The following is a 57,935-nucleotide window of genomic DNA, read 5'->3' as shown; positions in this document are numbered from 1 at the left end:
AGGTTGTGCATATTGCTGCTTTCTGATATTTTTTAATTTTCTGTTTTCCAACGTTTGTTTAAGGGTTTGAATTTCCAGTAACCTTGATCGTAACTGAATAGACTTTATTTATTGAAATACGCATCTGGTCAGTTAAAGTGTTCTTAAGTTCTCCAGTTAGGTAAAGAAATAATTTACTCTTAGACAGGCGAAGTGACTGTTCTCGGTCGTCCTAGTTCTGCTTGTCTGTTTGTGTGTTAACAATTGAACATTTAAGGCTCGATTGCTAAACTGTTCAACAACAAATAGTGAAACGGACTTCACAGACCTTTCTGGACCTATCCGCACCCTATAATAACTAGTACGTACACTTTTCTAGCTAGCTATTCATGCAGGGTTATTGGGCCATTTTTTACCTAGGAAAATGCCTGTTCTAAGTCAGGAATATTATAGCTGTTGTCCATTCGGAGTTTGGTATTTTTGTGATTTTACTTTTTTCTGTAACTAAGCTTAAAAACAGCCAATCGCCGAATCTATCATGCTTTTATCCGTTAATTAATTATATATAAATGCAGAACCGCAATGGTACTTGTTGTCATTTCTTAAGACCGCTGATGAATACATCTTTGAATACTAGTAATAATTATACATATCATATCATGTCGCCGGTGACTTTGTTAACAAATATGTATCCAACCCTTATTTATTTACTTCTATTTTCCATATTATTATTGACTTTTTTTTATTGGTTTCAGGATAATATTTCTTTGATAATATCATGCTTAACATGCTCAGAATAATTTTTTTTCCAACTCCATCTTTTGTAACTTAGCTTTAAAAACATGCTGAAAAGACAAACAACTGTCAGCAAAGCACAACATAAACGAAACACGAACCCTACTAAAAAAATAATATTTTCATTAAAATAGAAAACTGAAGTCAGCTTTCAGGGGTCTCGCGGGTCTAAATCATTTTTTTTCCTTATATAGGATTTCTCTATATTTTTTCTTAAATGAACTTTATCATATACCATATAGAAAAATGAAATAAAAAAATGGGGTCAACGTTCATTTAAGCTCACAATCTGCCTCCGAAAGAAGCATACATTTTTGTTAATGTCCGTTTTTCTGTTGAACTAACAGGAGAAATATAGGTAATATCGAAATAAAAAAAGAACTAAATCGTAAAATTTTTACAATTATTTAGTTTATTTAAAGCTTATTTGAAAACAATAATAAAGAATATAGGTCATTGGTGAGTTAAAGAAGATTTTTCGATTTTAATGCCAAAAAATGGCATTTTTGCACCAAAGGGAGATAATTTTGAGGTTTATTCAATGATAAAAACATTTTAAAAGTCATCTGGGGCCATATCAAATCGATTATTTTGGGATTGATAAATGTGCCATATCATAAGGTAGTAACTTATAGTGAAATATCTAAAATTTGTAATGTAAAAATAAACGTTTAATTTTTTGTACCCGCGATCCTCCTTAAACAGTGATATTTTGTTTTTTTCTTCGGCAGTAATGCCTCTTTTTTGTTTTCTTTCTCTTTTTTTTTATTTTGACGAATACATATGTAATTCATATATAATTTTTTGGTCACCTTCGTTTATTTTGGTCCACAATGCTCTTCAACTTCGTACTTTATTTGGCCTTTTAAACTTTTTTGGAGTCTTTTGTAGACCAAACGCGCGTCTGGCGTATATACTAAATTTAGTCTGATATCTATGATGAGTTTATTTATAGACTAATGCTATCTCGTTAAAATCAAGATAGAAAAAAAATCTTTATATAACAAGCATTCCCACAAAAACTTATCAAGTAAATTATTTAATATAATTTAGAATTATGTTCGCCGAGTCCTTCAGAAGTCCCACCGTTGTGTCTTATGTTTCGGGCTTTATCCGTGTGTAGTTTGTTATCCACTGGAAGTAGTTGTTACATTGTTATCAAGATGGATGTCAATGGTTTCAAGGCCTGCTTCCAATTTCAGTTGTCCCCACTGTGTCAGAAATTCATTTACACTTACATGGCCATCACCTTAACAACAAAATTAATAATTATATATTATTAATTCTAATAAAGAATGCTTATTTCATTTTATATATATTCAATGAGATAAAAAGAAAGGAATAGATTACAAAAAAATTTGATTTATTTTTCTTATTAATATAAATGTCCGAACACAGTGTATAATTGTGGTTTTTAACACTGATAGAAACTTAATAAAATATAAGAAATTGTACAATTGTTACCACGGATTTATAAGAAAAAGATTAAATATGCAATTATTGTCATTTAAATATCTTAAAAAAAACTTACTGTCCATATCAAAGTATGTAAAAACAAAAGGCAAATCGTGCTTGTTGATGACACCATCTTCATTTACATCGGCCTTAGAAAATAATTTGGCTGCTTCTTTACTATTTCCGATTGCATATGTAACAACCCAGTCTTTTGTAAACTCTGCACTTGTAATACTATGGTCATCTGTTGGAAAATATGCCATTTTTTTTTAAAAGAAGAACGCAATATTGTTATGCATGAAAGACGAAGAATTTGTGCTCATTGTCATAATGATATAGGAACGTTAAAATTTACTACTGTACCCCTATTTTCGTTTGTTGTTTTGTTCACACATTGTAGTCAATATGATGGAATGTTAGCTAGTTATAAAGCCGGGTTTGATCCACCATCTTCTAATAAGATAATGTCTTTACAAAGTCAGGAATATGATATTTGTTATCCATTCGTTTGAGCTTTTTATTTTCCGTTTAGAATTTTTCTCGGATATCTGTATTTTTAATGTCTTTTTGATATGTATGTTTGATGTATTTGAACTTTTGCCATTTGATAAGAGACTTTCCGATCGGAATTTTCAATGGATTTCGGTATTTTTGTCATTTCCCTTTTAGAAAAATCATTGTTATCATTGATATTTTGAGGTGTGGCCTGTTGTTGTTCTAAATTTCTACTATTGTCATATCTAGAACTATCTGACAGTCTGAATTGCTAATCCTTTCATACCACTCTACACTCGATGTTGAACTTACTAATCTGATTTGTTCAAGTCTACATGAATATGCATGATTTATTTGTTTACCTGATTCATTAACCAATTATCATTATAATAAGCGAATACGTACGATCTACATCAAAAAGCAGGTACACATTGTCCAGTTCTGCCCGTGTTAATTGACCGTCTCTATTTTTGTCTGCTCTGTCAAACAAAACTACTTCTCTTTGTGGTTCCGAGTCTGATAAGCTACAATGGAGCGGTTTTGATTTTTTTTTTTAAATATATATGATACGCGATTTTGATTATTTTTTAATATATATGATACGCGATTTTGATTTTTTTTTAATATATATAATACGCGATTTTGATTTTTTTTTTAAATATATGATACGCGATTTTGATTTTTTTTAAAATATATATGATACGCGATTTTGATTTTTTTTAATATATATGACACGCGATTTTGATTATTTTTTTAATATATATGATACGCGATTTTGATTTTTTTTTTAATATATAAGATACGCGATTTTGATTTTTTTTTTAATATATATGATACGCGATTTTGATTTTTTTTTTATATATATATGATACGCGATTTTGATTTTTTTTAAATATATATGATACGCTATTTTGATTTTTTTTAATGTATATATGATACGCTATTACGCTATTTTAATATACATATAATAAGATTCACAAAGAATTGACAAGTATTAATTCAATCTAAGATAATTGACGGTTTTGTGAAAATCAATACTGCTGTTATCTTGAAACAGTCATATCCAACCAATGTTTTCTTTCTGTTTCTTTATGTTGTCAGAACTTCTGATTAATAACCAAATAATGTCTTAAAAATGTAATATGAAAAACTATGTTGACTTACATGTAAACTATCAGAGAGAGGAAAAAGATGACTGATTTCATCTGTAATTTAAAAAATATGGATATCATGGTTGACAACTAAAGTAAAAACGAATAACATTTGTTTGCAATAGTGCAATTTAAAGTCTATATTCAACATAATCTAAATGACATATTTCATAAGTTATTTCGTTGAAGAAATGTTTAAAGATTTCAAACCTTTTCAACTATTTTATTTCATTTTGCTGTTTCCTTTGTGAAAATTTTAATATGTGTATGATCACCGGTGGTATGATATGCCCAAATTACTTGGGATGAAGTTACTACAACTGAACCATCTCTTCGAAACTGACAAGGAAGCCATCATGACTTAACATGACTGTTGTGACACTGATGACTGCAGATTTTCTCCTATCGTGTCATATTTTCTGCGTCGTATGCCACGTAGCACCTGATGAATACTTCTGATGAGCAACACGGCTAGTACCACATGTAAAGTGTTATATGGACTGTTGTTAATTTGTGTAAACTGTCTGTCTGTCTGTCTTTCTTTTTAAATATTTTATAACCATACGAAATTCTTTCTAGTCATAAAAACTTACGAACAATAAAAAAAATACTAAATGTTATTACTTCCTCGATTCCATTGTCATTCAAGTGGGAAGTTTAGCTAGCCATAAAACCATGTGCTACTCTGTCTTCGAAAAATGCCAGTACCAAGTCGAGAATATGATCACTTTTTTCCATTCGTTCTGTTGGTTGATGAAGTCTAACGTTTGATTTTTGTCTTCTGTATTTGTGGATTTCTCCGTTTTGAAGTGACTTTTGAGTTGGGTATATTTGTAATAATTTACAATATTTGTCCATACTCAGTAAACTTGGGGTTGTTTATTTTTTCAGTTTCCTGTATTTAAATAACATAGAGGGAAAGTACTCACCATAATTTCAAGTTGTATTCCTTCTGATTTTCTAACGGTACTTATCGTTTGGTCGACATAAAAAGAAGGTCACAGACATGTATGTATGCACTGATCTATGCATAAAGATATCAGCAAAGACTAGATATACTAGAATGTACTATTCGGTTTTTATCTACCGAATATTCTTTAGAAATGAATGTAACGTTTACAAGGTTATATATTAGTAAACTTGCACTTTGTTTGTAAGGTTCATGAATTCCCTAAGTTCATTGGAATGAAATGCACAGAGTAGAGACATCTTAGGGCTAGTAGACTTAAAGCTATGTTAGTTGATAAGGGATCGGAACAAATGTATATTCTAATACTAGTATATTATAAAAATGTGTATTTAAGTATAAGGTAAAAAAAAATTGAACTCTAAACAAAATTCAAAACGAAAGTCCCTTAACAAATTGTAAAATCGAAACCTCAAACACATTAGATGAATGAAAAACAAATGTTATATACCTGACTTGGTAATACATTTCCTTATGTACAAAATGGTGGATAAAATCTGGTTTTATAGCTAGTTAAAGATCTCACTTGTAAGACAGTCGTAGAAAATTCGATTATATTGAAAACAATGTACGTGTGAGCAAAACAAATAAACATTTTAGGTAAATATGTCAAGATACAGTAGTCAACGGTTTGTTTTTATCTTAATCACGATAAAAAAAAACAATTTCATCAAAGAAAAAATAAAATGGCATATATATATATATATACAACTCGTCTAAACATCAACCCAACAATGTTAGATCTGTAAATTTGCTTTCGCAAATTTTTGGTTCTTCCCTCGCCGGGATTCGAACCCATGCTACTGTGATATCGTGACACCAAATCGCCTGCACTGCAGCCGTCCCGCTAGACCACACGACCACCTGGGCTCTCATATATTTTTACATTTTTAAACTTTACTGTATAGTCAATTTCTGTGTAATTATGTTGGCCGGGTACTTAAATATCTCGCCATATTGTGTTATTCTGCTTTGTTCGTTTTTTTGTATTCTTGTCTTTAATTTCTGCTTATGTGTTTTGTCTATATAAATATACGTTCAGTATTGGGTAATCATTCCTAATATAAAATAAAGAATTTTAATCATTTGCAGTTGTTTGTAAATTATTATTATTTAAAAAAACGAAATCAAAGATGTGATGAAAATAAACATTTATTCATCAAGTAAAAGAAGGGAAAAAAAAATAACCACTATGAATAAAAATGTCTTATCACAGTGCTTCTTCTGGTTTGGTTTTTCTGAAGCATGAACACAACGTATCGATGATACTTTGGACGGTATGCTTCTTCTTCGTGATTGGTTCACCTGAAAAATAAACAAAACCAGTTATAAATATAAATTGGACAAAACAACTGTGGTGTTATCTACAAACTTAATGCTAAGCTCATCTACGATATATTTTCTGTTAACCTTTTTTTTATTTAGGACATCCTATTCTAATACAAATATATATGCAAAAAAAAAATCATTTGATAATGACAAAAACATGTTAGAAATGCATGTATCCCAAAAACAAATAGTCAGATAAAAATAAAATATACTATATGAGATAAAAGCACATCGGAGTTGAGTGTGTTCTATATATACTTTTGTTATACCTTTTGTTTGTTTCCTTTTAGTTTTGTTTTCCTCCTCCGTCTGTCTCTTTTTAGTACCGTAATTTAACATGTTGTATATTTCTGTTCTTCTTTTATTTTTAGTTTCTTCATCCTTCTGTTTTCTGTTTTTTCCATTGTTAAAAAGGTTACTAGTTATTGTTTCTTTTCCAGGGCCGTAGCGTAATGCCATCTTCTTTTCTTCTAGCTCCATTGCTTGTCTTTCCTCTTCGTCTGGCTCTCCTAGTACAATCTCTTTCTATCGGAAACAATAAATTCGCAATAACAATAATAAAGTTAAGGTGACGAATGATTAATAGTGTAATCTAGACTAAAATGTCTATGCGTTATAGGAACACTGAAGGAGTTGAAATCTAGTTTCTTGATAATTTCGATGTTCGAAATTTATAAGCGGGATTTTGTAATATATATCATGTCTGTACTGACTACTGAGCTGATGATGCCATTGTGGACTGATAGTCCACAAACAGAGGTATCGATCCAACTATATATATTTAATAAATTTCACGTGTACGCTTGCTTAAAATAAATAAAGCATTAACATTTGCATATTTACTTGGTCGGAGTTATTGCAATATGTTTTCACTAACAATAACTCTTTTTGAAACCCTTGGTATCAATGTTAGTTCTAACTTCGTTTTTAGAGTAGTATTCCAACAATTTGTGGAGGTAATTTGATATAATTTTTTATATTGATGTAGGAAGATGTGGTGCTGGTGCCAATGAGACAATTCTCCATCCAAACAACGATTTATAAAAGTAAACCATTACAGGTAAATGTACGGCCTTCAACACGGAGCCTTGGTTAACATCAAATAATTGTATGTATCTAAGAAGAATATTATTATTTTGTTCAGATAAAGAGTACTCATTGTTGAAGGCCGTGCAGTGACCAGTAATAGTTTTCCTAATTATTATTTTGTCCATGGGGACTTTTGTCTCATATGCAATCATACCATATGCTTAAACCATTAATTGTTTGACGGATCTTTTTTTTTAAAAATGACAGAAATATGACAGTTTTTCTACAATTGCTTTTCTTTTTGTTGATATAGTTGAGAACTATTCCGGTTTTTATGGACTTTCAACATAGTGTTAGTTTTTTAACACTGTATTGCAATGTATATACCTACCTTTAAATCTACATCAAGCCATATTGGTTTGTCCCTTTGGTGAATGTGCGCAATCTCTGAATAAGGACCTGCAAGCAATTATAACGATGTCAATGATACATATTTCTCAAACTGCACGATAACATTTAGGAAATTGAAATAGAGGCTCTTCTGAACCTTTCTTGGTCAGCTTTCCTCGATAACGAATGAGAAATAGCGATATTTACGGTAATTAGTCTTTCGGAAATAGTGTGATATCACAGTTTTTATAAATTTAACGGGATTATTTTACCCAACCTTTTTATGGTGTTTTTTTTCATTTTCAAATAATATTGGCATGTATAAGTGTTCGTGTTTATGTCTCAATTAAAACTTACGTGTAGTGAAAATGTATTTAACTCCAGATTTTTTCTTCTCTTTTGTTTCAGGTAAAACTTCAGGTAAAACATTTTCACTTGCGATCCACCAAGAATTGTCGCTAGACTCTATTGGAACTGAAATGTCGAAAACTATATATAATGATGAAAAAAACATATAAAAAAGCTATTGGTTGTACATATAGTTATAAATATTTGGGAATCACTTTTATACCCAGTGGTAAATTTTTTCAATGTAAAGATGAAATGTACAAAAAGTCTATGAAAGCATGTTTTAAATTACAACAATGTATGTCATCGTCAAACCCTACTGTTTCAACTTTACTTCATTTATATGACCACACTGTAAAACCAATTTTAACCTATGGATGTGAAGTCTGGGGTATGTTTTCTTTAAACTCAGCTGCATGTAAGAAAAATGATCAATATATATTAGAAAAGGTGTTTTCAAATGATACATCTGAAAAATCACATATCAAATTTATGAAATATGTTCTAGGTGTAAATAAGAAATCCAGTAATCTTGCTGTGACTTCTGAACTAGGTAGATATCCAATGTATTTTTATATTATATTAGCAATGTTGAAATATTATCATCGACTTAATAATTCTAAGAACATTTTATTATATGATGCATATGTATGTAGTAAAGAACTTCACAATAATAAAGTGAATACATGTTTTCAAGTATAGACTGTATTTTAAAAAAGCTAGGCATACAAACATGTAATTTAAAAACCAGTATCTACTCTTTCACAAAATTTATCAAAGATAAGCTATATAAAAACTATCTCCATTTCTGGAAGGAAAATAGAAACAAAGTTTTACAATCAGATCAAGGTAAACTTACTACCTATTTTTCCTTTAAAACTCTATTTTGTTTTGAAAAATATTTGGATCTAAAAGATTTTAGATTAAGACAATCAATCTGTAAAATTAGAATAAGCGCTCATCCATTAAGAATTGAGACTGATAGATATACCAAACTGTATGTGAATAGGACACTCAGAAAATGTTTATACTGTACTTTAAATAAAGTTGAAGATGAGATTCACTTTGTAAGTGAATGTCCACTATATATTGATAACAGAAATGATTTTTTTACTGAAATATCTCTAAATTGTAATAATTTTCAATCGTTAGACAATTTTTCAAAGTTTTTATGGCTATTTACACAAGAAAATTTAAATGTGTATAAATGTTTAGGAAAGTAGAATCATATTCAAAACAGTGTGGTCCTGGCCATTGATTGACGATCTAAATTATCCCATTGACTGAGACAGATTAGGTGAACGTTTTTCTGTAACGACCATTGCTCACTTCTTACTTATGATAGAATTTAAACTGTGGGGTCACCAAAGGTTCTTAACGCCTCTAATAATAAAAGAATTCGAAAAATTATTCAGGAATAAACTTTATGTTTTGATTCTATTATTGAGATAAATCAACACATTGTATTATTCCGGATTCGTTTTTCGAATTGCATTATTTAGGTGTTGAGAACCTCTTGTGACCCCACAGATTCAGCGTCTGTAACAAGTACATAGTGAGCAGTGGTTGTTACCGACAAACGTTCACCTTATCTGTCCCAGTCAATGGGATCATTTAGGTCGTCAATCAATGGCCAGGACCACACTGTTTTGATTATGATTCTATTTATCTAAAAATCTAGAGATAAGGAGAAGTTCAAAAATAATGAATACAATTTAGCCACAAATATACATATTTTGAGTGGTATATGATTTTAAATGGTATATTTAAAAGATCTAAATTGTATTGTCTGGTTCTGTCCTGGCTTTTTATACCATTTTTAATAGTACTAAACAATGTTGTTTTCTTATATTATATGTCTCTAATTTATGTCTAATCATATGTACTTGTATGTAACGTCATGAAAGCTCTTTATAGGGCCCTTTAATTGGAAATAAAATATTCTTATTCTTATTCTTATTCTTATAAACACTATCAATCCTCTGAAACTTAACTATAATTGAAAAGAAGTTTACTTGATTTCATGTTTTGAAAATTTGATCATCAAGTGAAATTGTATTATTGGCGGGAGAAACAAAAATTAATGTGATAACCTAAAGGCACAAGAATATATTGACTTTGAATACCATTGATAGCAAAGTTATTCATATAGTTTTATTCATGCTTGGACTTTAGTGTAAATTAATCATTGAGGTCTTTGATTGAGACAGTGATGTGTGTGACTCGTAATGAGGCGAACATTTTAGATCGTAGTTTTTTTCTTGAAATTAAAAACATGTCTCGGCTTGTTTTTTTCTCTCAGATGTAAGCTTGCAGTTTAATTTTTTTTCATTTGCGTATAACTGGTGTCTCCTGTTTTAAATCGGAAGTAAAAACCTAAGATAAAAGCACTTTGTTTATACTAAAATGACGAATTAAAAATATATGTATATACAGCATTCAAATCCATTAAAACGGAATACATTCAAATCATAAATCTGCATTTGCCGAGTATGTATAGTAGGCAACACATCTATTATATTCCTTTCTTATGATTTCGTCTCTTCTATATTTGGCGTAATTGTCGATAAAGAAGGCCATCTTTTCTTTGTCTGGCATACGAACTGGTGGGGGCATTTCTTGAGTTCGCATTTTCTCACAAGGGAGCTATTAAACCAAGAGTTCCACATGGTGAAGTTGAAATCATCCCTTCGTTAATTTTATGGAAGCCATCACGAATTGGTTGGCCGTTATGGAATGTGTACTTGTACGTTGTCTTTGTCATCAGAACGCGGAGCGTCAGACAAAGTCAAACGTGAAGCAGTCATCGATTTCATTTAGGGAAAGGAATGGTAACCCGAAACATTGGGATAGCTATTTACCAATTGCAATGTCATTTGATTTGTCTTTATACTCTGTGTTCGGCCAATGTCAAAGTATGAACTTACCTGTAACTAACCTGTAAATCCAATTAGGAAAAAATATAAAATCGGCGCAAATGAAAAAATTAAATCGGCGCAAATGAAAAAATGAAATTTTTCAAAATCGGCGCAAATGTCATACGCCCATCAATACAAACCTATATTTTCACAGAGAAAGTTTTCTTCTTCTTCATACTGATAGGCTTCTCTCATATTTTCAATATCTTTCCAAATATTTAACTCCGAGATAGACTGAGCGTCTTTTTTGAGTTCGTCTAACAACTTCTTTGTTGCAGCCGTTGCAGCCTCTGTAATAAAAGTTAAACAGACATTGCATATCAGCAATAACTAAAAAAAAACGAGAAGAAAAAAATAATGTATTTTATTATGCAATACACCTCTTTTAATTAATTCCTAAATTAATTGTATGAAAATAATGTTCAGCATTTCATCCATAGATACATCATAACAATACTAACATAAGCTCTTTGAGAGTTTTTACCGAATATAATCAACATATACATAACATGCATTAAAACACACAACATGCCCATTGTATATATTAGCATCAAAGTATTTCAAATGCATAGAAACAGCACAGGCAAAATAAAATACACGCAAAGCATTTCTTAACTACACATCTTAACATGCCATGGAGAACTGAATCATAACTAAAATTTAAGCACAACTAAAATTAAGCACACATGTAAAATGTAAGGCATAATGCAAACATTAAGCGCAATTTTCATACAGCTTCCTGAAATTCATTATAGTCTGTGAGCCAGTATTATAATCCATCACAAACCAAGTCAGAACTCCATTTAGTTTTTTTTTTTTTTAATTCTCTCAAATTGTTCTTTTAAGAGTAAACGCCTATTATGAGTAGCTTGAAATACTACTTTTTTCTTTCTTTTTTCTTTTTTTTTTCAAACTTGTTAATGTTCAATTACAAACCTGATTTTCTGTACAAATCTTCGTAAATTTGTCTGTCATAGTCATCTTGGAGTTTTCTCTTTACAGATTCCAATACCTCATTTACATTACGGATGTCAGCCATCTAAAATGGACCCGGAAAAATAAATCAGACATTTTTCTTCAAACATATGAATCCTGGCACAGGCATCATTTTCTCATATATTATTTTAAAATGTCTGAGGTTATTTTAAATTGTTTTAAGTTGATAAACATCTGCGTGGTCAGTTTTGCGTAAATAAAACCTATTTTGATTTGAATTACAAATATAAAATTTTCTGTCTCTGTAATGGAAAGGAACAGTACTAAGTTGAAATGCTCATAAACTTGAATAAAGTATTACTACTGATTATACAAGAATTTTCCTTGAATTTGTAATGTATATTATGCTTCTGTTTGTTTCGATTCTATACAAATTGAAAGTTTGTAAATTTTAAGCAATCATTATGGTTCAATTTTAAGTAATTATACATTGATTTTATGTTAACTCGGGAAACACATGTATAATTTGATGTTCCTTCTAGCTGCATTGTTCTACATAAGCACGGCAAAAAATACCTGCTAAAATCATATTAGGTTAGTTTACCTACCTTCTTTACAATTATCTGTCCTTACACAATAAATACGTCAGTAATAATTTGTAAAACTGTTTCAAAAATCTTTAAGAAATATACAACGATATGTGTGTGTTAATCTTTGTCGATCCTTTGCAACGACGTTGGAGACGTTACCAGTGGTAAGTAAGTAAGTAAGTAATTTTTATTGGTTTAAAATCCAAAATTACAGGATTGATACCAAGACAATACAAATTTGTTATACAAAAACATACAAACATATATATATCTCATACCAAATTTATAAACATTATATGAGGAGGTGGTACCACAAAGTTATTTAGTGCTTAATAGAGCATTTCTAGAAATGTACATGTCGCTTATAAATTTAACAATAATTCTAATTATATCAGTCTCAACACACGTATACAAAAATTTAAATCTTGCTTCATAAGTCATATTGATAAAAGAGGGAACTATTTCACTAATTCTGGAAAACAGTTGGTCTCTAATTATATTTAATTTTGTACATTTTAAAGTGAAATGAAATTCATCTTCTACTTCTAAGAGACACAAAGGACAAATTCTTTCTTCTACAGGGGTTTTAGTGTGACGCCCTTGTTCAATTCTAAGAACACTATTACTAATACGAATTTTAGCAAAATGCCCTATTACTTTTCTGTCTATATTTAACAATAAATAGGTTTCCAATTTATAATTTTCTTTAAGCTGTCTATATGTTCTCAGCTTATTACCATGGACTGATTTATTATCACAAAATATATTTTCTTTCCAATAATTAAGATATCTGTCATTAAGTTTGGTATGAATTGCATATAATAAACGCTTTTTTGAAATAGTATCATGATTTTTCCAAACATGTGAAAAATTTAATGTAGCAAGTAACTGTTCAATCTTTTTAGCAAATCCATTGGTTAATTGCAGGTTGGAACAATATACATCTTTTAGTAAACAATTGTTATCAGATTTTATGACATGCAACCAGAAGCCAATTGACAGTTTTAAAGCTTCTATAAAAACTGGATACATACCAAGTTCAGCTAGTACTGCTAAATTGACAGCTGATTTATTTACTCCAATTAAAGTTTTTGCAAATTTAATTTGGACTTTGATGGTAGCCAATGACCAATATTTTGACTCTAGATTTGTAATATCTTTTATCATATACAGAGACCAAACTTCGCTACAATAAAGAAGTATAGGTTTAACACAAGCATCAAAAAGCTTTAAGTGAGGTAATACATTGATATTTTCAGAAAATGTGTGCAACTGTGACGTTCTTTATATTGTTCTCTTGTTACTTCCGGAGAGGGTCTGAAACTGCGCAGAACACGTTACAAATAAAGCAAATCATACGGAACATTTCAAATACCATTAAAGAGTTTCCTTTTCATTGCCAAGTACTTCAAGAAAAGTACAAACTCAAGCGCTGATCTGTCATAAGATAATGAACATTCAACTGTATCTTTAGTATAGATATAAAAAAAATTGTGGTATGAGTGCCAGTGAGACCCCCGCATTTTTATTAAAACTTGTTACCGTATTATATTTAAAAAATGCATTGCTTTGCGTCGGTCAGCTAGCTGTTCGTTTAGCAATCTAGACTAAGTTAGCATAGAGATTTAAAAACAGTAATTACCAAAGTGGATACCAGATATCAATGTTGGTTTTAGCAACACAAAAAAATTTATTGGTGTAACTCACAAACATCTTGTCATTTCAGTTTGGCTCTGTTATCAACAATCGTGATTTGACATATGTTTCTTAAAAATTGAGGTAGTTTTGATTTTGCATTTCTGATAGAATTGGCTTATTCTACATCATCTTCTTCTATCTTCTTCTTCTTTCTTCTTCTGACTTCTTCCTCTTTTCTTCTTCAATATACTGCCTATGGTAAGTAAAGCATAATTTATAAAAGATCAGAGTTCCAATTTTCCCGTAGATTCACATATCATATTTATCCAAGAGCAATAAACAACCACTCTTTTTACAGATGTCTAACATAAGAATCACGAAAGCTTGAGAGCAATTTAAATGGGTGATTAAACGACGAAAACGGAAAACGCAGCGGAAACGGAAAATGGAACATAAACGGAAAGAAATATTGAAATGGACGGAATTTCGGGGGTGGGGGTGGGGGGATGTTGAGAACTACGATGATCAATAAAAAAACTGAAATCATAGTTGAGTACAGGTCAGATATATCACACGTTAATCGTCTACGTGTATTAAAAAAACGTATGACCTTTCTATCCAACATTGTGCCTTTTCTCTAAACTATATTTCTGACTTGTATTCAAGTCCCTTTATAGATATAGGAAGATGTGATATGAGTTCCAATGAGACAACTCTCCATCCAAGTCACAATTTATAAAAGTTAAATAATTTAGGTCAAGGTACTGTGTTCAACACGGAGCCGGCCTTGTTTCACACCGAGCAGCAAGCTTTGAAGGACCCCAACAAATCACTGGTGTTAAAAACTATTCAAAAGGGAAAATCAACGGTCTAATCTATATAAAAAAAAAGAGAAACGAGAATCACTTATGAACCACATAATGAAACGACAACTTCTGAACATTAGATTAGGAAAGGTGCAAACAATTGCAGCGGGATTAAACGTTTTGTGTCACCAATCATTCCCCTTATCTGAAACAATAGTGTAACATCCCAACATAGAAAGACACACTATAAAATATCAATTGGAATGGCTTAACGTAATGAAAACAAACGTTGATTATTTTACCCAAAAAAATCTGAAACACAGCAACAAACTGCAACCACCGAAATACTGGCTCCTGACTTGGGACAGGCACATACATAGAGAATGTGGCGGTGTAATTTACAGTGGCGGATCCATAAATTTTCATAAGTGGGGGCCCACTAACTGACCTAAGAGGGGGCCCGCTCCGGTCACGCTTCAGTGATTCCCTATATAAGCAACCAAATTTTTTCCCAAAAAGTCACACATCTTAGACAATCATTACACATCCACTGAACATCCAATGGATTTAGTGTAAAGACAACATAAACAGTCAGAGAAAAAAAACATGATATTGCATGCGCCATCATGTCAGGATACAGGATTCGACATGAAAGTGCATATCTAGATAATAATAGTATTAAGTTCGCTTTTGATGATTTACATGGAACAAGTATATATACTGTTCCCATGATTGACTGTGACCAATAACAAAATCAAAAATGATATAACACATACAATATTTAAAAATCTAATATACTGAGAGCTTTATTGTTTTTAAAATTGTCACACGATGATGACTGCTGTACGGTTACCCATATTTTGACTATTTTATTAATTATGTCTGTTTAGTTCACGCATCATTGTAGATCTAACGGAATTTGATGAGACTGTCATCAAAGTGAGAGGGTTAGCGCTATAAAACTAGCCATGGTTTAATCCACCACTTTTCTACATTTGAAAATTCCTTTTAAGTCAGGAATATGACAGTTCTTGTCCATTCGTTTTAGATGTGTATAGTGGTTTTTTTTTTATTTTGCCATGTGGTTATGAACTTTTCGATTAGACTTTCCTCTAAGTTCAGTATTTTTGTGATTTTACTTTTTGTTTTTTTAAATTAAACTATAATTTTACCATTGTAACTTTGTTCTCAGCTTTCATATCAGATAGAGTTGTCAACGAATTACTTGTCAACGTGTGCACAGAAATGATGATCGAAGTTTTTAACGTTCTTAATTGGCTATACAGCCCTTGGCCATACTGTCGGTATTTAAAGTCGGACTGGTTCAGCTTTTATGAAAGCTTATGCTTTTTCAACTTGAAGCAGTTATCTCCCATCTACATCCGGTCATGCGTAATGAACTGTAAATAAGGTAAGGGTGACTTTTCGGGGGAGGACTAAAACCTAACTTTTACCGTTTTATCGATAGTGCAGGTAAATGACACAGAGTTTCTTCAGTACCCTTAATACTTATGTAGGATTAGCTCATCCTTAAATATTGGTATCATCACTTAGTTATCCTGGTTTGGTCAAAATACCTCATCCGATTCTCAGTGGGAGGTGATTTGCAGACTACACTTGTGTATTAAACGAGTTGTATCTAAACACAACCATGCACACGCTATTCTACCTACCTTAGTTTTTCCAAACGCAGGAGGTCTCTCCTCTATATTTGCTCTGAACTGAGACCACTATTAAACAACACTTGTGCTATTGTAATGACATGAATGAACTCTAGACAGTTTTGGAAAATTAACAACAAAGATTTCGCTGTTTTTAGTCAGAAAAGTTTTCTAGTTTCTTTCTTCTTCGTCCTTTATAGACTAGTACAGGCCTCCCATGGAAGTATTATCATACTGTTTTATGTACATGTTCGCTGTGAGAACAACAAATGTGCGGGTAAGTGTGAATTATCTACAGTAAATAAGGTGATTCTTTTAAATAATGATAAAAACAAGGTTGAAAATCTATATGGACCCCTTTTGAAAGATTCAAGGGTTGTACAGCTTACTAAGTGTTGTGGTAGTCTATATTCTGATAGTGTCTGGGAAAAAACGAGTATTGTTATGCTTGAGTCCTGACAAAAGGAATGAGGAATCCTTCTTTTTGTCCTCTTATTGATGATGTTACTGGCTGTGAATTTGTGTAGTAGGTATGGTAATCAGTTAGTGCACTACTCTGTCAAACATGATGACCTTACATCATGTACATTGAGCTCTCCTTTCCTGCAGTGTCTTCAAGTTTAGTGCCAGTTTAGTTTATTGGACAAGCTATTGACATGATTGAAAGAGCTTGTTTAAGATGGCCTGATGACAGGGATTTTAGGGTAAAGAAAAAGTAGATTTGTTTCTGATAACACAAAAGATTAGGAATATTATTTAATCATGATTATTTTTTTTTGGGGGGAGGGGGGTAGCAGTCATTACATTGCCAAAGTTGAAGAACAATGGGCAATGACCAGTATACAGCATTCTCCCAGGATTCTTGGATAGCGCTGTGGTAAGCGTGTAATTTTCAACAAATTCTTTGTTGCGGCCTGTGGTTTGTTTGTAATTGATTTGTTGTGTTTTTCTTATATTATGCAATTGTTGATTTTTCTTGTAATGATGTCCTAATCATGCTTATGGAAGTTAATACCCCTTTGTTTGTTAATGTTATTGTCTGGATATAGAAGTAGTCTTTTTTTTCTCCATTGTAAATTCATGTAATCCTCATAATATCTGTAAAAACCCAAGGAGAAGTCTTTTTCCATGATGGGTCTACACCAGACTGCCTATGTGAAGAAACCTTAGCACTAACAGGTGATTTTGCAGAACATGTTGGACAAACAATAGTCATTGTCAGCTTCTGTGTTTGGTTTTGTAATCCACTGTAGCAGTGTACTATTAACCTTACGTAACAGTAACGTTGTTTGACAGGAATTGTCATTTTTTAGCATAATGATTTCTCATTTTTCTGACCTTTATGTTTTATAATATTCAAATGCCTTCATCCAAGTTGGACCTCAAGAAAGTAAATTTCTCAAGTTGTATCAGCTTGGGGTTTGTTTTTCTTATCATATCCTCTCAATTGTTTTCAATGGTAAAATTACTGTAGAATTGCTGACTAAACAATTGTTAGTTCGAATAGGTGATACATTTTTTTTTTTTTTTATAATTAAATACTTCAAAGAATTGCTCATTTACGCCGTAACGGGGTTCGTACATGTATGGATAGTAAACCTCGCAAATTGTAACAAACAGCTGTGTTTGATCGTTTTTAAAAATCATCGATATATATCGTTTGTTTAAAATTCATAAAACAAGTTTGTGAGTGTTGTCAGGGTTTTGCAGTGAATTTTTTTCATCTCATTTCATTCATACATGCCTCCACATATTCTTTTAATTAAAAAAATAGATGTTAATCTTCGTAAGACTGGTCCAGCGGAGTTACTTATTACAACGGAAATAATTCATTCAGAAATAGTAAACCAGTTTATCATGTGATCTGAAGTGAAAAATAAGCTGGAAATTTGAAAAAAATTATGAAAAAAATATAGCACCACTCGCGCTGGATAGCTCTGCGGTCAGTTCAAAAGAACACCCGGTAAATGTGATAGCGCTGAAAATCGCAGCCCTAAAATTGTCTGGGGAGAACACTGACTGTATAAATTGGTTTGGTCAAGTTAAGTGATACATGCATGCCTTGGGACAAAAGGCCTGTTTAATTTTAAACTTTGTTCAAATCATGTCCTGTAAAAAGAATCTGGTCCCGTGAAGAGGTTTACTGGACCAAAGTTTCCAGTTAATTTATCTTAGCTTTGGGAACCATTGGGGTTAGGGTTTGAAGCATGTAAGTTACATCGTATGGTCTGTCTAATAACTGCACATGCATTGATGCTTTGGCCTCACCATGCTATATCATGTACAGATTCTCTAATACTTGGTGTACATGTATGTAACAGTAACACAGAAGATTTGGTTGCCTAATTTTAAAAGTAAGATATTTTAATATTTTTAGGTGTTTTTTTTCTCTCCTAATTACAAATAACATTTTTAATGTTTGTCTGTATTTACATCTGCACAAGTATTTGTCATGTCAAAATGAAATATATATTGTACAAGTAGCACAAAGGTTAATCAGAGATGCATTAAATACTATAGTCTCCATATAATGACAGAAAATTTAGTGTCAAGGTCACTGCTCCCACTGGAAATATAATTGTGATCTAATTACCGAATTACAATAATTATGTAAACATCACATGCACATTTTTGTATGTTATATGTGCTGGTTTCAGTATCATTGCTTAAAGTTATGATTGCACATAAGGTACATGTAAACAAAACAATTTTTTTTTTTATTATCAAAAAATTATATATTTACAATGCTCTCTTGCAACAAATTGCATATATACATCTAGTATAACATGTATACATTGTAAATGTTAGTTTAAAAAATTTTACTCTCAGTTTGAGCAAAGAGCATATTTATATGTTTTATCTAAATATGATTTGTTTATCATTGTTTATAACTTTACAATAAAACTGGACAAAGTCAAAAAGGTTAATGAGTTTGTAAGGTAAATGTATGCTTATATATTATTGATATTAAAACACAAACATGATTAAACAGCAATTCATTTCTTGGTCATAGTATTACAATGTACTAAACTGACGAAAACTGTGAGTGAAATGTTGGATTTGCACATCATTGAACACCATGAAAATAAGCTTCAGTTTATTTATTACTTTGAAATATCTCTAGTTGTAAAAAAAATTGTCAAGGCTACATAAAAGATTAATTTACATGTAGTTAAAAGACTACACAGTTTAATTGATATGTTGAAAAAGTGTTATATTTCTGAAGAGCCAGAAGATGTACATATATAAAGATTACATCAGGAAGTTTGTATATGACCACGAATATATATAAATGTACAACAACTTTGTAGTCTGAATTTGTGCCTGTTTGCCACATCTTGGAATGACTTTAACATTTCTACCCAATCAGCAACATGACATAAACAATTTTAAATTCTTGTCAAATAAGTGAAAAACGTTTTTTGACATTCAATGGTTTTAAGAAATTGGGATTCCTATGGCGTATAAACACGATAGATGAGAAGTCTTATCATGCTTATGCTTTTATAAGACTGATGTTCCTTGCCATAATTTTTTTCTTGTTACACATGTATGTTCTTTTTCTTTTTATGTAAACAGTAAAGGAAATAAAACAAAATGTCTTGTCATATCTTACATAACATTAGCTGCGGAACCATAGCTCTTCAGTCTTTATGTTATTTTTTTACTATTTGCGGACCATAGATGGTCCGCAAATAGTCAAAAATAACATAAGGACCTAAGAGCTACAGTTCCACAGCTAACATAACATGTTCATTGTATTATACTCCCTTTCTATGAGAAGGGGCCCTGGGTTACAATGTTCTTTGCTTTCACAATGTCTGAACTTCTATACAATGTATTTTGTTCATTGTTGCTAGAACATCAAGGTTATCAAAGTTTTATGTATTGGCCTAAGTATTCAATTTCAAAACTTCAATTGGAATTGTGTTTATATCAAACATTAAACTAAGTATGATCTGTTAAAAATAGAAACAGTCGATCAATAAATTCACATAATTTTAAGTGGAAAGAAGTTTAAGTGTGGAATATAAATTTAATGCATCAAGTAAAAAACGCTTCAGGGTCGTATTATTGATTATCATATGACAGTAAGATCAAGACAAGATTTTTTAAAATGAAGGTTTTGGGGTCAAGAGTGTTTAAGAGTTCAAAATGAATTCAGATAGTTCAGTCAATTGTCAGTGGCTTTTTTTTTTCATTTCCTAATCAAAATGTTCCGCTTAATTTCAGAGTGACTGTGAACCTGATCTGTACGTAGAAATGAAATATTTTGGTTAAAAACTCTTAGCTCAAAAAAAACTTCCAATACAGAAATTACCCGTTTTTTATGAACATGATGCATTTAAATAATTTTTTTAATAATCATGTGTTTTAAAAGTTTTTCTGTTTGACATCATATGCAGGTGATTTGTAAAAAAATATTAACTTATAATTAAGAATAAAATATTACAAAATGTATTTTAAAACTGAAGTCAAAATACTCATATATATAAAAACATTAAACATGTTGAATTAAAACAAAAGAATGATTTCCTTAAGTAGTTTACTTCCTAAATATTGGTTCCTTAAATTATATGATCATGATGATAGTTTTTGTTGTGAATATATCAATGAATATTGATCAGAACGTTACAAGATACAGGAAATAAGTTTTACATTTTCCAATAAAAACTTCTAAAGTCAAATGTTTCCCAAACAAATTAAAGGTAAATGTAAACATGGTGAAAAAAATCTCTACCTAGTACCCTGACTTCCCCAATTTTTTTCCTCATGTAACAATCAGCACATGTGCAATGTATATATTTCATGTAACAATCAGCACATGTGCAATGTACATGTATTTGTTTGGCCTTAGAAAGAGGTATGACATTTGAAAAAAGAGTAATTCATTTAATAATTCTCTGATGTTCTTTTTCAGAACTCCATGATGTGATAAGTAATAGATAAAAACACAAGAAAAATGACCCTACCGTCAGATCTGGTTGAACTAGCCCATCATCTCAAACAGGAGAATTTGTTTGTTCATGCTCAACGAACAAATATACATAAAACATTTGAAGATGTCAGAAAATACTCGGATGATTTATTTCACCAGTCGTGGATTGCAAGACAACAGCGATCGTGTATGTACAAGCTGTTGTTTGCATCTAACATATCAGCAAAGGAAGTCTGTAGCAATAACAACCAACTAGAATGGACCAATTTTGTAGATGGGTATAAATATTTAGGATACCAAGACTCCAAATATGGAGAATTTTTGAAAATTTTAAGAGATAGTCCAGTTTATGCAGCACATTGTATAGATAACGGGGAAAAATCTACTGTTGAAAATACTCAAGATGTTCTAAAAACTATTGTGTCAGCTGTTTATGGCAATGTTATTCTTCATGAGGATGAACACTTAGCAATGCAGATGATGAAAACATTAGCTGAATTACAGTTGGCTAATGCTGAGGACCCTCGACGTTTGATACGAAAGGGTTCATGTGGATTCCGGTTAATGTTTTTACAACTGTTTGACTGTCTCTTCTCAGCAAGGTTGTTTTTGACAGCAGCCCTGCATGAAGCAGTGATGAAGCTTATGATGGAGGATGAATGGTTTTACGATATTGACCCGGGGAAAGCATTAGTCAGATTCCCTGCTGCAGAAAGGCAGAAACGATTTGGCGCTGAAGGGACTCCTCAATATGCTGAAAAAATGCAAGAATATAGAAAATTTATTGTAGATAAACTAGTTATTTTAACAAATAGATTTGTGTCGGCATTAAAAAATAATATGCACTGTTTTCCGCCAGCTTTAGGATGGCTGATATCGCAGGTCTATCATATTCTGCTAAAAACTGGCAAACATGAGATTGATAAAATCCGTGTAATTTGTGTAGACTTAGTATTTACATTATTTGTGTGTCCAGCTATCTGTGATCCCGAGCCTTATGGTATAACATCGGATATACATATCAGTCACATTGCCCGCCATAATCTGATGCAGATTGCCCAAATTATACAAGTGCTTGCCGTATCTCAGTGGGAAGAAGATTCTAAGGAAAAAGACTTGTACGACAGATTTGAAAAGGTAAAATATTACAGCGGCAAATTGACTATTTGCAATGATTGGTACATGTACAAATGATGTATAATTGTAGCTCTTGTATGATTTACTACAATGTACATACATTGTACAATGTAGTATATCTAAATTCATCTCTTCAGTTGAGCACTTTATAAAACCTGTGCCTGCAGTGCTCTTTTTTCAAACACATGTTATTATTAGTTTGTATACGGAGGCGGTGTTAGCTAACTTCTTAAAAGCTTTATATTTTAGAAGGTAGAAGACCTTGATGCTGCATACTTTGTATATAGATGCCTCATGTTACAAACTTTTCATCAGTCACATGTCCAATGTCCTTGACATCATTTTCATGGTTCAGTGACTACTTGAAAAAAAAAGTTAAGATTTTTTGTAATGTTAAATTCTCTCTTTATTATAAGTAATAGGATAACTATATTTGGTATATGCTTACCTTGCAAGGTCCTCATGCCAATCAGACAGTTTTCACTTGACCTGGACCCAATTTCATGGATCAGTGAACAAGGTTAAGTTTTGGTGGTCAAGTCCATATCTCAGATACTATAAGCAATAGGTCTAGTATATTCAGTGTATGGAAGGACTGTAAGGTGTACATGTCCAACTGGCAGGTGTCATCTGACCTTGACCTCATTTTCATGGTTCAGTGGTTTTAGATAAGTTTTTGTGTTTGGTCTGTTTTTCTTATACTATATGCAATAGGTCTACTATATTTGGTGTATGGAATGATTGTAAGGTGTACATGTCTAGCTGACAGGTCACAGGTGTCATCTGACCTTGACCTCATTTTCATGGTTCAGTGGTCAAAGTTAAGTTTTTGAGTTTTGATCTATTTTTCTATTACTTTATGTATTAGGTCAACTACAATGTATATTTGGTGTATGGAAATATTTTATGATCTATATGACTGTTATGCAGGTTTTATTTGACCTTGACCTCATTTTCACGGTCCATTTCTAAGTGTTAACTGTTTGTGTTTTGGTCTGTTTTTCTTAATTTATAAGCAATAAGTCAACTATATTTGCTGTATTGAAGAATTGTTAGCTGTACATGTCTGCCTGGCATGGTTCGTCTGACCTTGACCTTGTTTTCATGGTTCATTGATCAATTTTTCGTTTTCTTGGTTAATGTTGAGTTTATGTGACAGTGGTAATAAAGCTTTATATTTAGGTCTATCAACATGATATCAATGATTAGTAAAGAAGGCGAGAAATTTCAGTGTGTGCACTCTTGTTATAGTTTTTTCACTATTATAATAAAATAAATTTATCATTTCACAATCATTATAGACACCTTTTCAATTAATGACAATATTTAAGAAATAATTCTTTCATGCAACATTGTGTGCAATGCTCATTTTATTATCTGTAGGCATTATTTGTCAATAGATATTGATACCTGCATCATGTACATGTACTTGTAGAAAAAGCAATTGCAAGGTGTAAAATGTTGACAAATATAATGCTTTCGAATTTCCATTTCAAAACAAGCATTGAACTATTGTACTTTCAGATGGCCCAGCTCCCAGCAAGCAGCCATTTTGATCTGTACAATGTTAATACATGAAATATAGAATTAATATTCGAAGCAGGAATGTTCTAGAAAACAAATTAAAATAATTCATGATTATTTTTTTTTTTATATAATTTAACTTGTAGAATGATTTTATTTAACTCTGTAGCATAAGCAACCAACACCAACAAAAATGTTTTGTTTGATCTTATATTACATGTAGGTGTTATTCGAAATACATGTGAGGTTTCATTTCAATTGTGATGTCACACAGATGCACATCATGTTCTACTGCCAACATTGGAGTTAAAACATGGCTGTTTTACCAAGCAAAAGGAGAGCATCATATTAGAATGAACATTTATCATGTTTATACAAATTAGTTTTATTTAGAAATGTTGAGATTTTTTGCTTACCATTTGGCTATTTGTGTTCTTGTGTTTAATATTGAAATTTCATAAGCAATCATGCATTCTAGTTATACCTTACAAAAGAACAATGAATTTAAACAAAATGCATCAAAATGTTATTCCCATTTGTAGTTTACACCATGAAAAGTCAACACCATGACAAGTCAACCCCATGACTAGTCGACACCATGACAAGTCGACACCATGACAAGTCATTGCAAGTCATGAAGTTATAGATCAAGTTAAAATTCCGTTCCATTAAAATGAATTTTTAACCAGTAGGGGACTAGTTACACATGTATAAGTGTATTGCCATGCAATACTCCCAGAACACTTGTTATTATTCAAAATGCACATGTACAAAGAAAAGACATCATGAACAATGGAAATTGAAATGCAAATACACATAAACAGAATTTTGATATGGTTTGGTCTTTTCATTGCAGGGTTGTGTATCCTCGTTGTTAGACTCCATCTTGGAGACTTGTGGAACAGAACTACCAAACTATAACCATGGTAACAGATTACAGGTTTTGTCAAGATCATCAACATTGATCACAGTCACCCAACTAAACAATCTGGTTTGTATATAGAAAGAATATTTTTTATGCTAAACATATGGGCAGTATATGTAACTGTTTTTAGGTCAGTGCCTCTGTTTATTAGTCGATCCATTTATCCGTCTGTCCTGCTTTGGGTTTAAGTTTTTAGTGAAAGTTTTTAATGATGTCATGGATGTTGAAGGCCAATCAACTTGAATTTTAGTACATATGTTCCCTAATAATGCCTAATATATGATCTTTCTAATTTTAATGCCTAATAAGAGTTTGACCTAATTTCACAGTCCCCTGAACATAGAAAATGATCCATGTACTATGTAAACTGTGGAGTATCAAGAATTTCACAGTTTGACGCTTCATTTTATATTATTATTGTGACCAACCCTGGTGTGGTCGTTAAACATTATTAAAATCATCAGTTTATTTTTATAATTAATCCTTCTACTTATATTTAACAATGCTTATATTTATACTTTATGTTTAGATAATTTTATTCATCAGTTTTCAAAATAGATATGTAAGCTTCTTTGTAAGGCTATTACATGATGAGAGTGGTTAACCGTTCAATCGAGTAAATTTTATGTAGCATTTAGATAACATGTTACATGTAGTTTTTCACCCACTGTACAGGTTACTTGTTTTAATCGTAATCCAGGATTATTCAATACACCAGCTGATTAAATGTACGTGCATCCTGTTAGAGTTATGATAACCTTATCATGTTTATCCTGATGCAACTATAAAGTCATAAAAAAGATTGAATAAACAATGTTTTTTTAATGTTTTGGATTAAAGAAAAAAATACTTGTTTGAATTTGGAGAAGACACAATGAAAGAGAACATTTGAATTTTATTTCAGAGGCTGTTATAACAGTTTAATGTCAGTATTGGGTACTTTTGTACTATCTTTTAATAAAGAAGAAACCATTGAATGAAGAAATTTTACAAAAGAAATTTTAGTATTATGAATTAAACATGTTACATTGTACATACAAACTGACAGTGATTTACATGATTTAAGCAGCCAGTGTATAATTAATCATCTAGACAATAGATTAACTTAAACAAGTACCAAACTTCCCTTTTTAATGACAAAACATTAATAGAATTCTTCATGCAATCATAAATCACCCAAAAATCTGCTGAGGTTCCTTTGAATCTAAAAAGAGAAACAAACTTCGTCCTGATAAATAAGTAGAAAAGATAGTAAGAAAATCAGAACGAAAAAATTGCTACAAAACAAGTAGACATATCTATGAAGTCAGTTATACTTTTGTCCTTCCATCCATAAGAGCTATTTTGTATATATACAACTCTTTTAAGATTTATAGATGTTTTAGGTAAAGAAATCTTGAAGATAATCTGTAATAAGCCCTTTGTTTTTGCAAACTGTAACTGTTTGATAAGCATTTTTTTACCTCTAGTTATATATAACATCTTCTTCAATCAATAATATTTTTTTAGAAGTAGGTATACAGCTAGCATGCAGGCTCAAGGTTAAAGCAATTTTTAAGCCCTTAAGGTTCTCAGTAAATTTAAAACAATTTATTTCCATTGTAAACCTCTATAACATTTATAGATTTAATGGGTACAATAAAGCGAAATATATCAACATCAAAATACAAAATATTTAAGAGTGAAGTGTTTTTCATATCTATCAATAGGAAAAGTAAATTGATTTTGAAGTGTATTGAACTAGCTGAGAACACTTAAGCCACTTAATATAAATGAAGTCATCCCATCAGAATAAAAAAAAAAAGAAACAATTTTTGTTTATCAATGTTGGTAAATAACAAGTGTTCCTGCAAAGAAGAAGAAATTCCCAATTTTGCAATTGTACTAACGCCTTAAGGAAGAGACTGGAATGCTAATATGATTTTGACATACTTGTAAATGTAAAATTAGTACATGATATGCAATAAGTGTGTCACTATAGACAGTGGAATACTATTTCAAGTGATTATTTCCTAGTATTTCGATTCATCAGGATATTGCTCATAAACAAGTCATGCACGTTGGTCTGTTTGTCAATAAATTAAGATATAAATAAACATGAAATGAACATTCTGTGACCTATTTTAAAAAAGTATTTTGATCTTCAAAGACGACAGGAACTGTACATGTAATTTTCACACTACAGTGACCTGGTGACACACTTCTACTTTTGTAACTTTTCTCTTTTGTTCATGAGTCATTAATACCCAAATTATATTATCTATTTTATTGTAACATTTTATTTTATTTTCTTTTTCTTCTGTAAAATTGAGAATGGAAACGGAGAATGTGCCAAAGAGACAACAACCCAACTAAAGATCAGAAATCAGCAAAATGCCACCAATGGGTCTTCAACACAGTGAGAAAATATGGCATCTGGAGGCAGGCTTCAGCTGTCCCCTAAACAAAATGTGAACTAGTTTCATGAAAATGGACGTCACTCTAAACTCCAAAACATATATAATTAAAACTAAATTTAAAAAAACATACAAGACTAAGAAAGGCTCCTGACTTGGGACAGGTGCAAAAAATCACACAAAATTTTTCATTTATCATGTTTATATTCATAAAAAAAAGCAGACAGATAAATTCAATATGCAGTATTTCCTAATGCAAAATTATATTTCAAGGAGATGCTATTTTAGGTTGGTGAATGTTGCATTTAGATTCAAAGGTTCATATCATGAGTGCATTTGTACTTCCTTACTTACAATGCAATATGTTATACAATATTTATTAAACAAAAACTGTTTCATTTTTCAAAAGTTCAAAAATCCAATTATTGATCTTTACATTTGAACTATGAAAAAAAAATTGTGATCCAGTGACATTCAAATTGAGTTCACAATACTGTCCATAAAGTAAGGCCATACAAAAAAATATGCATTGCAGGTTTCCTTAATATTAAAATTAGGGTAGGAAAGTAGGAATTTATTTTGGCGTAAAAGTGAAACAGACAAAATGGGCTAGCAATAGATCAAAATAATTCACATGTTTATTTCTATTTGTTTCTGATTGAAACTTAAATACTGTGGATTTGTTTAATGTCATGTGGGTAACACACTCTGGAAACAAATTTTAAATAATTTTTTATTGTGTTCTATAATTAATTTGTGGTTCACTTATACCTTGTAATATATGAAAAAAGTACATGTACTCCTCAAATAAAGATGAATCCACAGTGAAAATTGTTTTAATTTCCTGACAAGTGCATATAAATAAAAGTTAATTATTGTTCTTTTTCTACATTTATAGGTAACTTTTTTCCGTAACATGGTACAAAATGTTGAAGACGATTCGCCAGAAAGGAAACAGATTGAGGAAGCAATTAATGGATTACCTCTCTCGTTAAGTAATTCCTCACAAACCAATCAATCAGGTACCCCTGTTGGAACCCCTCCTGGTACACCGTCAGGCCAAAGGAAGGGAGAGAAAAAGAAAGAAAAGGAGGCTGTAAAAGGTATATAACGTGACGGTACCCAAATTGCACCTATTTGACGTTTTTTTCACCTACGTTTTTTTATGATCAAGATTGTTTTTTTTGTAGCCCTATCCTTCTTTATTGTATAGGTACACCAGTTTGATTTTTAATCCATATTGAGTCATAAAAAAATGGGTTTGAATCAACCTCCAAACTATCCAAGATTCTGTAATGAGGAATACCCAAATTGCATCCATACTTAAATTCACATTGTCAAAAGTCTTATAACTGAGCTTCTGTTTAATTTCTTAAAATATTTTGAACAATTGGATATTAGTCCATGCTTACTCTTCATACTTTACGAAATGGATACTTTTTTTTAAAAAGATGACGTTTTGATGAGGTTGCAAGGTGACGTTTTCGTACATTTTGCTTTTTTTTAGTAAACAGCCATCTGTTGATAAATACTGTGAACGTTTTGTGTATATCTAAATATGTTTACCTATGTTGAAAGACGTACATAGTATCAAATCATAAAAATACAAATTGATTAGTCTCTAGAAAATCTTGTCTTAAAGATTTCCGTGCTATTTTTTCTGAAAAGGTGCAATTTGGGTACTCTTACGTTATGGGAAAAGTGGTTACAGTCTTAAAACATTGGACATTTTCAAAGTACCATAGCATCACAGCAATGTTAAATCTGTGAATTTGAGAAGCAAATTTTTGTTTTTCTTTTTCCGGGATCTTAAATCTTGCTATTGGAATATGGTGACAACACCATCTGCACTGTGTCTATTGCTCTAGACCATGCTGCCACCTAGACTGAACTAAAAAGTTCAACTTTCTGTGGCACATATTTATATAATTAGATTTAAAAAAATTGTGAAATTTTGCTTACCCTTCAAAATGTTGTATATCAATGTGAAATAAAACCATGTTCTATACCAACAAAAGTACAGTTTTTTCCCATCTTCACAAAAAAATTAATTGCCAAAAATAAAGGGATCCATAGAAGCTAACATAGCTAAAACATTGATGATTTTAACTTTTGTATATGTAAACATGATATGTTGATGGTGGCAAGTGGTTCAAAAAAGTATCCAGTTTTCAAAGTTAAATATTTATGAAAGTTACAAATGGTAAACAGCAGTGTTATAGCCTATAGAAAAACAAATTGTTTAAATATGTGGTAAATGAATTTATATGACACTTATCTAAAATAAGATAATGACAATATTTTGTTCAAGATTCTGTGGGGTTGATCATGAAAAGAAAGATCAAATAGCAAGAATTTGTTATCTATTTTTAGCTAAAAAGAATAAAGATGAGAGCAGTCCGACACAAGTTGAAGATGTTATTGTCATATCACTTGGAAATGATGTAGAATGTCCAGGCATGCTCTCGGAACAAAAAGTATTGTCATGGGAACAAGAAAATAAACGCAGGAAAGTGACGTACCATGAAGGGATATCTAATTATGTTGCTAGTGCAGAACCTGGTGAAAAAAGAACGAGGTTTTCATTGTCCCAAGACCAAGAATCCATAGGTAATAACAGAATTGATATTTTCACTTCTATTTGAATATAATCAATCAATATTGAGCATAAATAAAGAATGAAAGTTAATGCACTATTTCTACACTGGTTTTTTTTTGTTCCTTTTTTTTATTTTGCAATTCTTCAACATCAAAATGCATTGCTTGAGTTTCATTTTTATTTTTATATGAAAAGATGTATATTTATTAGATAATATTTAAAAAATTAATAATTAAAAGTTTTTTTATATTCAAAACATTTTACCCCAAAAATGTTGGCTCTCAAATGAAGACTTTGCAAGTCAATTAAATCTGAAATATTTGTAATATTGGTCATATGCAGTGTATCCTAAACTCTATCTGACTCACAAAATGTCAGACAAAAATAGAACTTTTAAAATTTTCTGGTTGAATATTTAGTAAAAAAATTGTAATCTCTTTTTCGGTCAGACAAACCTTAAAACAGTTTGGCAAAGACTGCATATTTTATGCAAGCTCAATGAGTTTTATCGAATTTGAGATCAAAGTAACAATAATAAGGAAGAAACATATTTACCTCTTTTAGATGCAAAGGAAATCATCCAATTGTTTGTGTATTTTTTTGTAAAAAAGTTCTTTTATTGGTGGGTATCAATTTTCACGGTTTGAGCAGAAGTTAGATGTTTGTGAGTTTTAAATTTGTACTGCATGGGGATATTTCAATGTCTGGAATGGACAACAGTTGTTACATTTTGTTGGACACTTACATTTGTGGATAAAGCCATTCACATAAACAATGAAAATGGGAAACCCACAAATAAAAGTATTTTCATAGTATGACATATTTGAAATTTCATATTATTTTAATCAAAAGTGTCTTTTTAGTATCTTAAAGGGGCACTAGCTACGATATATATAAAAAAATAAAGTATGATTTTTTTTTAGATCAATCATTAATCAAATTGGAATAATGAAATAATAATTTGCTTTTAGCAATCAATTTCCTTTTAATTTTGTTGAAATAAGCGATTAAACATAATTTTTGACTGATTCGCTTGCAAGTGAAAACGTCATCATCATTCTAACCGGTATTCATGTGAACTTCAAGTTAACCCCTAGCTAGAGATTGACAACGCATGCATTGTACGTGTACTGGTTATTTAAATAAAAAGAATGTCAACAATGAAAGTGAAACTACGGTAAATCATTTGATTACTAATTCGATGCACATAAAATCATTCTTATATGGTTAAAAACAATTAGAAACATCTATTTTTAATCTATAAAATAAAATCAAACAGACCTATAAAAATGCAATTGCACGTGTTGTTTTAATCTATTCGTATCTTTATTTTTGTTTACATCGCTTATATGGTCATCTGAGGTCAAATCGATAGTTAATTAGATGGCGTCTGGACTAAAATACACACGAAACGAACCTATATATTATCTACCCCATGCTCTGTAAACTGTTTATTTTAGACTTTTGATAGTTTGGATAAATGTTTTACATTGTTATAAACCAAATATGAGAATTTGAGTCAAATCGGTTACAATGAATTTGACAGCTAGTGCCCCTTTAAGAGATTTCTTAATCTATGAAAAACACATAAAACAAAACAAAACAATTTTAAAAAGAAAGAAACCTTCAAAAGATTTCATTTTCATCATCTTCCTGAAAATGCATGAAACATTTGTGACAAGACATTAAGGAATCACAATCAATCATTTTCATCATATACATATAACATGTATAATTAACTAAGATAATGAAATAGAAAATGCTTTTATATGTTCTGAAACTAAAACTAAAAAGGTGTACACTACTTTGTTCTAGACTGAACCCACAGAACCCCCTCTTTTCCTGATGATCAATGCCTTCGAATAGGGACAACTGGTCAAAACCCACCTTTTAAAAATGGCTGGTTCTGCCTCTGGGATAATACCTTCTTGTACAGTAAATTTAGAAATTATTACATGCATTTATTATTGTGATTTTGTTATTTTAGATTAAAGTCCAATTTTAATTTTGCAATTTTGAGACAAATCCTGTTAACTTCATATAAAAGATATTAAAATGCCAGTTTTAATTATTGGGATTACAACCCTGTCACATTTTTCGCAATAATTTTCATTCATATCTGAATGTACAGTAATTAATTCTTTTTTTTTTTGTCATTTTTTATTTTCAAGGTAACACCAGTGACCTACAGGAGGCTATATCTGAGGGAGCATCAAGTCACTCCGTAGGGTCTGTAGACTTAGAAAATGATGACGACCCAGATGACAACTTCTCTGATATGATCTCAGCAAATGTCAGTGGGCGTGGCACACCTAATATCAGTGGAAGAGACACGCCCCCTTCTCCAGCTGGCAGTGTTGAGGCACCTGTCCATCAATTACAGCAAGAAGCTATACAACCAATCCGGTTACCTGTAACTGTACCAAAGACTAACAGGGAAGATGTAACTGAGAGATTTGGAAAATTTGAAATTAAAAGAGACTTTCCTGGTAAGAAACCTGGGAGTGTCTTAAGTACAAGGTTTCTTAAAATTATGTTTTTTTAAGATCTGGTATTTTTAAGAATTGTGCAGGAAATGAATAATTGTCATACCAAAAAAAATTGCATTATTTTTAAGATGTTTTGTTTCAAACAAAGAAAATATAAGGAAAAATTATGTTGATATTCCAGTCTAAAAGAATTAAATCAGAAAAAAATAGATTAATTATGAGGACTGTGATCTTCAAAGTATAGTTTTCTCATTTACAATAATCATCTGATATATATATTCATGGCTAGTGAAAGACAATATATTGTGAAATTTGCTGTATAGGTGTCCTGCTACAAGTCTTATTCATATTATTTAAGAGTTTCCAATTCTAAATGAAAGCTAGGGTAATTTGAATTGATTGAAGTATAGTAGAAGTTGTCTCTTTTAAACTGCCTTCAAAATTACAGAAAACATGTAAAATGTACAACTATATTCATTTAGATACACTTAATTATATTTCTAGTATAATTTCACTTAAAAAAATCACAATGGATATTTTTAAAAGTATTATTACTATACTATAGGCATACCAATAAATAATTTTGTAACTTTCCAATATATGATTAATGCAAGCAAGTATTGTAAATTTATAATTTTTTGCATGCATTTATTATTGTGATTGATAAAAGGGGGGCAAAAACCAAGAATGTGAGATGAGTTATAAAACCAATAATGCAAGTTTGAATACAAAAGTCACTTTCTTGGGGGAAATTTATCCTATACTTTTTGCAATCATAAAAACATTTTACAACTTTACGAAACATTCTGTATTGGATTCATTATCTAATTTATGATAAGAATAGAATTGTGTTTGATATTGCAGTGGATGAGACTAAGTCTACAGTTAGTGATACCTGGAGTACAGATGTACTAGCTAGTGACTCGGAACCTCCAGAACAAAACCAGTATGATAGACTAGAGGAGATAGGAGAAGAAATTGTTAGACAGAGTTTACTAGCCAGAAATGAGGCAAGTAGTACCAAAGTCATGAAGGATTTAAGAAAAAGTATTTTAGATTTAGAGCCTCCAGTGGTTTAGGTATTTTGTTATTATCTTAGTGTATGATTGATTCGGTTATTTCCAAAAAGGAGATGAGCACCAAAGATACAAGTAGCCTATTGTTTCCTAGAAAAGATCAAATTCAGTTGATATGACACATTCATCTTGTGTAAAATTTGCATTTTGTTCAAAGAAGATGTAAGGCAGAGTCTTGAATTCTGCAAAATTATGAGGAAGAATAGTTTCAGATTTACTAGAATTAAATATTTGTTTTCAATTTTATCTGAAGCATTGACATAAAAAACAGGTTCTGCATTCAGTTTTAAAGCCATTTCCTAAACTTGCCGTTTCTAAGTTTGGTTGGCTTGCTGCTTCGTTTTTATACGACCGCAAATTTTTATAAAATTTTCGTCGTATATTGCTATCACGTTGTCGTCGTCGTCGTCGTCGTCGTCGTCGTCTTCGTCGTCGTCGTCGTCCGAATACTTTTAGTTTTCGCACTCTAACTTTAGTAAAAGTGAATAGAAATCTATGAAATTTTAACACAAGGTTTATGACCATAAAAGGAAGGCTGGTATTGATTTTGGGAGTTTTGGTCCCAACATTTTAGGAATTAGGGGCCAAAAAGGGCCCAAATAAGCATTTTCTTGGTTTTCGCACTATAACTTTAGTTCAAGTTAATAGAAATCTATGAAATTTTGACACAAGGTTTATGACCACAAAAGAAAGGTTGGGATTGATTTTTGGAGTTTTTGTTTCAACAGTTTAGGAATTAGGGGCCAAAAAAGGGCCCAAATAAGCATTATTCTTGGTTTTCGCACAATAACTTTAGTTAAAGTAAATAGAAATCAATGAAATTTAAACACAATGTTTATGACCACAAAAGGAAGGTTGGTATTGATTTTGGGAGTTTAGGTCCCAACAGTTTAGGAATTAGGGGCCAAAAAGGGACCCAAATAAGCATTTTTCTTGGTTTTCGCACCATAGTGTTAGTATAAGTAAATAGAAATCTATGAAATTTAAACACAAGGTTTATGACTATAAAAGGAAGGTTGGTATTGATTTTGGGAGTTTTGGTCTCAACAGTTAAGGAAAAAGGGGCCCAAAGGGTCCAAAATTAAACTTTGTTTGATTTCATCAAAATTGAATAATTGGGGTTCTTTAATATGCCGAATCTAACTGTGTATGTAGATTCTTAATTTTTGGTCCCGTTTTCAAATTGGTCTACATTAAGGTCCAAAGGGTCCAAAATTAAACTTAGTTTGATTTTAACAAAAATTGAAACCTTGGGGTTCTTTGATATGCTGAATCTAAAAATGCACTTAGATATTTGATTATTGGCCCAGTTTTCAAGTTGGCCCAAATCGAGGTCCAAAATTAAACATTGTTTGATTTCATCAAAAATTGAATAATTGGGGTTCTTTGATATGCCAAATCTAACTGTGTATGTAGATTCTTAATTTTTGGTCCAGTTTTAAAATTGGTCTAAATTAAAGTGCAAAGGGTCCAAAATTAAACTAAGTTTGATTTTAACAAAAATTAAATTCTTGGGCCTCTTTGATATGCTGAATCTAAACATGTACTTAGATTTTTGATTATGGGCCCAGTTTTCAAGTTGGTCCAAATCAGGATCTAAAATTATTATATTAAGTATTGTGCAATAGCTAGTCTTTTCAATTGCACAGTATTGTGCAATGGCAAGAAATATCTAATTTCACAATATTGTGAAATAGCAATTTTTTTTAATTAAGAGTTATCTTTCTTTGTCCAGTATAGTAAGCAAGAAATATCTGCAAGAATTTTTATTTTTAATTGGAGTTATCTTTCTTTGTCCTGAATCAACTTAAATCTTTGTTATATACAATATACAATGTATATTCACTTTTTACTACCAACTGATAAATTTAAATAATCTTTACCATTCAGTGATAACAAGCAGTTTTTTTACATCTTAATATTTTATGATGTATTTAAATGAGTATAGTAATTGTTGCAAACTCCATTAGAATATTTTAATTGAAATTAGTTTTGGAATAAGGGAAAGGGGGATGTGATTAAAAAATTGGGTTCAATTTTTCTCATTTGAAATTTCATAAATAAAAAGAAAATTTCTTCTAACATTTTTTTGAGAGGATTAATATTCAACAGCATAGTGAATTGCTCTAAGAGAAAACAAAAAATTTAAGTTCATTTGAATACATTCATTCTGTGTCAGAAACCTATGCTGTGTCAACTATTTAATCACAATCCAAATTTAGAGCGGAATCCAGCTTGAATGTTGTGTCCATACTTGCCCCAACCATTCCGGGTTCAACCTCTGCGGTCGTATAAAGCTACGCCCTGCGGAGCATCTGGTTATAAATGATACAAAATAAAATATCCAAGAAAATGCAAGTTTTCTTCAGTCCAGAAAAATTGGTACCCACAAAAAATAAATGAATCCACAGTAAATATGATGCAGAGTTTAATGTATACAAGCTGAAGCACCACCTATCAATTGATTTCTTAGGCAAACATTTACACAAACCAAGCAAGCAAGTCTTCAAACCTTTAAACTACAATCATTAGGAAAAAGCTCTTTGGGTTGTAGAAATTGAAGGAAAATCTTTAACATCCAACTTAATCAATCTTTGCTGTGTTCTCTTAGGGAACTTTTTTGATATTGATATTTTTTTAAATATTTTAGTTTTTTAGTGTTTGGATACCATAATTTTGTATATCCTGCATGTAGATTTTTCGGGAACATGTGTATGTATGCACCCAAATCTGGGTATCAAGCAATTATACTACAAAACAATAGATTATGTGCACAGGGCTCACACTACTTCAGAATTATAGGGAGAAGTGCCTTCTCTTTTTGAAACTGATAGGGAGAAGTGGTAAGATTTGAAAGAGAAGTGCTCTTTCGCGCGGTGCGCTACAATGTTTGGATTATACTAGTCTATAGCATATATAGTATAAAGGGTCTTATGTAAATAATGTTCTTTTTATAATGTTCAATTCATATCTGAGTATACAATTAAAGCAACATTTCAAATTAAAAGTTGTTAAGTTTTACTCAGGTTCTTGTGAGAAACTACCAATTAAATATTTAGTATCTAGCACTAAAAAAAAAAAATTTTTATCTTAAAAAGGTAAAGAAATTATAATATATCAATTACAATTTAATTCAAAACTATCTTGTGTTTTTCATTAAAAAAAAAAAGGTATTAAGCTGGCCCATAATATATTGATAATAGTATAATAGTCATGATAGTCTCAGAGTTAAACAACTTTAATCAATAGTTTGAAACAATCCATAAAAAATATAGAGAATTATATACACCAATCAATTAGATGTAACCAAAAGTCTTTTAATTCGTGTGTAATACGTAATTTTCCCCTTTGGGATCAATATTCTTCTGTCAGCTGTTCCATCCGTGCGTCCGTAGTAATTATTGTAAAAGTACGGATTTTGGTCATGGCTGGTCCGGTTGAGATCCGTAGTTTAGAAATCGGTCAATGGCGGTCAATGGCGGACGAATGCAAGAAAATTTACAAAAATAAACGATGTTTGACAAGTTATTTGGAAGGGAACATTACGTTGTATCACGTTTAAATGAAGAAACAAACTTATTTTGCCGCCGAAATATTGGTTGATGTACGTTTTCGAGTAACAAGCACCGGAACAAGCGGAAATGCACGAAGTGATAACAAGTTGTATTTTTATCAAATAACCTGCTACAGACTTCAAAGACAATGCTTCAACCTCTTTTCTTAAGATAATGAATCGTTTATGTCTAAATTTCTTTAATATCAATAAAAAATTGATGTTTCATCAACTTGGTAAAAATTGAAAATGTCCGATGGCGGAAGCGACTGAAAGCAAGTATCGTCAAGAACAGGGCGACTTCTTTTCGCTTTTGGGGGTCGGGGAAAGCGAAGTGACGGTCGGGAAAGCGACTTCTTCTCCCACTTTGCCTGGTAGCGTGAGCCCTGGTGCATTTTTATAAAACCGCAAATTTTGAAAAAATTTTCGTCGTATATTGCTATCACGTTGTCGTCGTCGTCCGAATACTTTTAGTTTTCGCACTCTAACTTTAGTAAAAGTGAATATAAATCTATAAAATTTTATCACAAGGTTTATGACCACAAAAGGAAGGTTGGTATAGATTTTGGGAGTTTTGGTCCCAACATTTTAGGAATTAGGGGCCAAAAAGGGCCCAAATAAGCATTTTCTTGGTTTTCGCACTATAACTTTAGCTTAAGTTAATAGAAATCTATGAAATTTTGACACAAGGTTTATGACCACAAAAGAAAGGTTGGGATTAATTTTGGGAGTTTTGGTTTCAATAGTGTAAGAATTAGGGGCCAAAAAAGGGCCCAAATAAGCATTATTCTTGGTTTTCGCACAATAACTTTAGTTTAAGTAAATAGAAAATAATGAAATTTAAACACAATGTTTATGACCACAAAAGGAAGGTTGGTATTGATTTTGGGAGTTGAGGTCCCAACAGTTTAGGAATTAGGGGCCAAAAAGGGACCCAAATAAGCATTTTTCTTGGTTTTCGCACCATAACTTTAGTATAAGTAAATAGAAATCTATGAAATTTATACACAAGGTTTATGACCATAAAAGGAAGGTTGGTAATGATTTTGGGAGTTTTGGTCCCAACAGTTTAGGAATAAGGGGCCCAAAGGGTCCAAAATTAAACTTTGTTTGATTTCATCAAAATTGAATAATTGGGGTTCTTTGATATGCCGAATCTAACTGTGTATGTAGATTTTTAACTTTTGGTCCCGTTTTCAAATTGGTCTACATTAAGGTCCAAAGGGTCCAAAATTAAACTTCGTTTGATTTTGACAAAAAATTAATCGGTTGGGTTCTTTGATATGCTGAATCTAAAAATGTACTTAGATTCTTGATTATCGGCCCAGTTTTCAAGTTGGTCCAAATCGGGGTCCAAAATTAAACTTTGTTTGATTTCATCAAAAATTGAATAAATGGGGTTCTTTGATATGCCAAATCTAACTGTGTATGTAGATTCCTCATTTTTGGTCTTGTTTTCAAATTGGTCTACATTAAAGTCCAAAGGGTCCAAAATTAAACTTAGTTTGATTTTAACAAAAATTGAAATCTTAGGGTTCTTTGATTTGCTGAATCCAAACATGTACTTAGATTTTTGATTCTGGGCCCAGTTTTCAAGTTGGTCCAAATCAGGATCTAAAATTATTATATTAAGTTTTGTGCAATAGCAAGTCTTTTCAATTGCACAGTATTGCGCAATGGCAAGAAATATCTTATTGCAAAATATTGTGAAATAGCAATTTTGTTTTTAATTAGAGTTATCTTTCTTTGTCCAGAATAGTAAGCAAGAAATATCTAATTGTAAGATTTTTTTTTATTTGGAGTTATCTTTCTTTGTCCAGAATCAACTTAAATCTTTGTTATATATACAATATACAATGTATATTCACTTTTTACTACCAACTGATAAATTAAAATAATCTTTACCATTCAGTGATAACAAGCAGTTTTTTTACATCTTAATATTTTATGATGTATTTAAATGAGTAGTAATTGTTGCAAACTCCATTAGAAATTTTAATTGAGATTAGTTTTGGAATAAGGGAAAGGGGGATGTGATTAAAAAAATTGGGTTCAATTTTCTCATTTGAAATTTCATAAATAAAAAGAAAATGTCTTCAAACATTTTTTTTGAGAGGAATAATATTCAACAGCATAGTGAATTGCTCTAAGAGAAAACAAAAATTTTAATTTCATTAGAACACATTCATTCTGTGTCAGAAACCTATGCTGTGTCAACTATTTAATCACAATCCAAATTTAGAGCTGAATCCAGCTTGAATGTTGTGTCCATACTTGCCCCAACTGTTCAGGGTTCAACCTCTGCGGTCGTATAAAGCTACGCCCTGCGGAGCATCTGGTTATGTTTTGATATGGAAAGTTATCAATTACAATTTATATTTTTGTGTTGAAAGTTACGACAGCTTAAAAGTTCATCAAGTACTAGTGTAATGTGAAATATTTAACAAAAATTTTATATATTTCAGCCATTATCAGAACTGTCAGAAACAGCAAGTGATGCTTGGAGTACAGATGTACTGGCCAGTGATAACGAAGAGAAACAAGCAGAAGAGTTGTCAGAATTTGATCAGGTTATTTTTTTTTACCATTTTCTTTTATTTATGTGAATTAAAAGAGAAGTGGGGTATGTGTCATTGAGAAATCCAGATGATATACAAAATGAAAACTTAAAGAAATTGAGATTAACATGGAATCTATAACAAATGTGTTCATGTTACCATTTGTAAAACTCGAGTATAGAAAAGTTTTGGATATATCACTTACAATAAAAAGATTTACCATCTACAACAAATATCATAAAGAATTAAAACATAAAGATATGACAACCACTGACAATTTTTATGAGGGTTAAAACTTTTTTTTTGTTTTTTTAAAGGGCTGTATGACTGGCTGTAAGACATTTTCCATGATGTTTTTTTTTATTTATCATCAAGTTCTAAAAAGGAATAAGCAGAAAAATATCTGTCAGAAGGGATGCTATGCTGTTTGGCTATTTCTTACTTTCAGTGCACTATAAACGAATTTAAATTTATACTGCAGGTGTCCATTTAAGGGGAAAACAGGTAGCCAAAGACAAAATTCGAATCATATTTGTGTATTAATAATTTTTATTGAAAGAAAATCTTTTTTACTGAGAAATGAAACTGTCATGTAGAGGATATTTTTTTGTTTACAGGATGACATTGGCAGTGTGATGACCGATGTTTCTTCCGTCTCTGGTGACCATGGTAATATAGAAATACAAGAAGATACTCCTCTTGCCTCAGGTAATTATTTTCCTACTCTTAGAATTCAATTCATAATGATTATTAAAATGCTATCAGTAACATATATTCCCATATGTGATGTAATCAAATGAGTAGAATTCCAAACTTATTATGTAAATGTTAGTTGAATCTAGTAAATGAGTTTTTGACTGAATCCCCTTCTTTGTTTAAAAAATAAATAAATTGTCAGATCAAAATTAACTTTTGAAATTAAAAGCTTTTTCAGGTATATCCTTTGTAATTAATCCTGACTTACCGGCTATTATTTGAACTTGGAATTATTTTTAATTATGGAATTTGCATATATTCTTGTTCTTGAAATTTTTAATAAATTCCATGTTTATTTGGTATTATAATGTTTTGAGCAGTTCATAACACTTTCCATACAATGTACTTCGTATAGATAGTGTTGTGCGAAGCACAGTACATTGTATTGAAAATATACTATCTTCTTTGTATTAAAAAGTGTAGTGCCCAGCACAGAACATTAAAGTACAAAATAAACATGGAATTTATTAAAGATTTCAAGCACAAGAAATTATGCAAATTCCATAATTAAAAATAATTCAAAGTTCCAATGATAGCCTGTTCTGTATTGGTTAACAGATTGATATGCCATCTTCCCTACGCCTATATCACACTGTCTTATTTTAAGTAATAGGATAAATATTTTTGATATGTGCGTACCTTGCAAGGTCCTCATGTCTCTCAGTAATTCTCAAATCAAGACTTCAAAACAAGACCAGGCTCATTCAGTGATGTCACAATGTGAGAGGAGAAGTTATCAGAGACATCACAATGCGAGAGGAGACTTTATCAAGCTTGGTTTCGTCAAGCGTAAAACTCTTAGGGAGAGGAAAAAGGACCATTAATAGAACGATAAATAGATAATCGGGTTTTCAACGTATAGATATCGTAAAATATCAGCCGCTTGACCCAATGTGAAACTTTTTAGCTCGTTTGCTACGCTCACTTGCCAAAAAGGTTCATCTTGTGGCTCGAGGCTGATATTTTGCGATATCAATGTGTAGAAAACCTGATAATCTATACAAACAAGATTTGTGCATTAACTTCTAAATTGATTTTTTCTTAATCACAGATGTTTCAATAATCTCTGAAATAAGTTTGATTAAATCTGTATCTACTCCAATAATTGTCTATATAGTGTTGAATTTACAACATTTGAAATGTTTAAAGGTTGTAAGAAAGACTGTGCATAAATAAAAAGATGTATTTTTGTCGAGTCTGCCACTTTTGTTGCAGAAAGCTCGACATAGGGATAGTGATCTGGCGGCGGTGTTAGCTAACTTCTTAAAAGCTTGATATTTTAGAAGGTGAAAGACCTGGATGCTTCATACTTTGTATATAGATGCCTCATGTTACAAAATTTCCGTCAGTCACATGTCCAATGTCCTTGACCTCATTTTCATGGTTCAGTGACCACTTGAAAAAAAAAGTTCAGTTTTTTTGTAATGTTGAATTCTCTCTTATTTTAAGTAATAGGATAAATATTTTTGATATGTGCGTACCTTGCAAGGTCCTCATGTCTGTCAGACAATTTTCACTTGACCTCGACCTCATTTCATGGATCAGTGAACAAGGTTAAGTTTTGGTGGTCAAGTCCATATCTGAGATACTATAAGCAATAGGGCTAGTATATCCGGTGTCTGGAAGGACTGTAAGGTGTACATGTCCACTGGCAGGTGGCATCTGACCTTGACCTTGTTTTCATGGTGCAGTGGTCAAAGTTAAGTTTTTTGAGTTTTGGTCTTTTTATCTAATACTATATGCCGTAGATCAACTATATTTGGTGTATGGAAATATTTTATGATCTTTATGTCAGTTGACGTGCAGGTTTTATTTGACCATGACCTCATTTTCACGGTTGCACAGTGTAAGTTTTTGTGTTTTGGTCTATTTTTCTTCAACTATAAGTAATAGGTCAACTATATATTTTGTATAGAAGCATTGTTAGCTTTACATGTCTGCCTGGCCTGGTTCATCTGACCTTGACCTCATTTTCAAGGATCATTGGTCTTTGTTTAGTTATCTTAATTAATGTTAAGTTTATGTGACAGTTGTAATAAAGCTTTATAATTAGGACTATCAACATAATATCAATGATTAGTACAGAAGGCGAGACATTTCAGCGTGTGCACTCTTGTTGATTTACATAATAAATCAGCATGACCACTAGACTATTATTGCATATGTCTTTTCATCCTTTTGGCAATAGATTAAAATTATTCAAAATTATGAAAGAAGCGAAAAAAACAACAATAAAAAAACCTTCACTTTTTGTTTTAGTACTTTGCTGATGTTTGTTCTATATACAGTGTTATAATTGTTATTTACATAGATTGATGGAATGTTCATATCTATTTTTGTTTATTTATATAGGTCAGGAAACCCCAGAAAACCAGTTGGAAAAGTTTGATACAGCTGCCAATGGTGCTGCTTCAGTTCTAAGTAAACCAAACAAAAATAGTAATGAGGCCAACTTACCATCAGCCGAAGCCAGTGTTTCGTTTGCTGATTTCCCAAATTATTTCCATGATAATGATAGCTACCGACATGGACCCAGTGACAGCAAGATGGGAAATACTGGAAGTTTCACAAGTAGATTTTTGAAAAAGAAGAGACCAAAAACAGTACAGATGAATGTAGATAATGTGTTTGATGGAGATGATAAAACCAATGACAGTGGCAATTCCAACAAATTAAGTCTTCCATCGACATCAAAACATACCAGATTCCAACAAAAACTAAAAAATTCTCCAGGAAATTTATCATTTGCCGTCCCTGAAACCAGTGTTAGGAATGTACAATCAGAAAATTTTGGGTCATCAAATGGCGACTTAGTCAAAACCTCCATAGGCCAAGGTGCTCGTCCAAAAGTTCAACAAAGAGCCACATATCCGTTGTTTGACAATCCAAGTGCTTCTGGTGAGGTTTTACCAGTAGAGAGACGAGGAAAAATATCCAATTTAGAAGCTAATTCTGTTGATTCAGGAATTGGTACGCCTCGGTCAGACTCTGGTATTGATGGTAATTCTAGGTCAGAGGTTGCATCTTTAAGTGAACAAACAGGCAATTTAAAGATTAGTGAACAACAAAACACAAAGTTTGATGCCAATAGGCTTTCGTTAGCTCTCAGCATGTTTGATCCAGTATCCAATGAGAATGCAGAGGAAGATCAGACGCTGATTAGCCTTGACGCTACGGAAACCAACAACACTGACATTATGCGATCAGTACTGGACAAGAGGAGTAGTTCTAACAAAGACAAAAGAGAAACAGTTATCATTGATGATACAATGTTCCCTATTCCAAGTAAGAGTGCTAACTCTGTGGACCTTCTAGCAGCCAATGATTTCAATGATGATAGTAGTAGTGCTGGGTCAGGGAACTCTGGAGATGATGTACCATTCGCTAAGTCATCACGATCGGCAAGCTTTGATAACATTTCACAGAAATCAGAAGAAAAGGTTTGATAATTTTTCTACTAAGAAGTATAAATATCTGTCATGTGAAAGAACTTCATAATGCTGAGCTAAAAATCACAATGTATAAATATAACAAACAAGAAGTAAATAATGTAATGATTATTTTCTAAAACTAATAAGGGACGACATCAAAAGTTCAATGACCTCCCCCTTAACTTAATTTGGTTAAAATTGATTGACCAACATGGATATATGTAAAATTGATTTTGGATAAACAAAACTTTACAGTCCAAAACATCAGACAGCGTTTCAATCAAATATTACTGGTATTAGAAGTTTGTATTGATGATGATCAAATAGAAACAAAATGTGAATAAGAAATGCTACAGTGAGATTTTCATTTTTTAGGGCACATCTGATGCTGCTGACCCTGAAGATGCTGGTAGAACTCCAACCAAAAGTAGAAGTTTGTTTAAATCTTTCAAAGAGAAAGTAACTAGAAGTGGTAAGAATAGAATTATAAAGGGGATTTTTGAAATCATCCATGAAAATATTTCTAAAAATAGCTATAACGAAAAAATTGGTTTTAAAATTTTGAAATTCAAGTTTTTAGTTTTATAAAAAAAAATGTTTTTTAAAATAAAATTATAGACAATAATATTAATGACCGCATTGTTTAGAAAGAAAAAAAAATCTAATTACAGCCGTGTACTTTTGTAAACATTTTAATTCAAGTTCAGGAATAATGTTTACATATTTTTTAACATCTTCTTTTCCTACAAACAAACAAAAATTAAAGTGTGTCAAAACAAAAAAGGCCTAATCAAAACATGGAACAGCCATAAGCATCGGATTTAGTTCAAATTCACTTAAGAAAATTACACATAAAAATGTAAACATACAAGTTTCACAACTTGTTTTACAAGGCAAATCAACATTTTGTACAAAGCCTAAAAGACTACCAGATTGACACAACTTTTTTGTCTTATTAAAAAAGGGGAAACTTATAATATCTATTACAAATGATATATGTATATGAAGTTATTGTAGACTTTTTCAAATAATGCTTTAATATATGATTTCTTTTTATATATTCTACTTTGAAATTACTTTTGTGATTCTAAGGAAATAACACCCATGATATTTTTTTCAGATCTATCTCGTCTGTTTAAAGATTGTGTTCATCAATTTTTTACATTTTGAAGCATTGATGTTATTTTGATTTCAGGAAAGAAGAACAAAGACAACAAAGATAAGATTGTTAGAAATGAATCATTTGGTAAGTTACATTACACATTAAACTGAAACTTTTACACTAAATAGTCAACTAGTTGTATCCTTGTATTATGGGTTTTTCGTGCTATTTAGAATGCATGGTGATGTCACAATTTCCAATGAAAAAGCATGCAAAGTAGCAATTCATATGACATATGAAAAGATATGATTTAACCACCTGAACTAAACAAAAAACAAATAAAACATACAGCAACAAATAACAATCAACTTAATCATGAAATATCATTGCAGTGCTGTTATCTTACGTGATTTCAGAATTGCATGCTTCTTTTTGAAATGTAATTGGGATGTAAGAGTGTTGACAGAAGCACATTTCTTATGACGTGCAGAACAACACTATCAACATTTTTACAACCCTATAAAACAACTTTATTCTTATAATTATATTAATTAAGTATGACTCGCAAGCTTTACCATCTACTTAAAAATAACAGATTATTCTTAAACATTCATGTTGTATAATGATGGGGAAATGAAAAAAATATGTTGTGAAAGTTCTTGTGTTCTATAGAAATGATATACTAATAGTTCATTAAATTTATTTTAAAATATTTCAGATTCCATAGCCAGTAGTAGTTTACCTTCCAATGACACTCCTCAGAAACCTGAAAGTTCAAAAGAAGGTAAGAAATACCATCAACACAGGTATACATAGAAACTGGAATAAGTTGGCAGTCGTTTCCAACTTTTCGTTTGATATTGTTCTCTAGAATGAATTAAGACAGAGAATAAAACACTCCAGGAAATACATATTGCAATCACAACATTTGTAATATAAATGAGTAAACTGGCCAAAAATTAAAATCACTCTGAGGAAAATTAAAAACAAAAAGTCCCTAATCAAATTGCAAAATCCAAAGCTCAAATACATCAAAAGAATGGTTAACAACTGTCATATTTCTGACTTGGTACAGGCATTTTCTTATGTAGAGAATGGTGTATTAAACCTGGTTTTATAGCTGGTTAAACCTCTCACTTGTATGACAGTGGCATAAAATTCCACTATATTGACAATCATGGCATGTGTGAACAAAACAAACAAGACACAAAAGGTAAATAGGTCAAAAATTGTGGTACATCTTCATGTGACGAAGAAGCAGTGGTAATATGTTTTTGCCTATCAATTTGTCATTCCTTGTGTTCTTGCATTGTTTGTCATATTTCCTTCAAATATAAAGTTCTTTTTAATCTTAAACACCACAAATTCCCTTGATTGATAGGTGTATTACTTTCATTGTTTGTTGATTGTTAAACTTACTTGGTGTTTTGTCTTTTCAGAAACATCCGATGACATATTAGAAAAGTATAGACCAAAGCCAGCCAGTAACATTTCAGCCGAAGCTAGCCAAGTGGAGGTACCACCACAACAACAAACAAAACGGCCATCAATAAAAGAAGAAACAAGTAGTCAACCGTACTATGATCCAAATAACTTAGAAAACTGTGTTCTATTTTTAGACGCTAAACGAAAATTACGGTTGGTGTTGAGTAACTGTGATTGTGATATAGGACAAAACGTTTTAGATTTTGGTTTTTCGTACGTACCTTCTAGTCCAAAAGAAGTTGATACTCATAGAGACAATAATGAGCTATTATTATTATTACGGAGTCAGTTAGCAGAGGCTATTAACTTACAGAACAAGGAAGCAATAGCCCAGCTACATGAAGCCATTAGATGTATTAAATTGTTTGATTCTAAAGGGTATGTAGGATAAGATTTAAGTAAATAGGAATAGCATCTTTTACTAAACGATCAGAATTTTATTTATTCAATTAGAAAAGACATCTCATAGTAGAATATATTTATGGGTAATATTGTTATTATAGAATATTGATTTAAGATGTTAAACCAAGGCAGTCTTAGCAGATCTATAGCCATATTGAAAAATGATACTTCCATCAGGCCCGTAGCCAGGAATTTTTAAGATGGACTCACAAACTCGACTTTAACAGTCACCATTTGAACAGAACATTGACATTAACAGTGCTCATTTGTTTTCAAGGGGGGTTCATCCGAACCTCCCTGGCTACGGGTATGTCCATGTGTTGCTCTAATCTCATCTTTACATGGGTAAGCATGACACATGTCAGTATCTTTATACTTTAATAGCTTTAGTGCAGAGTATAATACTGATATATGTAACGGCTTCCAATGTTAAAATGATCAAATGGTATGACATGAAAGAATTATTCTCATATTAATAGGAAGACCTGTTCAAAAGTCAGCTGTTATAATTTGATTAAGATAAGATGTTTAAGAAAGTTAATCATTTCACAAATTAAGACTATGTAAAAGATACATTTGAATTTTTTTCTAATATTTAGATTGCATGCACTGTCGGGATGGCACAAAATGTTTATTAAGTAAGATGGCTCATCCAAATGATTTGATTTATTTAAAAGGTATTTTATGATAGAACTTGACTATTTGAAACTTGTTAAAACCTGAATGATATTTAGTGTAACATGAAATATTAATTATACATTTCAGATGTAAGAAGTTGGTAAATGCTTTGAAAGATGAATACCAGACACGAACAGCCTATATATCTTATTTGATAAGATGTCAGCAAGGCCTCTTGGCTACTCAGTCTTATGTACAACGCTTGTTAAGTCGTGTACAAAGGTAACTACTGATAGTGAGAACTATACTTGATGGGGGTATATAGTGCTGTTATATAGAAGCTTATAAATATATTTTCAAAAAGAAAAGCAGCCAAAAAAAAATAAAAAAAAAATAAATTTAAGCTTCTAGAAAAAATAATTTTAAGGGGGCTAAGAATTTATATTCAAGATATTTTTTTTCGGTGTTGAATTTGAAAAGATTTACAATTTTTTAAAGTATTTTTTCAAGTTCTAGCATTTCAGTAAGTGATTCAAGTAATTCCTGATTAAAGACTATCATTTTAAACCCAACCTTAAGCTTGCTTAAGCAGGGTATTATAATATAAGGGTCTGAGTTTTCAATCATCTGTTTATCAAACTAATGGTTTTTCGAATTAAAAGAAATTATGATTGAATCATGAATATCTTACTCTTTCATATATACAGTAATTAAGTCATTTGAACACTTCTTTTTTATTGTAAATTAAATTTGAAACTATTGTAGAGCTTCAAATAAATTATTAATTTACATGTTGTTTGAATTTATTTCAGAGACAAAACTGTGTGCAATAAACATCTAGTGAATGTATGTGTAAGACTGTTTATTGAAACAAAGGAAGGTTATGTTGTTAATTTTATACAAGATTTCCAGAAATTAACAGTCTCAGATGAAAAGGTATGGTCACATTCATATAAGATTGCTTAACTCAGAGGTTTTATAGCAATAACTACTTATCTATTAACAATGTTTTCTTGCAAGTGGTCAGTTCTGTTTAAATTATTATTTTATATGGATTTTTTCCAGGAATATACATGTATATAGTTGAGAAAGCTAACAAAAATGAAGAATGCTCAAATAAAATTGATGGAAATGGGGAATGTGTCAAAGAGACAACAACCCAACCATAGAGTAGACAACAGCCAAAGGCCAGCAATGGATCTTCAATGCAGTGAGAAACTCTTGCACCCTGGGCCATCCTTCAGCTGGCCCCTAAATATTCATTACTATTGTCTAGCACAGAAGACTTTGAAAATTACACTAAAATGAAATATATGATCAGTAAAGTAACACAGTACAATTACGAACATTTGTTTTCATAAGAACCTTAACACTATTGAAAGATTAAGTCAATATTAGAAAGCAGATAATCATTAAAATTGAAGTAACAGACTAAGATTTTATACATATTCACTTGCTGTAGTCGTGTTTTTGTTTTAACTTTTACAGACAGATTTGGTAGAAAGATTCTTACAATTTCTGTATCAACAAATGACCAATAATCCTATATGGCAAGGTTAGTGTGTAAATATCATGTAATGAAACTATTGCGATTTTTTTAGAATTATTGTGACAGGGTTATAATCACAATAATTTAAACTCACACTTTCAAATATTTTATATGAATTAGATAAGATTTTTTTCAATATCTCAAAAATTAAATTGCATTTTAGTTAAAATGACAAATTCACAATAATGAAAGCAAATAATCTTAAGAATGACCATGGAAATAAGTCTTTTCTGAATGCAATGCATAAAGAGATACATGTAACAGGAACTACCAAAAATATTGGGCCTCATAACTGACAACACAAAATGATAACACCTGATTGCTCAAAAAAAAATAATAGACATGCATGACCAATAACATCAAACAAGATATGTTCAATATAGCATGTCTTGGTACAGGTACCAGGGGTTTAATTTTAGCATTTTTGTGTACTGGCTAAGACTGATCAAAATATGGAAAGCAAACTAAAAAAGTACTAGCTTTTGAAGGTAGTTTCAGCTGTTGAATGTTAATGAATACTGTCGCTAAAGAAAACAAAACAAATCAGAAACAACTCTTCTAGCAGGTTTCATGAAATCTTATAAAAAAGGTCTAGAAAATTAGTTGGCTCTAAAAATCATACTCTACTTTAATGATGCTTACATAATTCAGAAGCAAACCCTCCTCAAATTGCCAGAACAATTATATACAGACACAGTGTCACCAATATATTGTATTTAAACTAAGGTTTTCTTGTATCCAAAACAATTTTGATTTTATTTTATTTCTGCCAAATGACTTTATGATGATTTATTTTAGCATCTACAGAAAACCAAATGGATGATGCCAGGTTATCTATAGAAAGATATATAATGAGTAGGATATACACACATGCTATGTTCCCTAATGGTGACGGAGATATATTGAGAGATCAGTAAGTCAATCTTATATTATTATCATTCATTAATTCTGTTTGTATTGAGTAAACAATGATTTAAAAAAAATGAAGTATTAAAGATACCTTCTTTCTGTTAGTTGATATTTTAAATTTTTCAATTTGTTGATTAAACTTAAAATGTTTCATCACACATTTCTACTGAACTACTGAACAGAATGTTTTCACATTTGGTCATCAGCTCAACAGTGATGAGTTGTTAAGGATGCCGTTACTTCCTATTAATATTTCTCTATACTTTTATTACTAGAAAGAATATTAATGTACTAAGGAGGTTAAAGCATGCATTCTTGTTAAATCGGTGTTTTAACTTTTGATTGTTTGTTTTTAAGTACTTTGATGACTTATCTATTGTAGTCATGATTCAAAGCCATACATAATAATGATTTATTTGTTAAGCAACTTTGTATTGTTTACACAAAACTCATTTTCAGATCATATGTCCGAATTTGCTTTAAAATGAGTTTGAACTAATCAAAATATTAGTTGATGTGAATCAAAGAAAATATTGAAACCTTAAACTTTTAAAATAAATGAGGTTAACAAAGCATTTAAAAAAAATTATATTAGTAAATATTGTACAGTGAAACCTGGGTAAACCGAACCCTGATAAAACAGAATTTCAGTTTAAACCGAACAATTTTCAAAGTCCCACAAAATTTCCCTATCAATTAACGTTAATCTAACCTGAAAAAACCGAACCCTGTCAACACCGAATTCCGAACGCTTTTTGAAGGCTCGTTATTAAATTTGTATATAAAAATTACCTGTCAAAATCGATCGATAGCAATCAAAACAATAAAATATAATAGTTATTTGCATGATTTAATTAAACAAACACAGGATGACAGAGTATCCCCGAGGGTATTTTAGGTTAATGAACTTGTGATTTGTTATTACACACTAATTAGCATGTTTGTGACCATTATAAAGTGATTTTTTTGTAAAGAAACATGTAACTGATCAGCTACACCCAATCGCCCATTATGACAAGAAAGGAACTTTCCCTCAGATCAATTAAATAGACCTTACTCAAATAATTACGGCCACAAAACCGTAACTGCCATTCTGTAGCTAAACTGTTTAATTAAATAATAGTTTTAAAGTCTTTCACTGGATTAGAAGTCGTGCAACACAACGAGGTCAATGGATTTCGATTGCTGGATTCCCTTTAGAGGCCCTATATATTTGATTCGTATGCTCCCGAAGACTTCCGTTAGCTATTTCGCAACGATAAAGTCCCAGAATAAACTGGACCCCTGCTGCTGTTTCACTCTTATCGTTTGCCGAAGGCCGAAGTAACAATCAGCTGGTGACCAGTTTAGTCCGAGAACTCGTGTGTACAATGACGTTCCCGATTCAATTACGGAATCGTCATTCGACAGTGACTGTTAATCTGAATTGGTCAGTGAATTAACGGATGAGAAAATAATTATAAACATCAAAATCGCTCCAGGTCGGACATTTCACAACGAGGAGCGTGATTGACAGAATGGCGTTTGATTTTAAAACAACAATGTAGCAATACGTCTATCTTCATCTTTTTTTTACATTTACATCCAAATCAACACAAAAATAAAACTGTCGTCTGTTGTGTCACCTATTATCCCTTGTCAGTAAATACCAAAATTATTTTGGTGTCGACTTCCGTTTACCTCTACAATCCGAACACCTGTGAAAACCGAACAAAACACAAAGTCCCGTGGGTGTTCGGTTTGGACAGGTTTCACTGTATTATTAAACAAGGTAAAGTAATAGAATATGTTTTTCCATTGATTGATGAAATATTATTAAATAAATAAATTTATTAGAACTGGTTTAAATGCATATAGAATCAAAAAGATATATACAGGACAGCACAAGCAAAATTTCTCAAACAAGTGTATTAAAATTGGTAATCCTTCTATTTTTTTCAGAATTCTTCACCAGCACATAAAGAAGTTAGCCCAAATTATAACTCCAAACCACAAACATTTACAGATTCCTAAAATGTATCAGTTTGAATGTCCATGGACAGCAGCACAAAGAGAAATCTATATGATAAATGCTTACAAGGTTTGTTTAAGACAATACATTGTTTTTGACAGATGTAATTCGAGTTATGGTTATTTCCATTTACCATCATGTTGGAGGTCAATATGATCAAATTCCCTCATAAATCAACCAAATTCAAATGATTTAATACTGGTTACTAGACAAAAGGAAAAGTTGTTCTCTAAACAATTAAATTTGGTAATGCGTTGAATAATTCATTAAATATATCAACAAGTTTGTTCTCCAAACTAGATTCCAAGGGAAATAACTCCAATTTAAATTACATTATAGCAAAAACCATCTATAGAAGGATTTTTTTGTCGAGCCTGCAACTTTTGTTGCAGAAAGCTCGACATAGGGATAGTGATCTGGCGGCGGCGGCGGCGCCGGTGTTAGCTCACTTCTTAAAAGCTTTATATTTTAGTAGGTAGAAGACCTGGATGCTTCATACTGTGTATATAGATGCCTCATGTTACAAACTTTCCGTCAGTCACATGTCCAATGTCCTTGACCTCATTTTCATGGTTCAGTGACTACTTGAAAAAAAAAGTTAAGATTTTTTGTAATGTTAAATTCTCTCTTATTATATGTAATTGGATAACTATATTTGGTATGTGCGTACCTTGCAAGGTCCTTATGCCTGTCAGACAGTTTTCACTTGACCTCGACCTCATTTCATGGATCAGCGAACACGGTTAAGTTTTCGTGGTCAAGTCCATATTTCAGATACTATAAGCAATAGGTCTAGTATATTCGGTGTATGGAAGGACTGTAAGGTGTACATGTCCAACTGGCAGGTGTCATCTGACCTTGACCTCATTTTCATGGTTCAGTGGTTATAGTTAAGTTTTTGTGTTTTGGTATGTTTTTCTTATACTATATGCAATAGGTCTACTATAATTGGTGTATGGAATGATTGTAAGGTGTACATGTCTAGCTGACAGGTGTCATCTGACCTTGACCTCATTTTCATGGTTCAGTGGTCAAAGTTAAGTTTTTTAGTTTTGGTCTATTTTTCTAATACTTTATGCATAAGGTCAACTATATTTGGTGTATGGAAATATTTTATGATCTATATGTAGGTTACGCAGGTTTTATTTGACCTTGACCTCATTTTCACGGTCCATTGCTAAGTTTTAAGTGTTTGTGTTTTGGTCTGTTTTTCTTTATTTATAAGCAATAAGTCAACTATATTTGTTGTATTGAAGAATTGTTAGCTGTACATGTCTGCCTGGCATGGTTCTTCTGACCTTGACCTCATTTTCATGGTTCATTGATCAATGTTTCATTTTCTTGGTTAATGTTGAGTTTATGTGGCTTTATATTTAGGTCTATAAAGATAGTATCAAGGATTAGTAAAGAAGGCGAGACATTTCAGTGTGTGCACTCTTGTGTTATTTTAAACAATTATACCTAATTATACCTTTTCGAAGCCTATCTTTCACAATATGTGTCATGCTGTGATCTGAGTCCCATGATGTTATCATGTGTCCCATTGTTTTGCGGTACCACATTGTAACAAAACATAGAGCAAATATCGTCTGGTTACATATTACTTCAAGATAGGTCAGCATCTACACAATAAACATAGAAATGAAGCTTTTGTTTTTATCATAGATAAACTAATTTTTGTCTGGATAATTGATCAAATAGAGTGAAACAAACTTTTACTGTGAAATTTGGGTACCCTCACATTGAAGATTTAGTTTCTTTCTTTAACCATGTCCGTCTCTTTTTCTCTCAATGTAATAAAAAGTAATTTATCAAATTTGAAATATAACATTCATCTTATTTTAGACGCCAAAAGACAAGCTGAAATGTGTCCATAGATGTTCCACAACTATAATGAACTTATTGAGTATGGCAAATGATAAAAGTGTTCCAGCAGCTGACGAATTCATGCCCGTCTTAATCTATGTCATAATTAAAGCTAATCCACCATGCCTCTTATCCACGGTTCAATACGTAAACAGTTTCTATGGTAACAGATTACAAGGAGAGGAACAGTACTGGTGGATGCAGTTTTCGTCTGTCGTGGAATACATCAAAACCATGGATTATTCCGATTAACCAAATGTTTATATTTTTATTAATAAATGTATTATTTATTTATTCATTGTGAGCATGTGTCAGATTTTTGTTTTGCTATAGAATTTTATTTTATTGGTTAAAATGGGTGTTATAAAAGAGGGCATGTAAAAAGTTCTCATTTTTTATGTTTGACTGTTGCTTAATTGTAGAAGAAATGTTATTATTTTGTTTTTTACATGTTTAATTATTTATTTTTCAACAAGGATTTGGTTTTTTCATCCCATATTTCATATCAGCAGATTTCTGACATTGAGTTTTCATACTATAATGGCTTGTACAAATATCAAGATTTGATAATTTTTTAATATCAAATAGTTATTATGATATTCTGCATTCTTAAAATCTTTGGGAAAAATGAAACCTCACATAATTTATAAGATGGAGTGCCTCCCATCCCCTTAAAAAAACATTAAGATTTTTGGCAAAATTAGATATGAGCTCAGGCTTTACCTAAAAATGTATTTTACCCACATTCGCCTTCTTTTAAAAGACATCTTGTAGAAAAAAATCTTTTCACCACCTTTTAAATGACATCTTGTTTGGCTACAAAGACCTTTGCTGATATCTAAATATTAATTTAAAAAAAGATCTCAAAATGAGGTATTCATCTGCACCATTGATTCAACAAGCTCCTATTTTCACACTTCATGAGGTAAAAATAAATGACAAATTTTTGCAAGGATGAGCAGCATGAAAAAATTGTTTCAAGATATATCAAGTTTGTTTTTTGTCAGATTGTTAGAATCAATATCAATATCTATGTTTATTATAAATTTATTTTTTAGTTTTATTGCATGGGGTAACTGTAGGTTATAATTACCAAGACTACAAATAACAAATAAAACAATCTTGAGCCATTGTTGGTCTTCGGCTGTTGTCTGCTCTATTGTTGGGTTGTTGTTGCTTTGACACATTCCCCATTTTCTTTCTCAATTTTATTGAAAAAACTTATCTTTACTGTTTTAGTTGCAGCTAGGGTTTTGCATATGTGTTTTGTTAGTTTTATATATTGAATTCACTTGATATACACTGATACAGTCACTTTGTCATGGAATAACATGTCTTTTATAACATTGGTTTTAAACTGAAGAAATATTCTGGGAATAGTATTCCCACTGAAGAAATATTGCAATATTTGTTCTTTATGGAACAAACGTTATAGAATTTTCATTCCAACATGCAGGAATAGCTATTATATTATTGTTTATAACAAAATATCCAGAGGGATCTGTTATTAGGAACTAACATAAGTTGACAGCTACACACAAATATATCATAACAAGCAGGACTATTTTGAGGTTGCTGGTATACTGTAAATTCAGAAATTATTGCATGCTTTTATTATTGCGATTTTGTCATTTTAAACTTAAAATGCGATTTTAATTATTGCGGTTTCGAGAAAAGTCATGCTTAAATGAGTTTTAATTATTGCGTTTACAACTCTGTCGCATTATTCGCAATAATAAAAACCTCGCAATAATTTCTGAATTTACAGTACATATTTCATATAATAACATGTAGTACAATTCTACAATTCTGTCTCCATTATTTAAAACTAATATAAATTAGAATTTATCTGTAGAAATTAATTAAAAAAAGAGTTGTTACCAGAAATTTATATTTTCTTTATAATCTATAAAAATGTACTAGAGGACCAAAGATGTGATAAAAGCTAATAAAATCCATATTTTCATTGTTCAATTAGTTTAATAGTAGCTAGAGTTATTTTCTATTTGGTTTGTTAAAACATATTTTTTTAAATATTAAAATTTAAATGATTTTTTGTTGCCACTGTGGAGGGAAACTATGCCAACATTATTCAATTATAACATGCTTGTTTAGAGATTAAAATAAGAATGTTTGTAATTGCTACAGTTGAGCAAACAAAGCAATCCTATATTATTAACTAAAAGCATAATTTCAATAAGTATTGGAAAGATGGGAGTGACAGGGTCAGCATAGACCTTATCATTATTTGTTACCCAGACATCACAGACATTCATGTAAAAAGTTGTGTCACAAGAGGAAATGTCTGATGTATGAAAGAAAAATGACTGTTGTATAAATTCCATAGATTTATAGGAAAAATTTCCACACAAAGATAAGGTCTATTGTGCCATAGTTAGTGAAATGAGCTTAAATTTGTGAATTAAAACAAATAACAAGGATTGACAGGGTTTGACATGTTGACTGTACTAGCCTTAATAATTGTTTCACATTCATTCTCAAAAACCTTTTTTTTTTAAGAGGTGCACAGATTTCTCCATCATTTATATAACAATAATTGTAATATTTGAGAAATGCAAAATGTTAAATTCAAGGTGTTACAGCTGCACATGTTCCTTAAAAATTCCAACAACATTTTTTTATGTTTATGAGTATGCAAATAAAATATACATACATATGACATTCAGCATTTGCAAATTTTTAATATTAATCTATATAGCCATCTAAAAAAGAAAATTTAAAGTTTGTTATATATTTGCAAAATAAGGAAATCTGTCGATAGTGTATTAATGTGTTGTCTCTATTTTGCAGATAAATTCCATTTGGTTTTAAATGTCATTCAATGTTCAATTCTACAAACTTGCAAAATATTGACAAAATTTAGTTAAGCATAAATGATTTTATGAATATTTTCAATAAAATTACAAAAACTTTTCCACATGATATGATATGATATAATATATGTTCTTCAAAATTTTGTTCCACTTTTTTTCATTAAATTCCAATTTTGATCTAATGAATTAAACTAATGCAGGGGAAAAGTTACTGTAGGTCTGAATTGTTGCAGTAGTACATGTATGTAGTCTAAATTGAGAAATTAAAAAATAAGGATTTCGTTATTTTCTGTTTTGTCTTTGTTTAACTGCTGAAATCCTTAAATTTGATTTTCTTATTTCATAGACTACTCAAAGAATTTTTTTGATGGAACTAAAAAACCCTAAACAAATAACTCCATTATATTACATGTATTTTTTTATGATAAAAGGAATAAAGGAACTTTACATTAATCATCTACTTTGTTGAATTATATCTAAATGTTGATAATTATACAAAAAAGATTATTGTTTTTTGCATCTACTTTAATTAATGATATATGAAGGTGCTGTGATTTAATTATAAATAAAAAGAATGTGCTTGTACACCTCAGTTGTTTTGTTTGGTTTTTTCAATGCTTATACACTTACATGTAGGTTGTCTTTCTTTTGTCATATAATAACATGTGTCTGTCATTTAGTAGGTATTTGAAGAGTCAGTCAGTTGCAGCTATGTTTCTATTGCTTCCCTTTGTCTATTTTTATCATACTCCTGTCCATTTGTCAAACAATTCTTTCTTTGCACTTCAAGTAATTAGAATTACTTCATATTTCATAAAATATTGATGAAGAACATTTGTTCCTTTTAAACCCTTTCTGATCTGGCAGAAATCTTGAATTTTCCATATGTTGAATGATCTGTTAATTTTTCTTAACACTACTTTTGAGGAACTACTGAAAAGAGACTTCATATTAAGTCCGCAGAAAACCAGATATAATGTCTGTCTGTCTGTCTGTCTGTCTGTCTGTCTGTCTGTCTGTCTGTCTGTCTGTCTGTCTGTCTGTCTGTCTGTCTGTCTGTCTGTCTGTCTGTCTGTCTGTCTGTCTGTCTGTCTGTCTGTCTGTCTGTCTGTCTGTCTGTCTGTCTGTCTGTCTGTCTGTCTGTCTGTCTGTCTGTCTGTCTGTCTGTCTGTCTGTTTGTCTGTCTGTCTGTCTGTCTGTCAAGTCCACAGAAGACCAGATATATTATCTTCTTGTCTCTGTCAGTCTGTCTGTCTGCAACTGCAACTTGTTTTATCCAATAAGAATGC

The 57,935-nt window shown here is 31.2% G+C and overlaps 3 protein-coding genes across 4 annotated transcripts; 1 reads left to right on the top strand and 2 right to left on the bottom strand.

Moving 5' to 3' along the window:
* Positions 1-1,797: 1,797 nt before the first annotated feature.
* Positions 1,798-4,936, bottom strand: LOC134705280 (uncharacterized). Its single transcript, XM_063564031.1, has 5 exons — positions 4,805-4,936; positions 3,889-3,929; positions 3,130-3,248; positions 2,306-2,473; positions 1,798-2,023 (listed from the first exon to the last, which is right to left on the bottom strand). The coding sequence occupies exons 1-5, from the start codon at positions 4,805-4,807 to the stop codon at positions 1,902-1,904; spliced, it is 453 nt and encodes a 150-aa protein (XP_063420101.1). The 5' UTR covers positions 4,808-4,936; the 3' UTR covers positions 1,798-1,901.
* A 1,089-nt stretch (positions 4,937-6,025) lies between these two features.
* Positions 6,026-12,541, bottom strand: LOC134705910 (uncharacterized). Its single transcript, XM_063564624.1, has 7 exons — positions 12,401-12,541; positions 11,793-11,895; positions 10,997-11,146; positions 7,948-8,064; positions 7,592-7,659; positions 6,441-6,696; positions 6,026-6,147 (listed from the first exon to the last, which is right to left on the bottom strand). The coding sequence occupies exons 2-7, from the start codon at positions 11,893-11,895 to the stop codon at positions 6,053-6,055; spliced, it is 789 nt and encodes a 262-aa protein (XP_063420694.1). The 5' UTR covers positions 12,401-12,541; the 3' UTR covers positions 6,026-6,052.
* Positions 12,542-16,215: 3,674 nt separating this feature from the next.
* On the top strand, positions 16,216-55,364 carry LOC134707662 (GTPase-activating protein and VPS9 domain-containing protein 1-like). Of its 2 annotated transcripts, none has more exons than XM_063567633.1 (20): positions 16,216-16,237; positions 21,409-22,563; positions 24,944-25,078; positions 28,307-28,511; positions 29,782-30,018; positions 32,179-32,496; positions 33,361-33,506; positions 39,591-39,695; positions 40,301-40,391; positions 42,792-43,879; positions 44,246-44,342; positions 45,066-45,116; positions 45,691-45,756; positions 46,412-46,835; positions 47,625-47,759; positions 48,290-48,413; positions 48,966-49,032; positions 49,825-49,939; positions 51,877-52,015; positions 53,792-55,364. In XM_063567633.1, exons 2-20 carry the CDS (start codon positions 21,451-21,453, stop codon positions 54,062-54,064), a joined length of 4,929 nt encoding a protein of 1,642 aa, XP_063423703.1. In that variant the 5' UTR covers positions 16,216-16,237; positions 21,409-21,450; the 3' UTR covers positions 54,065-55,364. The 2 variants fall into 2 exon arrangements, with proteins under 2 accessions (XP_063423703.1, XP_063423702.1); XM_063567632.1 differs by having other exon boundaries at positions 16,223-16,299.
* Positions 55,365-57,935: the final 2,571 nt, after the last annotated feature.

This window comes from Mytilus trossulus, chromosome 2 (assembly GCF_036588685.1).
Source record: "Mytilus trossulus isolate FHL-02 chromosome 2, PNRI_Mtr1.1.1.hap1, whole genome shotgun sequence".
Lineage (NCBI taxonomy): Eukaryota > Metazoa > Mollusca > Bivalvia > Mytilida > Mytilidae > Mytilus > Mytilus trossulus.
The sequence above is the reverse complement of the archived record's forward strand: the minus strand, read 5'-3'. Positions and strand labels throughout refer to the sequence as shown.

Excerpts from the sequence above, each read along its gene's own strand:
- LOC134705280 (XM_063564031.1), bottom strand. Across the intron at positions 3,249-3,888 it reads CTCTCTCTGATAGTTTACAT|CTTATCAGACTCGGAACCAC; the intron begins GTAAGTCAACAT and ends GCTCCATTGTAG. Across the intron at positions 2,474-3,129 it reads CCTGCTTTTTGATGTAGATC|ATGACCATAGTATTACAAGT; the intron begins GTACGTATTCGC and ends ATTTTCCAACAG.
- LOC134705910 (XM_063564624.1), bottom strand. The coding sequence starts at position 11,895 with ATGGCTGACATCCGTAATGTAAATGAGGTATTGGAATCTGTAAAGAGA. Across the intron at positions 6,697-7,591 it reads GGCTTGATGTAGATTTAAAG|AAAGAGATTGTACTAGGAGA; the intron begins GTAGGTATATAC and ends TGTTTCCGATAG. Across the intron at positions 6,148-6,440 it reads TAAAAGGAAACAAACAAAAG|GTGAACCAATCACGAAGAAG; the intron begins GTATAACAAAAG and ends TTTATTTTTCAG.
- LOC134707662 (XM_063567633.1), top strand. The coding sequence starts at position 21,451 with ATGACCCTACCGTCAGATCTGGTTGAACTAGCCCATCATCTCAAACAG. Across the intron at positions 30,019-32,178 it reads CCAAGACCAAGAATCCATAG|GTAACACCAGTGACCTACAG; the intron begins GTAATAACAGAA and ends TTTATTTTCAAG. Across the intron at positions 45,757-46,411 it reads ACCTGAAAGTTCAAAAGAAG|AAACATCCGATGACATATTA; the intron begins GTAAGAAATACC and ends TTGTCTTTTCAG.